Here is a 72,089-nt window from a genome sequence, read left to right on the forward strand (position 1 = left end):
AATCAGCTATATTTCTATATATCAGTGATGCACAAAAAATAAATTTATAAAAATATTATTTACAATAGTGTCTAAAATATCCAATAGGAATAAATATAACAAATAAGGTCAAAAACATCATATTTCACCACACCAAAAACTACAAAATATTATTATGAGAGCAAAAGACGATGCTGGCAAATGGAGAAATATGCCACGCTCGTGGATGTGAATTTTCAACTTTGCAAAGATATTGATTATCCCTGAAATATTTCATAAATTTAATGTAATAGGAATATAGTTTGTGGAAATAGACAAGCTAATTGTGAAACAACCAGAGAAATAGTTTAACCGGAAGTCCAAGAATAGGTAGAGAAATGTTAAAGAAGAAAATACAACCGAAAGATGTACATTACTAGATGTCAAGACCTACCTTACTGGTAGATATATCAAATGTCAAAAGCGGAGTTACAAAACAGTGAACAGCAAAAAACTAAAAATTATTTTAAAACTTGAGGAGTATATGGTTAGATAAATATTTAACAAGACTCAAAAACTCTAAATATAAGGAAAAAGCGGGGAACCTGGCCTCACTCAAATTAATTTGCCACGCAACAAAGGATATCACAGCCTTTTAAAAAATGAGATCAACGAGAGAAATGCATTTTCATATAAACAAAAGAAAGTTGCCCTACGGAATATTTTTAAAATCTTGCAAATCAGTAATAAAATAACTCAAAAGAAAAATAACCAAATAATAAGCATTGGAAATATAGAGGAAATCAAACCTACAGAGCCAACAAATACATGAAAAGATGATTAATCTCACCAGGCCCCACGCAAATGTAATTTAAAACAACAGTCAGATGTAATTTGCATTCGTCAAGTTGGCAAAAACTAAAAACCTTGATAACATTAAGGGTTGACTAGAAGATGTGGGAGCAAGATCCCTACATGATGATGGCGGGAATGTATTTTTGATACTTCCCTTTAGAGAGCCACTTGGCAGTAATTTCCAGAAACACTGAGGATGCGCATGCCCAATATTTCCACTTCCAGAGTTGGTGTTGTTCAATATACACTGTCCTAATGAAAAACTAGGAACAATATAAATCAATAGAGGAATGGATAAATTGTGGCATGTTATTGGCTGGGAGGGAGATTTTATAATTTCAGAGTAGTTGTAACTTCAGAGAAGGGGACGTATGGTCACATATGTGATAGTGATGACAAGGGGATGATTTTCAATGTTTTATGTCTCAATATGTAAAAGTTAATACTTGCAGTATCTGGGTGTTTTTCACAGATATTTCTTACCTTCTTGTTTACGTTTTTCTTTAAGTTTGAATTATTTTACAATCAAAAGGGAAAAAAAAATAGGTTGCGTGAACTTGTTCCGGGATGAATACAGTTCAAATGGAGAGACAGGAGACAGACTGGTGAAGAAACTGAACGGGTGAATATAATATATCTTGACACCGGATTAATGACAGCAAAGGAAAAGGAGAGAAGAGAATGGGGAGGGAAAAAGGAGGGGAGATATGGAGAGAGTGATCAGAGAAGGAACTGTAGCATGAATGTTAGGTGAGGGGAGATGTGGGAGTGAGTGGGGAACCTGTAGGGCAGGGGGCTGGGCTGGGGACACTGATGCTCTTGACAGAATCAGAGAGCATGGGGCAGGAGGCTCAGGAAGGAGAAGCTTCGCTTCTGAAGAGCGACTTGTGGATACTGAGAAGACACCCAGTTGTAGATGCAGTTGGTACTGGCCAAAATGGGGAGAGAAATTAAGGATAACGCTGTAGTGTTTCAAAGCCACAGAACTGAGTTAGCTAAGTTTCCAAGAACGTGAGGATTATGAGAGGAAGAAAAAGAACCACTGCAAGATCCTTGGCACAACCTTTGCACTGGAGGATCGGCCTCTGAAGAGCTGCCAGGGCAGAAGGGGCATGAGACACAGTGGAGGGAGGGGGAAGTGAGGGAGGGCTGGCCCAGAAGTCGGAGGCCTCGTCGGTGTTAATGTTACGGAGACTTGAAAGAGGGAGAGAAGGCAGCTAATGCTGCTGTGTTTAGCAACTCAGGGTTCCCTGATGACTTCGGGATGATGCTAAGAAAGAGAGAGGCAATGGTGGCTACCCGGGCGATGGTCTGGCTACTAAACATATGCAGTAAGGACCAGGGGACAAAAAGGAGCCATGCTTCCTGGATTGTGTGTCAGCTGAGAGGTGACATTCTGCTCATTTGGGTTGCTCCTCTCGAGACTGGCCTTCTTCCAGATCCGGTGAGGGCTCCTCCAGGGCTTGCCATCCTCTCACCTTCCTCCTGTGGGTCTTAGCTGAAGAACGTTGGGGAACTGACTGCGAAATAAAACTTTATCCCAGCCCTGCATAAATAAATGTCACTTCACTATTCCCTGCATCTGAATCACTGATATCCTGTATTTCGCTGATCTCGTTTATCCTTGAAGCTGTCCTCAAACACTTCACAGTCTCCTGAATTGCATACAAATGGATGAATATTTGAAAAAGTGTAATTGCTGTTGTTTGTTATTTGGTCCTGCCACTGTGCTTTCGTATACCATCTGGACCGGAGGTGGACTTGTTAAAAAAAAAAAAACACCCAGAAGGGACAGTCTCACGAATTTGAGCCTACAAGAGAGAAGGAAGTCCTTAGTCTCTCCCCCAGAAAACAGATCTTTACAGAGTTTCCTGGCCAAACATGCAGCCAAGATGTTGCTAAATCTGGGAAGCTTATCAAGTGCAAACTGTGAGTCTTCTCACAACTGTGCTCAACGACACATGGTCTGTTTGTTGCTTTAAATGAACATCACAGGAATAATCACAACAGACACCTGTATGGTACTGTGCACTTTTCAAATTATTGCCACATGCAAGAGATAATTTCATCTTCCCAAGGACCTTGTGAGGTTCTGAGACTCCGAGTGGCTATGTGATCAAGGTGAAAAGCAAGGCAAGTCTGTGATGGGGCCAGGTCTCCACCCACCCAGTACGTGCAACACTGTGGTGTATCTTCAGTAGATTCCCTAGCTGAGACTTTTGATATCTGCCTTTGCCTATAACAGCAGTTAGGTGGGAGGAAATGACAAGGTAGATGTTCATCCTACATTGATAGATATATGACTGATTCACCATTTTTTTTTTGTGCAAAGTGTGGAATCAAGAATATCCACCAGAGCCTCCCTTCAAGGAGACCATTGTCTGTTTGGAGGAAATTACTTGGAAAACGAATCATGATGGAAGCTTGGGTCCAAATGGAGTTTGGGCTTGCCCTGAATGAGGAAAGGAGAGGAACTTTTTGGTTGGATCAGGAAGAAAGAGGATGAGAGAAGGGAAAAATAATGGTGCAGAGCCAGAGAAAGACAAAGGGTTTATGTTTTGTATTATGACCTTTCCTCGATCCTTCAAATCTATAGTTAAATTATTAATTTCAGGGAACATTTGGGGTGAGTGTGTGGTTTGAGGACAAGAGGTAGATATTTTGTGTTCATATTTTAAAAAATTAAAATATGGGATCAATTGGGATGTCCGAAAAGTTGTGGGGACTTCTCTGGACTGTACTTTGCTATGGATTGGAGGTTTAGGCCAAGTTCAGCTGCATTTCTGAAGAGCAGGAGGCCTCAGCAACACAGGGGTTACTTTTCAGAAATTAGCATTTTATTTATTTGCATGTCCTTAATCTTCTAGTTCGACACACAAAAGAAAAAAGAATTATATATATGTACATGTGTATAACATGTATAACAATAACTTATTCAAGAGAAATGTGTCTTAGTGATATAAAAGAACAGTCTAAGTGAGGAAGAACATTAGATTTCTCATTGTACTCTCTTACAAAGGCAACTTTGGCTAACTATGAGTGGCTGCTCATTGTAGACTTTTAAGAAGATGCTGATGATATCTGTTGAGGACACTGTAGAGACACTCCTCAATGCTACAGCATTGATTTCCATCAGGTCTGAAAGGTGCCCCCCATTATTTTCTCTTAATTAGGAGAGAAAAATGACGGGCTATGAAGTCATCAAAAATACTACCCAAAGTAATTTCCAAACCTTAACAGAACAAAAGGCAAGCATAGCAAAGAGTTAAAATACAATTTGGATTTCAACTTCAATTTCTGACCAAGTTATTTTTTCCCACTAATGGCTTAATATCAGCTTGATCTTAAATCTATTTCTTCTCTGACTCAGACTATTAGGATTCTGAAAGAGCTAGAGAAGGTTCAATATACTCATATAATCCATTTCAGATCTTTATTTCACACTAAAGATAGACTTTCCCTCTTCCTCATTATTGATGGGAAAAGAGATATGCGTCTAGTTTTCATTGCAAGAAAGACAATATACAAAGATGTTTCACTTGCTGGAAGACTCTAGGATGAAAACACAACAACAACAACAACAACAACAACAACAACAACAACAAACCCAACAATAACAAAAACAACAAGTAAATTCCTCTTTCACTTTTGTCTGCTAACACCGAACAGGGCAAGTGAGCCCAGCCCAGAGATTGCTTCCAGGTGAAGAAGACAGGCAGGTAGGAATGACACCATGAAGCCTGGGAAAATTGTGGAGTGTGGGGAAGAGCTGTAAAATTTAATGTCACATTGATAAATCATCAGCTGAAACTATGTGAGACAGGAAGAGGGCAAGCTGTAGGTAGAAATGGCCTCTGCAATGAAGGAAGTGAGAAAGGAAAGAGAGGAATATGAAAGGGAACAACAAAGGAGCAAGGGATATGAAGAGTATATTGGTTTCCTTTTTGCTGTTACGGTAAGTTAACCCAAACTTAGTGGCTTGCAGTGACACACATTTACTATCTTAGAGTTCTGGAGGCCAGAAGTCAAAAACCAGTGGGCTAGAATCGAGGTATTGGCAGGGCTGTGCTTCCTATAGAAGCTCTTGGGGAGAATGCATTTCTTGCTTTTTCAACTTCTATTGGTTCCTGTGATTCCTTGGCTCCTGAATACATCACTTTTGCTTTCATGGTCTAACTGACTTCTCTGCTTCTAACTTTCCTATGTCCCTTTGAAAAGGACCCATGAAGTTACACTGGACCCATCTGGATAATCCAACATAATCTCCCCATCTCAAGATCCTTATTTGAATCACATCCACAAAGACCCTTTCACCATATAAGGTAATTAACAAATTTCTGGGATTACAAAGTAGACACCTTTGGGGGCAGGGGGTATGATCCAGCCTACTACAGAAGGTGTTCAAAAAACATCATAAGGATTGTTTGTGATCACAGTTAAGTGTATGGATGGGGATTTACACACACAAGGAACAACCAGCCCAATTATCCTTGAAACCTTCAAATAGGGTGAATAGCTGGTGTCAATATACATTGGTAAGATGCCCATCTTGTGTCAGGGGCAGTGTAGGGATTTGGAGAGAGAGACTCTTGATCCTAGTTATGGGATAAATATCTGGTGCTTTCTCTCATCTTCTTGCCACTCTGCCATTCTTGTTCTTGTCCTGGAAAACAATTTAACTTCCAGTTCTCTACTTAGACATTCACTCTCTTCAGGGAGCTTTCTATGAGCTACTACATTCCTCTGTAATACAGGGTATTCCCTGGCCTCACTTCTTTCATGGGTAGCCAAGATTGAGCTTATCTTTCCTGAAACCAAGGAAAACAAATTCCATGAGAATTGCTTTTAAGTTGGTGAGTCTCTGAATTGTCCTCTCCTCCATTAGTTTGGGTCCAATGACTAAGTGTGTTGAGGTAGTGTGGAGAGAGGGGAAAGAGAAAGATGTCAAAGATAATTACAGGAATAGCATAACAGCGGCCTGCTCTCCCACTCCCTAGCATGGTGAAAATGTATGATTTTTCATGTGTCAGCTGGACACTTAGGAATGTGATGAGTCAACTTGCTGGTACTCCACTGCAAAGCAGGATGATCTCAGCAGGTAGACGCTGCAGAAAAATCCACCTGTGTTGTGAGCTCTGAAATGGGGGGAGGCTGGTAGTCAAACTAGAACTAGATCTTCTCTATCAGGAAACTGAGTACTGGGGAAAAAGCTGTAGTTCCTCCTTCAAGAACCTGCAGAAGTGATACATGTGAATGTCCATTCATATACCCTGATTATTCTACCGACAACCACATGCACCACATACTGGATATTAACGATGTGCCAGCCATACAGAGAACATCCACAATCTATTTTATATGGAGAAAGACTTACTTGACATTTTCTATTTCCTTTCAAAAATCCCCAACAGAGAAGAAACATAAGAGGAAGGGGGAAAGGCAGTTGAGAGCCAGATCGTCTCCTTTCTCCCTTCTCTATGAAGAAGGGTACGAGGAGAACACTGAGTCAGAACTGAAATGAAAACATTCAAAATAAATAGAACTGAATTTTAAATAGTAGAATGACAAAGTTTAAATAACTGTAAGTGTCTGAAAAAGTATAGAATCTGGCCAACATGTTATTAAAGAATTGGAATAAACTATTTCATTTATATACCCAAGAAGTTGGGGCCAGTTAATAAACTGGTTACATAAGCATTTAGGTTATAAGATTATAGTTAATTGTTTACTCTCACTCTCAGCTCCTTGAGGCCAGAGACTACTGCACCATGGAGAAAATTTAATTGCAAGGGACCTAAACCTGCTCCAATTACCTCACCAAAAAAAATGTGTTTATTATAAGCATAGAGACTTCACTGAAATCAAGGACAAGATGAAAAAGCAAGTCTTGTGAACAACATAACTTTGGGAACTTTGGCAACTGGGAATTCAGGTTCATCAACCTTCAAACTAATGCTCCACCGATAATGAAATTCAGCCAGTATTTGGCTCAGATTCTTTTACTTCAAATGAGACACAGACAGAGAGAAAGGAGGCAAACAGACGGACAGACTCAGCCAGCCTTATGACTTTATTCAGTTAAGGTTGGATAAAGGATTGGCATGATTATGAGTAGCTGGTTTGGAGTATATAAACATTATTGAGTCATTTAATAAATGAAATTTGCTTGGTTTGAGAATCTTAGATTCTATTGGTTGATAATAATCACAGTACTTCAACAGCTAGAATGTGAATGTCCCCCACCTATCCTGAAGTGGTGCATTTTGAATGAGATATACTGGAGAAGCACCACATCCTATTTCTTGTCTCATTGAGTTTTTATAATTAATACTTTTTTGTTTCAGCATTTTACTACAATTGCGGCAACCGGAAGCAATGTCAGGGACTAGTTAGCTTGCTGCTACAATCTTTCCACCCACTTTGGAGATATTTATCCTGAGGAGTTTCTTTTATTCTTTTCATGACATTTAAGTACCTTGGGAAAACCAGTTTGTTGACCTGGCTCATCATGTAAAACCTGAACAGATTAAGAAAATAGCCTAGATGGGTTAGCCATACAGTCAAGGGTAGGAGCGGGAGGTGGAAAGGTCTTATCCCCTCAAAGAGTTTCATCAGAAAAATGTGGACTTTTCAAATTATCAACGTCTTTAACACCAGGAATTTTAATAAACTCTCAAAGGTATATGATTCTACATGACACTGGCCCACAAGCCTTTCCAGAACATTTCTTCATTGAGTCAGCATCTGTGGTACTGGGAAAGAATGAAAGTGAATACCCCTGAACTGGGTCAGATATTATCTGCTGGTGGTTAAGTGGGTGGATACAAGATGATGGAGGCTAGTAAGTACACAATGAAAGAGAAAAAAGGAAAAGAGATATTTACCAGGGTGGCTTTGATTCCAGACCTTTTCAAACGAGGAAAATTCCAGACTAGTTCTTATAAGTTTGTCCTTATATGGTTTTTCTAAAGTTAAGTGTTTTGTCTTTAAGTGTTATTTATAGAGGAGTTCAAGTTCACATAAGTTATTTGTGTTTTTAAATTCACAGAGTTCTACATAAACATTGATAGAGATGGGAAGAGAAGAAGCATATGGAAGTGTCACAGGGAAGGTTCTTCCATCAAGAAGGCAGATCTAAACTTAGATGTCAGATGACGATGGAAAAATACAGCATAATAAGCCCTTCCTCTTCTGGAAGAGTGCCAATTTGTGAATCTTTTGGATTTATGAAGAACACTCTAATCTCAGAACCCCTGTAAATTCTCTTGCTTTTTCTTTCCTATGCTCCAGACTCAAAAATTATGGTGTCTTCAGTTATTATTTCAAGGGAGATACAAGAGGTTAAAAAGGAATAAAAATGCCAGAAAGGGGAAAATCAGAAAGTACCATCAAAGTCATCTTAAAGCAAGTATGTACACATAACACATGTACATATAAAGAAGTAACAGTTAAGTGATAACAACAAAAAGAGCTCCTCCAACTTCTAAACAGGGAGTAAGACATTTAAGTGCATCTAGTTTCATAATATATTCCAGCAGCTCTGAACTTTATGTGATTCCTTACACAAACCATCTACACTTATGACACCCCCAATGCATAATACCCATCCCCACTTTTTCCTCAAGTAACTCTTACTTGAGCTTTAACACTCAGATTTAGTGAAAACCAAGCCATTGATATATGAATACAGGACAAAATCTCTCTCTCTCCCTCTCTGTTTTTGGCTATTGAAGAAATAAAAGGACTAGGAGGCTTATGAGAAAAATTTAGCTCTCCTAGAATTATCACAAAAATGCCACAGGTAAGTTTTTCTCTTATTTTGTAGGTAAGCAGTGTCCTAGAATTACTGTTTTAGCTGATGAAACTACTTGGCAGGTGAAATCTTACATTAAAACTTGATACGTAACACAGATCAATGGGAAGCACACCCCCAGGGTCTCCCTCAGATTACCAAGGTGGTTTTTGGACACCTTGATGTCTTATTGAGCACATATGAAATCAAGTGCGCCAAGACAACTGGAGCCTTAGAAAAAGAAAGACTCCTCAGTTCTTCATTTTTTAAAATATCTTGCTTTCATTCATGAAAAAAAATGGTCTTATGTAGATATGGATTATCCTGAGCTGGCCTATAAAATCTGTAATTAATATTGTGACTATAGTGCACAGTAGAATTAGTAGCATTACATCTTTCTCATCTGTGAAATAGGAATAATAATGTATATCTTGCTGACTTCATAGAGATAATTGAAGATAATGTAGGAAAATGAGTATAAAAACACACTGCAAACAATTATGCATTAAATAAGTGCTGCCCTTTCTCTATTTTTGATAATAGAAGCCAGAATGGGCCTCTGGATTTGTGTAAAATGTGACTTTATTGAAATTAGCAAAATGTAACCACAGGCACATTTTTCTTTTTTTTTTCCAAAAAACTAGGGACAGACTAAAAGAAAATCTATTAAACTTTTGCAAAAGTCAGTTCAGTGTTTTTCTCTTCTGGAATTCACCAAAAACTTGATGGAGAATGAAAACAAAAAAATTAAAATCCATCTTCAGTAATATTACAAGACAATTCTAATTGAGAGTTGCCAAAATATGTAGGAGAGTTGCCAAAAAAAAAAAGCTGTGATCAGGCAGAAAGTGGGATGGGCAAAGTACTAATAAACATAGGAACTGGCAGGAAGGCTTGGCATTAGCACCTCCATAAAAGCACCAGCAAAATACACTTCTTGACCTTCTTGACCTTAAGAGGCTGCCCCTAAAGTACAGGGACTCTATTCCCTGCTTGCAGAAATGGGTGTGGTAACTTGAATGAGAAGGGCTCATGGGTAGAAATCTTCTGCAAAGTGGGTAAGACTTGAATCTCCATTTGGGATAGCCTGTGTATGGCAAAACTGCCTCAGAACTTTCAACATCATTACCTACCATGAGAAAGTTAGTGAACTTTAAAGCTAAAGAAAATCTTTTTTTTGTTCAGGATGCAAAAGACCAACCATTGGTAAGATAGGTATCATAGAACACTTTTGAGACTAAAATGGGTCAAGGAAAATGCTAAATGTAATGAGATGCCAAATAGTCATATGGCAACACCATCTTGAACAAAATGGAATCTATAATCACCTTACTTTAAGACAGAAACTTTAGCCTGACATAAAGTTTCTGCACGGTAACATTCAATGTTTGAAGACAGTAGAGCAACATTCAAGATTTTTAAAGAAAGTCATAAATTTCGTATCTGGAAAGTTATTCTAGTGTATAAACCAGTTACATCAAACATGCCAGAACTCAAGGAATATTCTACCTCAAAATACTTCTTGGATAGAGTATTACTGGATGACTTGAGCAAGCGATGGCTTGGGAAATTATGATGCAAGTATTGTTGGTGAGAAGTGAAAACAATTACTTGAAGAACAAGCACTCAAACAGATGTGGGAATTAGGGTGAAAAGACAAGTAAGTAACATGTACCCTGATAATGCAGAAATGCCAAAAATATAAAAAATCAGGGAGAGAAGAGAATAAAAAGGGAGGGAGAGGGAGTTTACTGATTCCTTCATCTATGATAGCTGGGAGTTAAAGAATATCATTTAAAGACAATCAAGTTTATTTAAAGTACTTAAGAATATAAAACTAAACATTAAAGAATATGATTGGCTGAAAGTGAATGGTGGAAGAGAGAGAAGAGAAAGGGTAGAAGGTGAAATGCAGTGATCTGATCAATGTTTATGGTAGGAACCTAAAGGTTGTATATGATAATAACTAAATAAGAACCTTTAGAATGAAGTAAAATCTTACATACAAGAGGAACTAAACTTCAACAAAGCTAAGAAAAACAAGTGAAACTTGTTTAAAAAAAACTATTAAAAGAGAGGTGCCTGGGTGGCTCAGTTGGGTAAGCATCCAGGTTCAGCTTAACTCATGATCTCACAGTTCATGGGTTCAGGCCCGCCGTTGGGCTCTGTGCTGACAGCTCAGAGCCTGGAGCCTGCTTCCAATTCTGTGTCTCCCTTTCTCCCTGCCCTCCCCACGCTTGTGTGCATGTGCTCTCTCTCTTTCTCAAAAATAAATAAATAAACATTTAAAATGTTAAAAATATATTAAAAGAATTCTTCCCAATGGTTAAGAAAAAACAACCACCCTTACAGAAAATGAACAAAGAACTTGAATGGAGTTTAGGGAAAAATGAATTCATTCACAACAAGAGAAATAAAAATTGTTGAACAACTAGTCACATACCACTTTCACCTAAACTATGGACAAAAATCTAAAAGTCTCATCATACATTATATGGTGAGGCTTTGGGGAGACAATTTTAAAAAGACTTATTTTTTTATAGCAGTTTTAGATTCACAGCAAATCTAAGCAAACAATACATAGAGTTCCCATATTCTTCCTGCCCTTATCATAACCAAACCTTCCTCCACTATCTACATCCTATACCAGAATAGCACATTGGTTACAATAGATAAACCTACAATGACAAATAATTATCACCTGAACTCCATAGTTGACATGAGGGTTCACTCTTTGTGTTGTACATTATAGGGGTCTTGATGAATATATAAATATACAACTACCATTATTAGACTTGTAATAGTTCCAAAGCCTTAAAAGTCCTCTGTGCTGATTATTTCCTCCCTCCTCCAAACCCCTGGCAACCACTGATCTTTCCTGTCTCCATAGTTGTACCTTTTACAGAATGTCATATAATTGCAATCATGCAGTATGTGGCATTTTCAGATTGGCTTCTTTCACTTAGTAATATGTATTTAAAATTCCTCCATGTATTTTTCATGATTTGATTGTCCCTTTCATTTGGGAAGACATTATTTTATGGAAGTGTTGTTACAATACTTACAGAAGACAATTGAGCACACGTACCAAATTCATAAACTTTTAAACCTAGCTTTAATGGTCAGATCATATTAGGAGGGCCTTATGTGCCAAGTTAAGTTCTCTAAGTAGTGGTAGACATGAAGATTTATCAGTATGGAAATAATATCATTAAATTTGGGACTTTCAAGAATCAAGTGGTAACAACATGTGGACAAAAATTTACAGCCAAGAAAAATTGAGTCAGAACAACTTTATAGGTGACTATCTTAGTTAGGTATAAAATAATGAAGGTAAGAACTAAAAGGGCAATGATAGAATTTTTAAAAGATGAGTAATGATTTAAAAATTCCAAAGTAATAAACAATGGGATTTGGAAACATTACGTCATCTTGTAAAGATTTATTTATTCATTTGTTTAAATTTTTGTTTTCAACGTTTATTTATTTTTGGGACAGAGAGAGATAGAGCATGAATGGGGGAGGGGCAGAGAGAGAGGGAGACACAGAATCGGAAACAGGCTCCAGGCTCTGAGCCATCACCCCAGAGCCCGACGCGGGGCTCGAACTCCCGGACCGCGAGATCGTGACCTGGCTGAAGTCGGACGCTTAACCGACTGCGCCACCCAGGCGCCCCTATTCATTTGTTTAATAAAAATTTATTAAATATCTACTCTGTACCAGTCTGTAAGATTAACACTTGCATATTGCACTTGGAATTAAGCAGAAGAAAAAGCATAAGTATGCTGCAACATGTTGGAGATGAGGGTCTAAGTCTCAGATGAGAGATTATTCTTAAGATAAACTTAACTTTGAGAGTTATCCTCAAGGAGATAATGATAGAGGCAATGATGCTGGAGAGCTCCTTCTTGTATACACCTGGTTTCAGAGACAGAGAATACCCAAAAACTGAACTGTGGGGATCTTTTTTACAATTATAAGATAAAAAAAGAAATATAATTCAACAAAACAGATACAAATAGGAGGAGATATCCATAGCCATGGAAACAAAATGTGGAAAACATTCAGAAAAAACCACAAAAACAAAAACAGAAAAAAAAAATCCACAGAGAAGTCACCAAGGTCAGTTAATTTGACATGAAATATGCCACGGTAAGTAAAGACCTGGTAAGTAATGAGTGTTGAGAAAATGTATGTATGGACAGAAATGATGAATTTGAGCACTAAAAGTGAGGAGAATCATAAGTTAAGACACTTTAAATTTTTTTAAATAAGCAGAAAAGTGTGCATGTATGAAGACAGTGTAGAAGGTATCAGTGAAGAGGGAGAGATTTAAGATTCAAGGGGGAAGGAACTGTATCATCTTGGCACTGAAATCTATGGGAGATCAACTGCATTTTGATCTAAAAATATACAAGAAATCAAGTATCGTACTCCTTAGGGATGGAATTGGCCTTAGAAATAAAAGAAAGGAAGAAAAGTGCTGTTAATAAATTCACACTGGATCAGGGCTTACTTATTTAAGAGACTGAGAGGAGATGAGAAACGTAGGCGCAAAACAGAAAGCTGCTACTACACATAGGTGCTGTTTTCATGTGTCAAAGGCCCTGGAACATCAAACAATTTGAACAACAACAATAAAAGAATTCATAGAGCCCCACCTGAAATCATGGAGAAACATCCCATTAAATCAATACCTCTTCTAATGTGGACGTAGTTGAGTCAGGCAGTATTGTGCATTTCAGTGATGGGAATGTGAGAAATACATCCAATATGTCCTGTTCACTGGATAAACTGTATTAAGAGACATTCCTCCAAATAGCAACAGGGTAATCCCATTATCCAGTGAAGCATAAATGCTGATCTATCTAATAAGCTTGGCTGAAAAGAATATTAGCATTCTCTATTTGTTTCTCTTTCTACCTACACTGTGGGTCAAATCACATCCATGGATATGGTAGGCAGATTATACATACACTAGCTAGATGTACAACTTTCATTTTCAAAACAAGACTAAACTCAGTCTAATATATCTGCTGAATAGTAATTATGCACTAAGTGCAATCAATTTATTAGTGATAAGAACACGGGCAGTTAGTTTGGAGGTATGATGGCTATATTTTACATTCTTTTTTTAAAATCTATTATCTTTAAAATTTTTATTTAAATCCAGGTTAGTTAACATAGAGTGAAATAATGGTTTCAGGACTACAATTTAGTAATTCATCACTTACATATCACTTACATACACCCAGTGCTCATCACGACTGCCCTCCTAAATGCCCACCACCCAAGAGCCCATTCCCCCACCCAACACCCCACCAACAACCCTCAGTTTGTTCTCTGTATTTAAGAGTCTCTTATGGTTTGCCTCCCTCTCTGTTTTTATTTTTCCTTCCCTTTCCCTATGTTCATCTGTTTTGTTTCTTAAGTTCCAGATATGAATGAAATCATATGATATTTGTCTTTCTCTCACTGATTTATTTCGCTTAGCCTAATACATTCTAGTTCCATCCATGTCACTGCAATGGCAAGATTTCATTCTTTTTGACCACGGAGTCATATTCCATTATATATAATATATATTTATGTATATACTATATATTTATTGGACTATCTCCATACTTTGGATATTGTCAATAGTGCTGCTATAAACATTGTGGTGCATGTGCCCCTTTGTAATCAGGATTTTTGTATCCTTTGGATAAATACCTAGTAGTGTAATCGCTGGGTCTTAGGGTAGCTCTATTTTTAATTTTTGGAGGAACCTCCCTACTGTTTTCCTAAGTGGCTGAACCAGATTTCATTCCCACCAACACTGCAAAAGGGTTCCCCTTTTTCCAGATCTTCACCAACATCTGTTGTTGCCTGAGTTGTTAATTTTTAGCCATTCTGACAGGTGTGAGGTGGTATCTCACTGTGGTTTTGATTTGTATTTCCCTGATGATGAGTGATGTTAAATATCTGTTAGTCTTCTGGATGTCTTCTTTGGAAAAGTGTCTATTTATGTCTCTTGCATATTTCTTCACCGGATTATTATTATTTTTTGGGGAGGTGTTGAGTTTGATGAGTTCTTTATAGATTTTGGATACTAATCCTTTATCTGATATGTCATCTGCAAATATCTTCTCCCATTCCATCGATGGCCTTTTAGGTTTGCTGATTGTTTCCTTCACTGTGCAGAAGGTTTTTATTTTGATGAGGTCCCAATAGTTTGTTTCCTTTGTTTCTCTTGCCTTTGGAGACATGTCCAGTATGAAGGTGCTTCAGCCGAGGTCAAAGAGGTTGTTGCCTGTGTTCTCCTCTAGGATTTTTATGGTTTCCTGTCTGACATTTAGGTCTTTAACCCATTTTGAGATTATTTTTGTGTATGGGGTAAGAAAGACTATGTTTTATATTCTGAAGTCAACAAAGATAAGTAATGAAGGAGTTAACTTGGCCAGTCAAAAATTCATGTGAACAGAAGGCCTTTCTGGCAGGTGGTAGTAGATGGCCACCTACGTAAATTTACCACTTTTGTACAATAGCCCGTATAATTTCATGTGTTATTATTTTCTTTTGCAGGAGTCCCAAATGCAAATGTCTATTTTTAATTGTATTTCGGATTTTGTTTTGTTTTGTTTTTAGCCACTGAGTGCTAGAACTCATGGTATTAGAAATTTGTTTATGTTCTAGTGCCTCATTAATTAAAGGTCTTCTAATGAATTTCAATTGATTCAAATAAACTTATTTTGTAGGGTTAATGTTTACAACTAATAGTTGTAGGATTCAAGTGGTAGGGTTATAATTATATGATAAAGTATGTCATTTTTTTACCCCTAATGCCTAACTTCAATAAGCTTTGAGTATGAATTTTACTAAAACTATGCCTTTATTTATACTGTGAGCAGCAACCTTCATATCTAAGGTAAAGATACAATCAGATATCATTATAAGTCATTATAATGAAGTCACTTGATGAATTTTATTTCACTGATGCTTCTTCAGGCCAATCTCAACCTTATACACTTATACAAACTTACTTTTACGTTCTACTTTTCTTTCTCTCTCTCTCTAAATATATATTGTGTATACACACACACACACACACACATATATACACACACACATATATTTCTTCTATCTTCCAATAAAATTGTCTATCTATACATTGATAAAAACAGCTATGACATGTAACACTCTTTCTCATACAGTTTTAAAGATACCATATTCAAACTATTGAGGCCAGGGATAGTGGTTCTATGTAAGAAAACTTTTTGATTTGATGTATCTATTATCATAGGCAAAATATTATTGAGCTCCTATTATGAGAGGGACATCCTATTGGGCAGTTAGGCTGTGATGAGGCATAAGATGGAGTCCTAGGCCTCCAGTATTTCCAATATAGGTGAGGAAACAGAACTTAAACTAAATAAAGGGACAAGAGTAAATCAGATACTATCAAAGTTTAACTGATAGAAGAGATATACATAAAGGACCCTGAAGGAGTAAATGAGGAAAAGAACCACCTAAACATGTGAAAGTGGAACAGCATAAATAAATTAACCTGTTCACACTCTTAAATAATTATCACACACAGCTATGTGCCAAACCAATTAATTTGAAATCATTAACAATATGCAAACAACAAAATGCAAAGAGGCATTATCCCGTATGTCACTTGGATCATTTAAAGATGTTTCTTTAAGGGAAGTCACATTTACTGAGGGTCTGATGCAGTACACATGCTATTTCATTCTTTCGGCTCCCCAGATAAACCTGTGGAGTAAACTCAGAGTAAAAAGTAAAAATCATCCTCAAGGTCATTCAGCTAGTGCCTGAGACAACAATCAAATCCAGATGTGTGTGACATCAGAGCCCATGTTTCTTCCACTGTTCACTTCTTTCGTTTAAAACAAATCATGTAGGGTCCCTTTACATCAAGGATCATTCCTTCGCTGAATGTACTCAGCCTGTGTCAGATCGATATTTTCTGAATGTCATTAATTACATTCAGTAAAAGATATAAATCACAACTCTGTGAGACAGCTTTTAAAAACATTCATCTCCAACACCAGCACAAGTATTTTAGGAGTCCTGGGATGTGCTATATTCTCTGTCAATACAACTTCTTTCCTTCTCTCAAATTCACCCAAGTTAGGGACACAGTGTTCATAACTCTAATCAATCGATGTTTCCATCGGGAAGCCTTTCACTAGCCTCCTAGTCAAATTTCTTTCTTAAACACCCATGCCTCTTAAACACTACCATGGCGCTATATCCCTCTTGGTTACAGCACTTAATGCACTGATAGCTTTACACCTTTCTGAGTGTGAGGGTCTGATAGATACCTCTTTATAAACTTCACGAGGATAGAGACAATGCTTTTGCTCAATACCATTTCCAATCCTAGTATATCATACCTGGAAAAAAAAAAGAGCTTAAATATATATGCTGAATAGCATAACATACAGTCTTGTATATAAGGGGGTCAATTAAAAAACAATGTTATTAGTGACTTTTTTTGGCAGGCTGGCATTTCTACTTTCCATGAGGTAATACTGAAGCAAACACACATGCTGGCGAGAATTTCACAGCACCATGTGAGATTGCTCAGATTATTATCACTCAAATCACTCAGATTATGAAAGGGTCAACAATCAGTGAGGACATATGAGAGTGTCAATATTCTTTTTTTTTTAATATGGAATTTATTGTCAAACTGGTTTCCACACAACACCCAGTGCTCATCCCAACAGGTGCTCTCCTCGATGCCCATCACCCACTTTCCCCTCCCTCCCACCCCCTATCAACCCTCAGTTTATTCTCAGTGTTTTAAGAGTCTCTTACGGTTTGCCTCCCTCCCTCTTTTTTTCCCCTTCCCCTCCCCCACAGTCTTAAGTTTCTCAGGATCCACATAAGAGTGAAAAAGTATGGTATCTGTCTTTCTCTGTATGACTTATTTCACTTAACATAACAAGAGAGTGTCAATATTCTTTATATTCTTGAACTTAAATAATTTTATTTACATAAAGAAAGAATGAAAATTAGAAATATATTTATCAAAAAAGCTAAACTCGACTTTAGACATTGATGGAAAGTAGAAACCGTGTTGTGTCTGAAAGTGGAGAGCTGGCATGTTCTTGGAACATGATGGAAATGATGTTCTATAAGAGGCTATTGCAATGTCTTTTTCATGTCCTATCAAACACGGGTAAATAACTGTGGCCCAACCCCATAGGATTTCTAGCACAGATTATTTGGTTATGGGTAAGTTTTTGAATACCTTATTATTGTGGCTAAGTGAAGGAGAATAGAAAGAGAAGTAGGGAGTGAAAGAAGTTTAAGGAAACAGCTATGTACTTAACTTTTGTGATGGAGCTAGTATCTACAAATATACTTTTTTTATACAAATATACTTCTCAAAGATTCCTTCAAGGGACTTGAAAACAGGAGGTATAAATTCTATGCTATTTAGAAAAATTCTTATCAAGTTATTTTTAATTAGCTTACCTTAGCATGACAGTCTAATTCTTTTATTTATTAAAAAATGTTATTAGGCACTTATCATGTGCGTGTGCTAACTATGCAAAGATAAATGTGACATCTACAATTCATTTCTGGGGCTTCCTACACATACACAAAGTATAACGCAATTCTATCTTGTCAAAACATTAAACTCCTGCTAAGCAACTCACATATGTTGTTTTATTTTTACAATTCTGATTGGCTTATGTTGTCACTGTCCTCATTTGAGAAACTGAAGCTCTGAGAGGTTAGGTGACTTGCTCCAGCCACCCAGACATTGGACTGTAAGGCTAAGATCAGAATTAATTACAAGTTTATCTAGCTCCAAAGCCCATTGCTCTTCTCATAAAACTTTATTACTTTCCAGTATATGCTACGAGAGAGAAATAAGTAGCTAGAGGGAGACAAGTTTTGTCTGTCAGGGGATGGGATTGAGGAAGCTTTTATTGTGCAAGATGAATAGATTCTCACAGAAGAAGAAAGATGAAGGTATAAAAATGCACAGGAGAATGGACTTGGGTAGCTGGAGATGAGGTCAGTTGGATCCAGATTGTGAATTCTCTTGAATGCAATGCTAAAAAGCTTGAATCTTCATAACCATAGGGGTGCTGTGGGAAGGTTTTTTCAAGAAGCATTAATGAGAAGGATTATTTGTATTTTGTGAAGGAATATGAGTATAAATCGGAGCCACTGAGAGATCAGAGGCAAAGAAACTCATAGGAGGATCCAAATAACGGAAGGAAGAGGTGACAAAAACTTTGAGTAGCATCAAAGATAAGAAAGATGGGACTAATTTTGGAGTTGCTGTCTACAGGATGGAAGATCATTTATATATGAGGAATAAAGAGGGAATAATGTTAATTTTTCTACCTTATGATACTCAGCTAGGTTGTGATGCCATTAAGCAAAAGAGATCTTTTTGGAGGAGAAGGGTTTGGTATGTAGTATTGATGAGATAGTGAGTTTAGTTTGGGACATGTTCATCTGGGGGCATATGCAAGGTATCCAGCAGGAGAAAAGTAGTTTACAAGTGGAAATTTAGGAATAAAGCTTAGGAGAAAAGACCATACAAGGGAAATGAAGAAGGAGTTATTAAAGTCAGGGGGGAATCTGGGATTGTGGGTCAAAGGGTAGAATTACACAAAAGTAGGACCCAAGACTGAACAATGGCGCAAGTTATATTTAATTCCAAGTAGTCAGGAACTACGACTAGTTTGTTCACTACACTAACCCTACACCATGTATTTTATCTGGCTCACGGTAGACAGTATCTGTCTCAAATGAATAGATGGATAAATAAGGAAGGAAGGAAAGGAAGGAAAGTCTTTAAGAAGTCTGAGAAAAAAAGGACAAAGATGAAAGAAGTTGGAAGTGAAGCTGAAGAGGACAGTGTGTAGTTGCACAACGTGGGAGAAATTGCTAGGACAGAAGCGAGTGATCCAAGTATTAAATGCTCATTTAACTTAGTTATATTAAATCAGCCACTCTATGCACACATCAGATGAATCTTCCCTAACCTTTATTTTTTTTAATTAGGTAATTAGTCTTCTCAAAAATCACAAACAAGTTTCCAAGAAGCTAAAAGTCTAACTTCTCCACGGGGCGATTAAGATTCTCTTCAATTTGGCACTGACTCATGTCTCCAGATATAGTGTTCACTGTTCTGAATCCCTCCTTCTGCTCCTGTTTCTTCCTCCGCTGTTTTCTGACCAAGTCAAGGTTTTACCTGTTCTAAGACTCTATCCATCATCTATCCTTCCCTCTGCCTTTCATAATTTATCTTCCACAGCTCAACTGAAGTCCTGTTCATTCATGAGAGCTCCTTGATTGTTTTAGCAATATACACTGGTATATGCTTTCACTGAGTTCATTCTTGCCTAGATTGTGCCCTCTGACATCAGTGTTTGGAGCGTCTATAAAAGCAAAGAATAACTATGGATTTATCTTGCCATAAGTCATAGCCAAATCTTCCTTTCTTGGGTTTTAGCAGTCTCTACAGGGATGCGTCAAGTGTGAGCTGCTCATCTGATGGAGGAGCTCCTTCCCCCATGGCTCACAGCTATAGTGATACCAGGAGCAAAAACAAAAACAAACAAAAACCTGCTGCATGAGAACCATTTTCTTCACATCTTGCTGTGTTTCTGCTTGTCATTCTGGGAGCTAAGAAAACTTCTCATCTATTTAAAAATATATATCTGTTGACTTATCAGGGTAGAGCCAGTTGTGCTAAATAAAGGGAGAATGTAGATAAGAGTGTGTGGATGGTGATGCTTGTCATAGGTAATGTAGATATGGATGCTGTGTGGGGATGCTCACGGGAGAATGTAGATATGGGTGTCTGATGGCAATGCTCATGGGAGAATGTAAGTATGGGTGTTGAATGATAATGCAGCAGAGACTGATTTGGCTGTAGTTGAAACTTTCTCTTTCCAGCCCCATCAAATAGCCCTTTTAGAATAACATCTACTTTTTCCGTTTTAAAATTCAGTTATCACATCCTCTGAGAAATCTTTGCTGATCTGGATTATAACAACATTGTTTAGGTGCTCCCATCACATCTATTCCTGGTCTGAGCACACTAAATTGTAATTGTGTGTGTAACTGTTCTTTACCCCACAAGATGTTTTAAAGAAAAGGCCGTATATTTAAAAAAAATACATATATTTTCCTCAATGCTGACCATGGAATTCGAATGGTTGGTGTTGAATAAATATTTGCTGCACAAATAAAATGAATCAGTATGATTGTAGGTCTTCCATAATTACTGAAGCAATTAATTTAAAGGCACAAGCTTCTTCATTTCTGAAGGTGCCATACTTTGCTTTTAAGTCTCTAGAACAATTTTAGTCTTCTCAGAAAGTTTAAAAAAAAAAGAAGAAAAAGACAAGCAGTAAGCGTATGAAGGTGACGTTCAACACTAGTGCTGAATTTAATAGGAGGTATTTGGTGGGTAAGATACTGAGCAGAAAATAGTGATTATTAATGGCCACCTCCTAGATTCTCAATGAATCAACTAACTGAATGTAACAAAGGATGTATAGAAAATCCTTCTGTCTTGGGCACCTGGGTGGTTCAGTTGGTTAAGCTTCCAATTGTTGGTATTGGCTCAGGTCATGGTCACATGGTTCATGGGTTTGAACCCACATCAGTGTCCTGTTTGGGATTCTCTCTCTCTCCCTCTCTCCGCCCCTTCCCTTACTCTCTTTTTCAAAATAAATAAATAAACTTAACTAAAAAGAGAAAATCCTTTCTTCTTTATTTAAAAAACATTTTTTTAATGTTTATTTATTTTCGAGAGAGACAGAGATGGAGTGTGAGCAGGGAGGGGCAGAGAGAAAAGGAGACAGAATCTGGAACAGGCTCCAGGCTCTGAGCTCTCAGCACAGAGCCCATTGCGGGGCTCGAACTCACAAATGGTGAGATCATGACCTGAGCCGAAGTCGGACGCCTAACCAACTGAGCCACCCAGGTGCCCCGAAAAGCCTTCTGACTTTTCTATGAGAAAATCCTTCCTATGAGAAAGATAAATCCTGCTGACAAGAAAGTACCCCAGAAAGTAAGTGAAAACATAGTGACAAACCCAACAAACCACATGTTAGATGGATGGAAGAGGGGGGGAAAGCAAAGGTGGGCCCCAGGATCTGTGAGGGACTCGCCTTACATGTTTTCTCAGCACCCTGAGAAGCCACCTACCATTGTGGGTGATTCTTGGATTTGCACGTGGGGGATGAGCTATAATAAAGTGAATGAAAGCATCGTGGAAGAGAGAGGAGTTACCTTTTCCAGGTACTGCTGCAGCTCATACCTGGCACGGACTATCCAGACAGAAACTGGTTGTCCTGAGAAGTAGAACCCAGCATAGCAGTTCACTAAACACAGAGAATAAATGACCCTGAGACTCAGATCTTTGTGGGGACTGCCCAGGGTTTCAGCTTCTGCTCCACTTCCCTCAGGCTGCTGTATTGTGAATTGGTAATGATCATTTACAGGAGATTTATATTTTTCCTTTCCTTATTGTCTAAATATGAACGAATTGGGCAAAATTCCACATCAGTCTTTGACAGGCCCCATTTCAATGCTAAATTCACCAGAAGCCAGTGGACCTCTTGCTGTAAGGATAAGCAAACAGAAATGCTCTGAACCGGATCTGGGAGAAAATATTCCAGTCTCAAATAAGAGGAATACGACAAAGAATCAAACCAGAGACCCTCCCCTAATAAAGATTTACTGAAAAAGGAGGAAATTCCTGGTTCATACTCTTTGTGTCATTCAAGAGAATATGGTATCTAAAACAAAAGAGAAAAACTTAAATCGACAGACTGCATGGGGTTAAAAACGATGACAGAATAAAAATCAGACTGGTGGCAGTATACATCAGCTTAGATACCGCAGAAAACCAAATTGTAGAGCAGAAGACAAAATTAAGCAATTCTTCCAGAATTCAGGGGAAAATAAAGAGTAGTGAAAGGCACAGAGTCTAGCTTTAGGAGATCTTAGTAACGTGTGAACCATGCTATCTATAAGTGCATTCCCAAAACCACTGCCAACCACATCCCTCCCACCACCATCACATGCTTGCATCTAATTTTCTTTTCTTCTTTTTTTTAGTGTGGTGAAAAAACTTAACATGAGCTATACCTTGCTGACATATTTTTAACTGCACAATACAGTCTTTTCAACTGTAGACACTATGTTGTATCACAGGTCTCTAGAATTTATTCCTCTTACATAACTGAAGTTTGATGCCCCTTGAAAATGATTCCCAATTTCCTTGCACAAGGTGACCCATTCCCCTTTCCCTTTGTCCAGGGGCTTGGTACTTGTCCTCAGTCCATAGAAAATGTGGAGATGTCATAGAATACACCAAAGAACCAGAATTTATTCTTCCTAGATTCCTTGTTATTTAGATGAGGTATATGTGATTGCAACTCTTTCAGATCTCTTTTTATTAAAATACTTTTTAACATTATTTATTTTGAGTGAGAGAGAGAGAGCACGAGTGAGGGAGAGAGAATCCCAAGCAGGCACAGAGCCTGACATGGGACTTGATCACACAAACTGAGTTTATGACTTAAGCCGAAATTAAGAGTCCAATGCTTAACTTACTGAGCCATTTAGGTGCCTCTCGGATGTCTTTTAATTACACCAATTACCCAATGATTGGGTTTGTAAAAGCAGCAACTCTTCTTATACATAGCATCTTTTTAAAAAATATTTTTTTATTTTTGGGAGAGTGCAAGCAGGGGAGGCAGTGGGGGTGGGGGGGAACAGAGGATCCAAACTGGGCTCTGTACTGACAGCAGCAAGCCTGATGTAGGGCTTGAACTCACAAACCGTGAGATAATGACCCGAGCTGAGATGGGACGCTCAACCCACTGAGCCACCGAGTTGCCCCAATATAGCGCATCTTTGACTTACCTCTTATATCCTGGCAGCTGCCTACTGAAGGGAAATTGTATTGTGTGGTCTGAAGGGCCACCAAGGAAGTGACCATAGACTTTTTAAGTTGTAGACTTTGACTTCCAGTTTTGCAGAAATTATAAAATTGAACCTCACAAAGAATTTCTCTCAACCATTTTCATCACACTGAAGAGGGTGAGATTAGGAGGAATTTATTCTTAGTAGAAAATTGGAACATGTCTCATCTCTCTGTGGTGGGCCTTGATATAATTGATGTCTTTTGTGCCATGGCCATGCAAGACACTGCTCATCTCTTGACTGACAGGAAACATGAACCAGTGTCATCTAGAAATATCTTAGCAAAACAACCTATCCTCACAGCCAGAGAGAGAAAAGCTAAACAATCTGTATGATCAAAGACCAGATGAAGATCCCTAACTGTGCAGGGCAACCACTGCAACTTACAAACTCGCTTGGGGTCTAGTGACGAAAGACCAAATGAAATAACCACCTGTATATTTAAAAACAAACTTTTTAGACCAGAGAAGACATAAAAGCCATTTATAAAGAGTATTAACTATGTAGATACAGTCCCAATAGTTTATTCTTGCTTTTGTTTCCCTTGCCTGAGTAGATATATCCAGAAAAATGTCACTATGGCTGATGTCAGAGACATTACTGACTGTATTCTACGAGTTTTGTGGCTTTGTGTCTCACAGTTAGGTCTTTAATCCATTTTGACTTTATTTTTCTGTATGGTCTAAGAAAGTGATCCAGTTTCATTCTTTGGTTATGTAGCTATGCAATGTCCCCAGCACTATTTATTGAAGAGAGTGTCTTTCCCCATTTTATATTCATGGCTCCTCCTCATAGACTAATTGACTATGTAAGCATGGATTTATTTCTGGGCTCTCTAATCTGTTCCATTGATCTATGTTTCCTTTTTGTACCAGTACCATACTGTTTGATGACTACAGCTTTGCAGTATATCTTGACATCCGGCATTATGATACCTCCAGCTTTGCCCTTCTTACAATTGCTTTGGCTATTTGGAGTCTTTTGTGGTTCCATACAAATTTTAGAATTCTTTGCTCTAGTTCTATAAAAAAAAATGCTATTGGTATTTTTACAGAAAATCCACTGAATCTATAGATTGCTTTGGAGAATATAAACATTTTAACAATAATGATACTTCCAATCTATGAGCATGGACTACCTTTCCACTTATTTGTGTCATCTTCAATTTCTTTCATGTGTTTTATGAATTTGCAGAATACTTGTCTTTCATTTCCTTGGGTAAGTTTATTCCTAAGTATTTTATTATTTTTGATGCAATTATCAATGATTTTTTTTTCTTAATTTCTCTTTCTGCTATTTCATTATCAGTTTATAGAAATTCAACCAAGAAAAAAAGTGCCCTATATGTAAACTATGTGGTGAAAATTGTACCATCAAAATAAACTTCTCAAAGTATGTAGGGAGAGAAAACAAGGGGCCTTAATATAGTAATCAGGTTGGTATCAGAAAATATTGAAAAGTTATTGTCAGAGAACTGGAGTTGAAAATGGAAGCCCCAAAATTCTACACTGACATGGGCTACAAATATGAAGGAAAAAGAAAGATATTCCTAGATATTTAAGGGCTGAGGAAGTAAACAATTGTTACTCTCTTCTAAAAGTATCACTCAAAATTTTACTCCCTAGTATACCATAGTAAGTAAGGTGAAATCTTTAAAGAAGGGGAACCAAGTAGAACCATGTCGGTAAGCAATGAAATCATCTGAACGTATTTATGCAGAAATTTAAGAGGACTCTGAAAGGTGAAGAGAAACAGGTAGAATGGCTATGGATCTTGAATCCCAGAAAAAATAAGGCAGAGTTTCCTGGGTTTTCTTTTTGATTCATATATTCCAGACTTGGAGCTGAAGAACCTGGGAACCTAGAAATGTCAAGAGGATGGACAAAAAAGTTCCAGCAAAATCCTGTTGTCTCCAGCCAAAGGATAGGAAAAGAACAGCCTAGCAAGTTAGAAAAGGTCTAGGAAATAATTGTTCTACTCCAGTCAATTGCCACAGATTTTTCTCACTCACTCTGGCAAATGTTAAATGGGGAGCCTAGACTCCCTCCTTGACAGACTATAATGAGGCAACCAACGCCCCTTGCAAGGGTGGTGTCAGAGGAGACCAGGCACAGATTTGACACTGTTGTTCACCAGGTGATAATGAGCCATGTACCCTCAACCTGCTGCTGTTGTATCAGTGGAGACGTGTTGAAGACTTGTGTTCCTACTCCAACAGAGCAGTAACAAGTTACCCCATCACTTCTGTGCTGGGGTGATGTCAGAGGAAGACGACTGTAGCGTCAGGACCTTTACTATGACCCAGGGATAGTAAAGATTCCCTCTTCCCATTATGTTAGTGAAAGCCACAGGAGCAGGTGTCACAAGACACTCCCACTTCTCCCAGCCAGGACAGAATCAGGGGAGGCATACAAGGAGCCCAGTAATAACATGAAAGTTCTTTTTTCTAAGGTGTCAGCAAAATAAACTGAGAGAGAAACCTAAACCTACTCCCTTTCAACAGTAACCAGGCAACCCCTCCATCGTCTGCTTTGCCTACTAGAGTAATGTCAGAGAAAGCCAGCTAAGACAAAAGATTTAAGTAAGGTGTAGAGATGGTAGAATTCTCTGAAAAAGATTTTAAACCAGACATAAAAATACTTCAATGGCATGAAAGGATCAGAGAAATTCTCCAGAAACAGAAGGTCAAAAACAAGTAATAAAATGGCACTAAATACATATCTATCAGTAATTACTTTGCATGTAAATTGACTAAATTCTCCAGTCAAAAGACACAGGGTGTCAGAATGGATTAAAAAAACCAAGATACATCTATATGCTGCCTACAAGAGACTCATTTTAGACCTCAACACACCAGCAGAATGAAAGTGAAGGGGTAGAGAAACACTTAGCACACAAATGGATGACAAAAGAAAGTTAGAGTAGCAATACTTATACCGGATAAAAGAGATTTTTTTTGTGCTTGTACTGTTTTAAAAAGAGATTTTTTTTTACATTTATTTATTTTTCAGAGGCAGAGCACAAGCAGGGGAGGGGCAGAGAGAGAAGGAGACACAGAATCTGTAGCAGGTTCCAGGCTCTGAGCTCTCAACAAAGAGCCTGACACAGGGGGCTTGAACTCACAAACCGTGAGATCTTGACCTGGGCTGAAGTTGGATGCTTAACCAACTGAGCCACACAGGCATCCCTGTTCTTGTACTGTTTTTATCCTGCTCTGGTATTAGGGTAATACTGGCCTCATGGAATGATTTTGAATGTGTTCCTCTATTTCATTATTTGTAAGATTTTGATAAAGGTTGACATTAATCACTTTTTTTAAAGTCTATTATTATTTTAATTATTTATTATTATTAAATTATTTTATTTATTTATTTATTTATTTATTTATTTATTTATTTATTTATTTATTTTTGGAGAAAGAGAATGAGAGAGAGAGAGAGAGAGAGAGAGGGAAGGAGCTAGGAAGGGAGGGGGGAGAGAGAATCCCAACAGGCTGTAGGCTGTGGGCCTGACACTGGGCTTGAACTCACAAACCATGAAATCATGACCTGAGCCCAAATCAAGAGTCAGGTGCCTAACAGCCTGAGCCACCCAGGCGCCCCAAGATTGTCACTATTTGTTTCAATGTTTGGTGGGGTGGGGTTTGCCAATGAAGCCATGTAGTCTTGAGCTTTTCTGTGCTGAGAGATTTTTGATCCCAGTTCAAATTTCATTCTTGTTATTGGTTTAAGAACATTCCCCATTTCGTGGGTTTAAGATTCATGATTCAATCTTGGTAATTTGTACATTTTTAGGAATTATCTGGTTTTTTCCCCTAAATTATCTGATTTGTTAGTATATAATTGTTTATATTAATCTTTATCACACTATGCATTTCTGTGTCACTTGTTGTATTTTCTATCTCATTTTGGTTTTTGAATTTTCTCTCTTTTCTTAGTTAATATACTTAAAACATTGCCAATTTTGTTTATTTTTTGAAAAAAATGGTCATTATTTCCAATGTTACGTTATTGTTTATTCTGGTCTCCATTTTATTTATTTCTGATTTTTCCTTGTTATTTCCTTCCTGTAGTAAATTTCATCTAAGCCTCTTCTTTTTCTGGTTCCTTGTGGTATAATGTTAAGTTGAGCATTTGAACTTTTTTTCTTAATACAAGTATTTACAGCATAAATTTCACTTAACATCTGCTTTTGCTGTACCCCATAGGTTTTGGAATATTATGTTTTCTTTTTCTTTTGTTTTGAGGCATATTTTTGATTTCTCATTAGATTTTTTATTTGGCCCACTGCTTGTGCAGTAGTGTGTTGTTTAATGTTTACATATTAAATATTTAATATTTACATTGGACATTTTCCAGCTTTGTTTCATTGTTGATTTTTAGTTTTGTACATTTTGGTCAAAAAATATACTTGGCATGATTTCAGCCTTTTTAAATTGTTAATATTTGTTATGTCTCTTTTTATGTCATTTAACCAGAGGATTCTTCTGTGTGTACTTGAAAAAAAAAGTGTATTCTATTTTCTTTAATGGAATGTTTTACATACATCTTTTAGAATTGTGTATTCTGAAATATGCTTCAAGTAAAAAAAATGTTTCTGTTGTTAAAAACAAAACTTTAACTGAGGGTACTCATTTAAAATAAAACCTATGAGAGGGATGGTACAGTGGGGGATGACTGAAACAGGCCAAGGGAATAAAGAGCACGCTTATCAAGATGAACACTGAGTAATGATGTACAGAATTGTTGAATCACTTTACACCTGAAACTAATAAAACACTGTATGTTAACTACACTGTAATTAAAATGAAAGAAATTATAATTTTTTAATGCTTTAATGAGTAATATCGATATGCTTGAATGAAAATGAAAAGTAGAAAGCTTCAGCAAACCAAAAGAAGATATAAAGAAGAGGCAAATGAATATTTTAGAATTAAAAAAAAGCACCTGAAATAAAAAACCAAATGGATAGCTCAAGGGCAGAATGGGGGAAGGAATCAGTGGATTTGAAGATAGAAAAATAAAAATTACCCCCAAATATGAACAACAGAGAGAAAACAGACAAAAACTAATTCACAAAACCTCAGGGATCTGTGGCACTGTAAGAAAAGATTCAACATTCATGTCCTTAGAAAACAAGCCTAAATGGATTAAATTTCTAACTTTGGAAGAAGATCCCAAACAAGATAAACCCAAAGAGATCTGCCAATATCCATCATAGTCAAACTAGTGAATGTGAAGGAAAAGAAAAAACTTGAAAGCAGCAAGAAAGAATGACACCATACCTACAGGGGGAAACATAATTTAAAAAACAGTGGATTTGTCATTAAAAGCCATGGTCAGAAGGAAGCAGCACACATTTTTAACGTGCTTTATGGAAGGAACTGTCAATCTAGAATCCTATATCTAGTGAAAATATCCTGAATAAAGGGCATCTTGAGGCATTATCACATGAAGGAAAAGTAAGAGAATTTGTAGCCAGCAAATTCTGCCTGAAGCAAATAACTACCTGAGAATAATAAGTACATGAAATTGCCTAAACAGAAAGGAAATGTTAAAAGAAGGACCATGGAACATCAGTAAGAAGAAAGATTAACAGAAAGAATAAAATATGATAAATACATTTTCCCTCATTTGAGAATTCTAAAATATGTTTGAGTATTAAAGTAGAATACAATATTATCTTATCTGACTCTATATCTACATAAAGGAAATATTTAAGACATTTATAAATAGGAAGTAATATTCTTCACTACACCCAAACTGATAAAATGTTAATACTCATGGAAAGTAGTTCATGTATATACAATATAATACGTAGAGTAGCCACTAAAGAAGCTATACAAAGAGATACAATAAAAAACACTGAGGATAAGTCAAAATGGAATTCTAAAAATATATACAAGTTATCCACAAGAAGGGAAAAGAAAATGAAAAATAAACAGAAAACAAGAAATACTTAAACTCCAATATATTAATAATTTTATGAAATATTCATGGTCAAACTCTACCAATTAAGATTCAGAGTTTGGCAGCTGGCTTTAAAAACGTGACTTAACTATATGCTGTCCACAAGAAATTCATCAAATATAATGATATAGGTAGGTTGATAGTTAAGAATGGAAAAAGATATCAGGCAAACGTTAATTAAAGGAAAGGAGAAGTGATTATTTTAATACCAGATAAAGTTAACATCAAAGCATGTAAAATTACTAAACAGAGGAATGTCACCTAATGACAAAAGTGTTAGTCTACTGAAAAGACATGGTAATCCTAAATGCATATACACAAAACAGCACAGCTGAAAATATATGGAAAACAAAAATGAAACAGGAAGCATAGAAGTCCACAATTATAGATGGAGACTCTAACAACCATCCCTCAACAATTAATAGAAAATCACAAGGATATGGAAGAACTTGACAACAAAATCAGTAGAATCTTATAGACATTATTAGACACTGCATCCAAAATAGCAGAATGTACATATTTCAATTGCCAAATGAACATATACCAAGATAGACCTTATCCTGGTCCATAAAACATGACTCAACACATTTAAAGAATTAAAAATCACAGGACCACAATGACATCAATTAGAAATCAATAACTGAAAGGTACCAGGAAAATCTCCAAATACTTGGGAACTAAAGAACATACTTGTAAGTAGTCCATGGGTCAAAGTCTCTGGGAAAGTTAAAAAAATACAATTAATTGAATATAAATGAAATAAAATTGTAACATCAAAATTTGTGGAACAAAGACAAAGCAGTAATGAGGGAATATTTATAGTACTACACGATTATATTAGAGAAGATGAAAACTTGCAAATCGATAATCTAAGATCTCATCAAAACCCAGAAAAAGATGAGAAAAATAAACTCAAAGCAAGAAAGAAGGAAATAACAAAAGTAACAGCAGATCAATTCAGTGAAAACATTAAAAGAATAAAGAAAATAATGAACGGGGGCACCTGGGTGGCTCAGTCATTTGAGCGTCCGACTTTGGCTCAGGTCATGATCTCGAGGTTTGTGAGTTCAAGCCTTGCATCAGGCTCTGTGCTGACAGCTCAGAGCCTGGAGCCTGCTTCAGATTCTGTGTCTCCCTTCTCTCTCCCCTTCCCATGTTCATGCTCTGGCTCTCTCTGTTTATCAAGAATAAGTAAACGTTAAAAAACTTTTTTTAAAGAAAATCATGAACTAAAAAGTTGTTTATTTGAAAAGACCAAAAAGATAAACATCTAGCCAGATGCACAACAAAAAGTGAGAAGACATAAATTACCAATATCAGGAAAGAAGTAGGGATGTCACTACTGACTGTATCCACATCAAGAGGGCAATGAGGGAATACAACACACCTTGAGGTGAAATGAACTGATCCTTCAAACCCCACCAACTACAACTCATGCAGTAAAACTGAGGGACAAAATACATATGGATCAATGGAATAGAAGAGAGAATCCAGAAACAGACCCATCAAGTCTGCATAACTGATATTGTTGAGACATAATTGACGTATAACGTGGTATAAATTTGAGGTGAAAGGCTTGTTGACGTGATACATTTATATATTGCAATATGACTACTATCATAACTTTAGCTAACAACCTCTATTATGGCTTATATAATCATTTCTTTTTTTTGTGGTGAGAACATTTAATGTCTAATTTCCTAGTAGTTTTGATGTATACAATACAGTACTAATTACAATCACCACGTTGCACCCTAGATTCCCCAGAACTTACTCATTGCAAGTTTGTACACTGTGACCAACATCTCAATTCCTTGACCTTCCTCAACCTCAAGGTCCTGGTAAGCAACCACCTTTCTACTCCAAACTGAATCAATCTCCTTATTCTTTACTGGATTGTTCAGATTTTCTATATCTTCTTGATTCAGTCTTGGAGAGTTGTATGTTTCTAGGAATTTATCCAATTTTTCAAGGTTATTTAATTTACTGGCATATACATGCTCATAATAGTTTCTTGTAATCCTATGTATTTCTGTGGTATTGGTTATAGTATCTCCTTTTTCATTTCTGATTTGTCTTTTTTTCTTAAAGTTTTATCTTTTCAAAAACAGTTCCTAGTTTTATTGATCTTTTCTATTTTTCGTTTGGTGTCTATTTCATTTATTTTCACTCCAATCCTTGTTATTTCTTTAAAAAAATTTTTTTTTAATATTTATTCATTTTTGAGAGACAGAGAGAGACAGAGCATGAGCGGCCAAGGGGCAGAGAGAGGGAGACATAGAATCTGAAGCAGGCTCCAGGCTCTGAGCTGTCAGCACAGAGCCTGACGTGGGGCTCAAACTCATGAACTGTTAGATCGTGACCTGAGCTGAAGTCAGACGCTCAACTGACTGAGCCACCCAGGTGCCCCAATCCTTGTTATTTCTTTAGCTGTGCTAATTTTGAGTTTAGTTTTTTCCCTTTTTCTAGTTCCTTAGGTGTTAAATTAGGTTATTTGAGGTTTTTTTTCGATATATGTATTACTATAAACTCTTTCAGAAATGTTTTTGTAGCATCTGAGAGGTTTTGGTCTGTTGTGTTTTCATTTTTATTTGTTTCAAGATATTTTTTATTTCCCTTTAGGTTTCTTCTTTGACTTACTGGTTGTTCAGGGCTGTTACTCAGTTTTCACATGTTTGTAAATGTTCCAGTTTTCTTCTTGCTGTTAATTTCTACTTCCTCAATATGGTGGCCAGAAAAGACACTTGGTATGATTTCAATCTTAAACTTGCTAAGATTTTTTTTTGTGCCCTATTATGTGATTTATCTTGGATAATATTCTATGTGCTTGTGAGAAAACTGTGTATTCCATTGCTGTGGAATGGAGTGTCATATATTTATGTGTAATTTAAAATACGGTTCAAGTCTAATGTTTCCTTGTTGAGGTTTTTCTGAATGGTCTACCCACTGTTGAAAGTAGGGTATTGAAGTTCCCTACTATCATTTATTGTTGCTATGTTAGTAGTTGCCTCATATATTTAGGTGCTCCAGTGTTGAGCGTGTGTATCAACTGTTTTATGTTCTTGATGAGCTGACACCTTTATTATTGTATAACGACTTTGTCTCTTGTTGCTATTTTGGCTTGCTGTCTATTTTGTCTGATATAAGTATAGCTACCCCCCACTTGCTTTTGGCTTTCACTTGTATGGAATATCTTTTTCTGTTCCTTCGCTTTGGACATATGTGTATCCTTAAAGCTGAAGTAAGCCTCTTGTAGGCAGGATATATGTGGGTCTTAATTTTTATCCATCCAGCTAATCTATGCTTTTTGACTTTCAATTCATAGAGTAATTTAGAGTAATTACTGACATGTAAGGACTTACTAGTGCCATCTTATTAATTGCTGTCTAATTGTGTAGTATTTCTATTGTTCATTTTATCCTCCCTTACTGCCTACCTTTCTGAATGGTGATTTTTCCATAGTGGTATGCTCTGATTATTTCCTTCTCTTTACCTTTTGGGAATATACTACAGGCTTTTGCTTTGAAGTAACCATGAGCTTACACAAAACATCTCATAGATGCTAATAGTCCATTTTATGATGATAGCAACTTAACTCTGCATACAAAATACCCACCTTTTGCTCTCTTATTTTTAATATTACAATTTACCTCTTTTTTTAATTTTTTTTTAACATTTATTCATTTTAGAGACAGAGAGAGACAGAGCATGAATGGGGGAAGGTCAGAGAGAGAGGGAGACACAGAATCTGAAACAGGCTCCAGGCTCTGAGCTGTCAGCACAGAGCCCGATGCAGGGCTCGAACTCACGGACCACGAGATCATGACCTGAGCCGAAGTCGGTCGCCCAACCGACTGAGCCACCCAGGTGCCCCTACCTCTTTTTATATTATGTATTTTTTGAGAAATTACAGTATCTCTAGTTATATTTTAATTAATTAATGTAATTAATATAATTAATTTGAATAATTAACACACCACATTACAGGATTAGACTTTTCCAAATCTGGCATATATTTGCTTTGACCAGTGTGTTGTATATCTTCATGTTACTAATTAGCGTATTTTCGTTTCAACTTGACAAATTCCTTGCAGCATTTCTTTTAGGCAGGTCTAGTGACCATGAATTCCCTCTGCTTTCCTTTGTCTTTATTTACCCATCATTTCTGAAGGATAACTCGGCCCAATATAGTATTCTTTGTTGGCAATTGTTTTCTTCCAGTACTTTGAATATGTGCTTATGAAAGGGTCACATCCTACTCTCTTCCAGCCTATAAGGTTTCTGCTAAGAAATCCACTGATAGCCTAATGGGGGGTTCCTTTGTAGTTACAATCTTATTTTCCACTGCTGCTTTTATAAGGATTCTCTCTCTTCTTTGATTTTTGACAGTTTTATTGTAGGAAAACTGTGTCTTCGAGAAGATCATTTTGAATTAAAATAATGGGGCATTCTATTAGCTTCATCAACTTGGATATTCAAATCTCTCCCCAGGCTTGGGAAGTTCTTAGCCATTACTTCTTTAAATAAGTATCACCCCCTTCTTTCTGTTTTTTTCCTTCTGTAACTCTAATGATTCTGATTTTGATTCTTTTCATGGTGTCCTACAGAATACACAGGCTTTCTTCACTCATTTTCATTAGTTTTCCCTTGTTCTCCTCTAGTTAATTTCAGAGTTCCTATTATCTAAAACTCACTGACTCTGTCTTTTGTCTAATCTGTTCTGCTGTGGATGCTCTTTATTGCTTTCTTCATTTTCTTCAATGAATTCGTCATCTCCAGGATTTCTGTTTGGTTCCTTTTCAATGGGTTCTATCTCTTTGTTAAAGTTCTCATTTTGTTTGCGTATTGTTTTCCTCATTTCACTGAATTGTCTATGCTTCTTTGTAGTTCACTGGATTTCCTCAAAATAGCGATCTTGAATTCCTTACTGTGTACATCTCAGATTTCTACGTCTTTGGGTTCAGTTATTAGAGGATTATTGTGACCGTTAGTGATGTCAGTTCTCCTTGATTTTTCACGTTTTAAATTGCACTGCCATAACTGATTAGGTTGAGGATATTTTCACTTACTGTTGGACATTCAGGTTTCTCTTTTGTTAAGTGCCTTCCATGATTACATCAATCAAGGAAGAGTCTGACTCCAATTTTGATGTCAGAGGAGGGACATTCCTCTCTTGCCTCACATTTGTGTAAGAAAGCCTTCAGCACTTTGAGACATTTAGCCCATGAAAATTTTGGCTTGCATATGGGAACACTTCCCTGAGAGCCACCTCCTAATGACAATAAAAACACAAACCATTTTCAGACTGGACTGGGTGTCTACTCTCCCCCCACATCTTCAATATGTGAATAACAAAATGTCTTGTTCCCCTTTGTGTATATATGGCATCATCAGTCTTGACATCTGAACCACTTTTGACTAGGGGAAATGCTGGATCTTGCCTTTTGTGGGGAAAATGCAATATGGCCCATTTACATACGAAGTTATTTACATTTAGCTGAATGAGTTGTAGGAATTCTTTATATATCTCTATGCCACCCAAATTTGGGGGTGGTCTTTTTACACTGTCATTGTCAGATTTTGGAGTTATGGTTATTCTAGTTTCATAAAATGAACCAAAGCGTGTCCTTTGTTCTATAGTCTGGAATAGACTGTTTACAATTGAAATTATTTTTTCTTGAATATTTGGTAGAACTTCAAAGTAGAGATATTTGACCTGAATTTCCCTTTGTGGAAAATGTTTGACCAAAGTCTTTCTTTCATTTCTTCTTAAGTCTGTTTATATGTTATTAACATTAATAAGAAATTAAGAATATTAATATTTATTATATATTAATAAATATGTTAGTAAGAAATATAATTCAATTGTTTTCACATATTTGGCATAAAATTGCCCATAATTTTAAATTATTTCCTTTTAAAATGTCTTCAGAAACCATAGTTGTGTTTTCCTTTTCCTTTACTGTTCATCTTTGCCTTTTTCCTTAACAAATATTGCCAGCATCCTTTGAATTTTATTAATCTTTTTATTGAACCAAATTTATATTTGCTAATCTTTTTTTCCCTTCTAGCATTCATACCTCTTAAACTCCCTTTCATATTTTCTATCTCTTTAAATCGTTGCTGAATTCTGGATAATTTCTTCAAATCTAACTTCCAGCCTTCTATTTCTCTCTTTTGCTGTGTTTAATTTGTTGTTAAATCATCCATATAATTTTTAATTTTGGTGAATAAATGTTTCATTTCTCTTTGGTTCTTGTTTTCAAATTCTGCCTGGACATTCTTTGTAATTTTTCTCCTTCTGTACAGATTGTCAAGCTTTTCTTTTCTTTTGCACATTTATTTAACACTGTTTTTTCATGATAGGGTTTTGAGATTACAGTACCTAAATTACTTGCAGATTTATTCTTGCTGTTTCTTGTTTCTGCCATTTCTCTGTTATGAAAGTGTTGCTTTCATTTATGTTTGGTTGTCGTTGTTATTGTTGTTAGTATTAAGTATGAGATGCTCAATTTCCTTGGGTTTTTCCTTTTAGCAATTCCTTTAGGCTGAGATCAGAATTACAATAACAACTATTTAACAAGTTCTGTGATATGAACGCTCTGAAACCAAAACAGATGCTAGTCCCAATAAAGTTGACATTAAAAATATTTAAAAACTGGTATGTCAGGGATGTCAAGCAACCTAAAGAGACGATGGCTCAATTGGGTGTTGTACGGAAGGATTGAGTCACTGTCTTGTACACCTGCAACTAACACGACACTTCTGTTAACGAACTGGAATTTAAATAAAAACTTAAAAAAAAAAAAGATGCTGGCTCAATCAGAATCAACACCAAACGTAAAAAGCCCATAGGAATGTAGTAGCGTATACTGGATAAGTAATAGCATTTCCTGGAATGAGGACACTTTCCTTTAAAGAGAATTTCCATTTGGTTTGTTTAGGTGGCTAGGGCCATTACTGTCCAAGACAACTTTAAAATACATTTTGCCTTGAGATTCACTGGCATCCAGTGTCTTGTGAATGTTAGATGTCAACTTTCCGAGTAGCCATATTTTGATTCTAACCAATCAGGTGTTACTTTTCCTACCTGCTCAGAGCAAGGTTTGGGGTAAGTTTATGCTTTGTGAGATTCTTATAGAGGATGGAGGTATTTCTTTACAGTGGGCCCCTTTGAGGGGAGTCCCCACTTTCATGGAGGAAGATCTATTAGACTTTGTTCTTTTACTTTTGGTGGTACTTGGGCTTTGTTTTCTATGTGCTGTTACCACTAGAATTTTGGATAATTGAAGTACCGATTTATATTAGGTGGAGGACCCACAAGGCAAAAGCTTACTACAGAGAAGGGCTCCAACTACTCCCCAGATTTTTTAAATGTTTATTTTTGAGAGACAGAAGAGAGCACACATGCAGGGAAGAGGCAGAGAGAGAGAGACAGAGACAGAGAATCCCAACCAGGCTCTGCATTATCAGGGCAGAGCCCAACGAAGGGCTTGAATTCATGAACTGTGAAATCATGACCTGAGTCAAAATCAAGAGTCAGCTGCTTAACTTGACTGAGCTACCCAGACACCCTTCCAGAGATTTTTTTTTGACCTGAGAATTTCTTACTTTCTTGCCCACTTTTCAATGAATTTAAGATTTTATGAAAAACACTATTCATAATTGTTCATTGTTTTTGGCCTGAACAAAACAATGTATTTCTTCTTCTTCTCGGAAATGGAATTCTTGTGATAATATTTTTCTTAATGCAAAGCTGTTTGAGGTATATATTGATTAAATCAAAGACCAAAACGTTGTTCTGATGAGATTTAATTGACTAAGTTAACTAGATGAGGCACACTAGTTGAAGCACAATTTGGCATTTAGTGCAATTATGATAAACACAAAATCACCTTAAAAAGCTTTGTTTTCTAGGAATGAAAATAAATAGCTTGCTTCTAAATTAGAAGTAATTTTTAAAATGTTGACCGGTGTACATATGTGCTTGTAAAAATACTTGGCATTTACAGAAAGGAAGAAACACACATATTTTAGATGTAAATTATTGTAGTTGGAATTGGTGTATTGATTACACCATTTTTAAAACTTTCAAACATTGACTTTGAAGCTTATTGGTCTCTTCATCATGACATATGGGTAGTTTGTAGATAATCAATAAAATTGTCATTAAATCTCCCAAAAGATACAGCATTATTTCTGTAAGAGGTATAGAACCAGTTCCCAGGGAGATCTATCACAAGCACAGGCTTTATTACATGCAAACTAAGGAAGGGACAGTAAGCTGAAAGTCTTCAATAAAGTACGGGCTCAAATACCTTCAAAGTGGGAATGTGAAATAATCATTACTTTTATTTTTCACAGTCAGTGGTAAACAGTTTAATCCCATAAATACACTTTACCAGAAGCACTTGGTCCAAACAACGCTGGGAAAACAGAATTAGCTCTGAACACAAAGGGATGTGGATAAAAAAAGTATTTCTTGCTTTCTCATTTTGTGGGCAATTACATCTCAGAACATATTTAGAAGGTCGTAATTATTTTAAGGGGAAAAAGAAATAAGATTTCCATTCATAATGGAGAGGAATTTGAAGAGAGTAGCAACAGAACTGCTATATTTTATGCTGATTAAAATTTTTTTTTGCATTTATTTGTTTTTGAGAGACAGAATGAGACAGAGCATGAGCAGGGGAGGGACAGAGAGAGAAGGAGACACAGAATCCAAAGCAGGCTCCAGGCTATGAGCTGTTAGCACAGAGCCTGACCCGGGGCTCAAACCCATTTACTGTGAGATCATAACCTGAGCCAAAGTCGGGCACTCAACCCGCTGAACCACCCAGACGCCCCTATGCTCTGATTTTAAAAGGAAGCAGGGGTGCCTGGGTGGCTCAGTCAGTAAATATCCACCTTTGGCTCAGGTGGTGATTTCATGGTTTGTGGGCCCAAGCACTGCGTCAGGCTCTGTGCTGACAGCTCAGAGCCAGGAGCCTGCTTTGGATTCTGTGTCTCCCTCTCTCTCTGCCCCTCCCCTGCTTGTGCTCTGTCTCTGTCTCTCTCTCAAAAATAAATAAACATTAAAAAAATGTAAAAGGAAGCAAAGACTAGACAAATACTTCTAAGCTTTGCAACACAGCTTTAACAAAAATTAAATGCTCAGGGTAAAAGTCATATATCTATGTCATATATATATATAATCTATATATTAATATATTTTAAATCAAATGAAACATCTAGCTCTCTGACATACCAGGATATAATTCTTCAGTAAACCTGATACCTCTATTATAAAATACTTTTTATAAAGCCTAATTAGAAGGACTCGTGCTGAGGAGAAAGTGGTTTTGATTAATGTATGGTGGGTAATAATTGCATTTGCTTTATTTTACATCCATGACACTTAACGCCTAACAAAGACGTAGCAAACGGTATTTTCTGTTTGCATGGCTGCTGTGAAATGATACCAAAAGCGGATGACAGCCGACTCTACTGTCCTGTAAATTTTTTTCTTAAAGCTCTTCTGTTGCTAAAGCTTTCCCCTGACTGTTGGTTCTAGAACAGGATTAAATTAAATAGCCCAAAAGCATCTCTCCATCTTCAGATGTAAGTGTATTTTTTAAACACTTGCACGAAGCCCGTTCAAAGGAGAAATGAGACAAAATGAGGTGATTAATCATAGATGAGGCCAGGGGAAAAAAAACCCTGTTTTTTATGGGTTGGCAAGATATAAGATATCTTTATAATTGCAACTTGAAGTTACTTTCATTTCAAAAATGGGGACTGAGTGGAGTTGTTTCCCTGAAATGTTTGAATCCTTGTTTCCTCCAACAGTTCTCAATCTGTGAAAGTTGTACCTCTCTAAGGAACCATCAGCGGGTTTGCTCATAAATCACAGATCCTTCTGTTTACCTCTATGACTGAGCTCTAAAAACGGGATCAATGCACTTCATTCCTGAAACCTAGAAACAAGTATCTACGGGAGAGAGTGTCAAGAAAGACAATATTAAAAAAGGTCAAACTCTAATTCACCTTGGTTCCCAGCAACAGTCCTTATGGCTCTTTGATGAAAACAATTTCATAGCCCTTGATGATTGCATTATAACAGTCTAGCCATCAGGAACATTAAAGCTAGTTATGTGTTCATTTTTATTCTGAAAATTCTTAGCTTTGCTAAAGCAACATCCCCCTTTTCAAGCCCCTGGAACAAACATAACGACTAACCAATTTCTTGAATAGAGATTCTCAAGTACATACTGACGTAAAAGTATGTTCAGAAGGTAGCTTCTACAAAAAAGAAGAGTAATATTTCCCAGATGCATGTGTTGTGCTTAAAATAATTGCAGCAAAAGAAACTAAAAGAAGCATATTTTTCATTCTGTTTCACTGTCTTTCTTGGTGCCTTCAATAACAATTACATCGCAAACATTCTCTTGCAATTCATCTGAGTAAAATATCAGTAAAATTATACTTTCAACATGAAATGTGAAGAAAATGCTTTCTATTTTTACAACTTTAAAATGTATTCCTTATCCCAGAACCCACCATTCTCCAAAATATGCTGTTTGAAGAAATAGCATTGACAACTTCTTCCATAAAAAACTTTTATGAATGCAAACTTTGAGTGATTTTCTGGTTAATGTAATTTATTTAAATTAGCTTTATTTAATTACACATACAGCTGTTCTGTGCCCTGAACAAAGCCCAAGGGACTATTTAAAGTGCTTAAGTCTAAATGTCATGTTTTATCACTATGTAATATGTAGCAAACCACAAAAATTTTGTGTTGGTGTTCGCTGGGTAGCACTTCAAGACTACAGTATTCTTTTCCTCGTTTTTTTTTTCCCTCTGATACATTAATAGTTATAAAGCTACCAGATTAATGTTAAGTAGAACTGACTTTTCTTTGACTTGAACATTATTCACACCATAATACAAGTTGTTAGCAATGGCCTCATAGAAGTCTCTTCCGTTCCAAGAGCTTTAATTGTCGTCTATAACTAGTGTTTCCAAAATCCCTATCACCAGCCCAGATTTGTCTTGAGTCTCTAGACCCCTACATCTCGTGTCACCTGTGCATCTCCTCTTAAACAGTCCATGTGTCCAAAGTTGAATTCATCATCTTTCCTTCAACCAACTCTTCCTGTTGTATTCAAACATCACCAAAGGAGTATTTACTTATTATTTAAGACTTCTGGAGTCTTAAGAGATTTGTGGGGGAGGGGGGCAGGCAGCTTAGACCTGACATTACCTCTATCCTTACACAGAACAAACTCCATCCAGTAGCAAAGCTTGGCCTATTGGAAGGCGAGTTTAGACTCTGGAATCGGTCGATCTGGGCTTGAATCCTGGCCCTACAGTTACTGACCAAGTGATCACGGGCCAATTATTTCTGGAAGTCTTTCTTTCCTCATCTATGGTAAAAACACTATCAAACTTCAGATGATAACTAGAAAATCTAAGGAGAAAATATATGTTAAAATGTAATTTAAGACATAAGGCCTTATGTTAATCTTAACAATTTCTATTTAGCATGTTCCTAAAAGATTCCAATGAGGAAGACAGGCCTAAAGACAATGCAAACTATCTTAGTCTATAAAACAATGCTACACAAGCCACCATCACTGAATACTCACAAAATGAAACTTGATTCTCTGAAATTTCACTGGGACTTACCCTATTCTAGTTCTAACTAACAACGTAGAGGGCAAATGTATTCATAAGCCAAATGAAGATACATGATTCAGAGATAATTGATCCTTGGACATATATCTTCAGAAAAAGGTGGTTTTTCCTGGTAACATATGGATCTTTTCAGTTCAGTATAAGTTAATGAACAATTGTCTTGCATTAAAGCAGAAGTCAGAAGAATTGCTTTCCTAATTTACAGTTAGGAAATGGCTTAGGAATTGGGAAAACCCAGGATTAAGATGCGGCTATCCTCAGAATTTAACTTTTTTCCCCTTAAAAAGACATGGCAAGGAATCAAATTTAAATAAGAATGTATCATTTTTAAAAAGTTGGGTGGGGGGTGCACCTGGGTGGCTCAGTCCATTGAGCATCTGGCCTCTTGGTTTCAGCTCAGGTCATGATCTCAGAGTTGTGTGTTCAAGCCCTGAGTTGGGCTGCACAATGACATCAAGGAGCCTGCTTGGAATTCTCTCTCTCCCTCTCTCTTTCTGCCCCTCCCTGGCTCATGCTCTCTCTCATTCAAAATAAACGAACTTAAAAAAAAAGAAATGTCATAACCTCCCCTGTATTATTATGGCATCAAATCAGCTCCTCATGCCCCAAGTTGGTGTGTGAGTGGCTTGGAAAGCACCAGTCTCACCAAGTATGATTTCAATATCATGAGTATGTTTAAAGTGGAAGGTCTGGCAAGCCCCAATGACCTAGTCACTGGATGTTTCAATATCCCTCCAACTGTTGAGAAACTTCTACATCCTCATGACATTAGTCCAAAGAGAGCATCACTCCTATAAGTCAGTCACCCAGGCAAAAACATGGTCTCTGGGCCTTTTTTACTTTGGAAAGTAAGTCATGGCAGCATCTGACAGGACAATTTCATCTTCCTTTCCTTCCAGTGAAACAGTCCAAGGTCACCTATGGTAGGCATAAAAATGCTCCCATCACATACATACCCTGAAAATCCCACACAGTCCGATTTTCACTGCAGTCATTGAACTTGTTTGTAGAGCTAGTTTATTTTTTTTAAACTTAAATCCAAGTTAGTTAATATGTAATATAATAATGGTTTTAGGAGGAGAATTTAGTGTGATTCATCACTTACATACGACACCAGCAATCATTCCAACAAGTGCCCTCCTTAATGCCCATCTTCCCTCCAGCAATCCTCACTTTGTTCTCTGTATTTAAGAGTCTCTTATGGTTTCTTCCCTACCTTTACCTTATTTTTCCTTCCCTTCCCCTATGTCCATATGTTTCTGTTTCTTAAATTCCATGTATGAGTGAACTCAAATGATATTTGTATAGCTAGTTTAATCTGATGTTTAAACCTTTATCCCCTCAAACATGTGAGGGCTGACAGTTTTATTTCCTTGTTTCATTATGTCAGTTCTTTGCTAGCAAGATGTAGCAAGTACCTGAACATCTTGGGGATAATCATTCTTCCAATAATTTGCAACGCTAATGATACTTCTCCAGTTTTTTTATGGTGCAAGTGTTTTATGCTTTATTAGTTTGCACTTGGTCTTTTCTTTGATATTTTTCCTCCTGTTTGAAATTTTACAGGTCTACTGCTTGTACTATTCCTGTAAGGAATGTATTCTACGCCAAAGAAGGAGAATGATTATGGTAATACTGAAAAGGCCAGATGCTGGCCTTTATAAAAAAATATATTATAAAATGGGTTTTGTGTCTTTCCTGGAATAGGAGGTTAAGTAACAAGCAGGGTGAGGGTAGTTAAAGAGTCTATGTCTCAAGGATATATATAAGCCAAGATGACTGCAGTTGGCTAGTGTATCTTCAAGAAACTAGCTCAGAGCAGAAGAAATGCCCTCGGTATTAAACTCTGAAATCTAGCACATTCTCTAGGGTGAGACAATAGGTAGATCGGGTGAACACAACAGCATAAGATGAAGCTGTTATAACTCTGTTTTCTGCCCCTAGTTTCACCATTTCTAGAATGTCATATAAATGGAATCATAATACAAAATGACTTTGGGGTCTGCTTATTTTATTCAGAACAACGTACTTAAGAATCATCCATGTTGTTGCCTGAATCACAAGGTTTTTTTTTTTCTTTTTACTGTTGAGTAGTGTTCCATTCTATGAATCCATGATGCTTTGCTTATTCATTTGCTTCTTGAAGGGCATCTTGGCTATTTCCAGTTCTTCACAATTATGAATAGGGCTGTTATAAAATTTTTATATATTCTTAGTTAGATCTAAGTTTTTATTTCATTAACTAAACACCCAGGAGGAGTAGGATGGCTGGGTCATCTGAGAAGTATATATTTAATCTTATAGGAAGCTGCCAAAATATTTTCCAAAGTGGTTGTAACATTTTGCATTCTAAAAGCAATGCATAATAATTTTTATTGCTCTATATTCTCACTAGCATTTCATATTATCTTAAAAAAATTTTTAGCCATTCTTGGATAAAGAAATTGTGATACACACTCATCACACACACACACACACACACACACACACACACACGAATATTATCTAAACTTAAGGAAATCCTGTCATTTGTGACAACGAATGAATCTGGAGGACAGTATTTTTTTAATTTGTTTTTAAAAAATAGTTTTTTAATGTTTATTTTTGACAGAGAGAGAGAGAGAGAGAGAGAGTGAGCATGAGTAGAGGAGGGGCAGAGAGAGAGGGAAACACAGAATCTGAAGCAGGCTCCAGGCTCCAAGCTGTCAGCACAGAGCCCGACATGGGGCTCAAACTCACAGACCACGCAATCAGGACCTGAGCTGAAGTCAGTTGCTCAACCGACTGAGCCATCCAGGCACCCCATTAATTTGTCTTTAATGTTTATTTACTTTTGAGAGAGAGCATTGGGCGGGGGGGAGAAGCAGAGAAAGGGAGAATCTGAAGCAGGCTCCAGGCTCTGAGCTGTCAGCACAGAGCCTGATGAGGGGCTCAAACTCACCAACTGGGAGATCATGACCTGAGCCGAACTCAGACACTTAACGCACTGAGCCACCCAGAAACCCCCTGGAGGACATTATGTTAAGTGAAATACGCCAAACACAGAAAGAAACATATTACACAATATCATTTATATGCGTAATCTAAAGATAGCAAATACATAGAAGTGTATTAGAGAAAGGGGATTACCAGGGATGGGGAGGTAGGGGAAATGAGGAAATACAAAGTTGAATTTACTTACAGTGAACATGTCTAGAGACCTAATGTAGAGAATGACGAATATAGTTAACAAAACTGTGTTATATACTGGAAATTTACTAAGATAGATTTCAGGTGCTCTCACCACACACACACACACACACACAAAGGTAACTATGTAAGGACATGGACATCTTAATTAGGTTGACTGTGGTAGTCATTTCATGTTGTACCTATGTTTTAAAACATGTTATACCCTTTAGATATATATAATTTTTATTAAAATAATGTTTTAGCCATTTGGATAGGGGTGCAGCAGTATCTTCCGGTTTTAATTTATACTTCTCCAAAGATTAATGATGTTGAACATCTTTTTACGTGTTTATTTGCCATCTATGTATCTTCCTAGGTGAAGTCTCTGTACAGAACTCTTGTCCTTTATTTATCAGTTGTTTGTTTACTTACTGTTGAGTTCTAAGGTTCTTAGCATGCTGCGGACACAAGTCCATTAAAGGTTATATGATCTGCAATTATTTTTCCCCTTTTTGTGCCTTTGCATTCTCTTAATGGGGTCTTTCAAAGAGTAATAGTTGTAATTTTGATCAGGTTTTGTGGTTGTGAAGTACTTCCTAAAAATTCATTGCCAAACCCAAGGCCACATAGACTTTCATCCTATGCTTTCTTCTCTAAGTTTTATTGTTTTATACTGCGTATTTAGGAGTACGCTCAATTTTGAGTTAATTTTTGCACATTGTGTGAGATTTGTGGGAAGGGTTATATTTCTGCATATGATGCCCACTTGTTCCCAGCACCACTGTTAAAGGTATTGTCCTTTCTCTATTGTATTGCCTTTTCACCTTTGTCAAAAATTAATTGACTATATTTGCATGGGTGTATTTCTGGGCTGTCTATTCTTTTTCATAGATTGACAACTGACATGCTTATCCTTTGGCTAAAACTATATGTTTTAACTGTTGTACTTTATAGTAAGTCATAAATCAGGTAACAACTTCAGGGCCTGCCTCCGGGCAGTGTTAGCCCTCTGATTTTGTTGTTCTTTTTAGAATTATTTTGACTATCCCAGTTCCGTTGCCTTTCCACAGAAAGATCAGATTCACTTTATTATTCTCTTCAAAGGCACTTGTCGGTATTTAGATTACAACTGAGTTGAATCTATAGATCAAATTGGGGAGAACTGACATCTTAATAACATTGTCTTTCAATCCATGAACATGATCTATCTCTTCATTCGTACACATCTTTCATTTCTTTCATTAGGGTTCTGTGGTTTCCAGCATAAGATCCTCCACATATTTGATGAAAGACTTCATTGTTTTGGATTTTATTGTAAATGAGATGGTTTTAAACATTGTAAATTACAAAGATTCATTTCTGGTATATAGATATGGCAGACTGATGCTTGTATACTGTCACTGTAGTTGGTGATCTTTTTTTTCAATACTAGTTTTTTTAAGTTTATTTATTTTGAGGGAGTATGTGCATGTGCACAGGAGAGGAGCAGAGAGAGAGAGAGAGAGAGAGAGAATCCCAAGAAGGCTCCATGCTCCAGCACAGAGTCCTACATGGGGCTTAATCTCACTAGCTGTAAAATCATGACCTGAACCAAAATCAAGAGTCAGATGCTTAAATGACTGAGCCACTCAGGCGCCCCTGGTGATCTTTCTAAAATCACTTCCTTAGGGGTTTCTACATAAACTATAATATTGTCTGGAAATCCTTTTATTTACTTTACCAAATCATATTCAATCTCCAAGTTCTACTCCAGGTACAGGAAGCTAATGCTTCCAAAAACTTCACCTACAACACCTTTGCATTCTGGACTTACCACACTGTAATGTAATTATTTATTTACAATTTTTCTCCTCCCCTAGACTATCAGATCCCTGGATGCAGGACCTACAGTTGTTACCTTTTTGTTCCAAGTACTTAGTAATATATTAAATACATAGAAGGAATGAATTAAGTGTTTATTTAATACAGAAAGGAGAAGGAAGTGAAGGGAGGGGGGGAGGGAGGGAGGGAGGGAAGAAGGAAGGAAGGAAGGAAGGAAGGAAGGAAGGAAGGAAGGAAGGAAGGAAGGAAGGAAGGAATGGAGGGAGAGGGGGAAGAGGGAAAAGCAAATAAGGCCACACATTTACAGGTTACTAACCAAATGTGCAAAAGAACACTGATCTTTTAATCTTCCTTGGAAGCTTCATGCTATGAGGGCTTGAAAGAGGATAGAAGGGCATTAAATCTTCAATTAAATGCCTCCATGTCCAGTAATTTAAGCCATTTCATTTAGGCAACTTAATATACTAGGTAAATGTTTAGTCTTTCAGATGTTCTCCTAAATCCTTCTTACCCCCCGGATGGCAGCCAGGTGATGGTAGAACACTCATGCTCTCATTTTGGAAAGAGGCCTGAGATCTAAGCACCATGACCTTAGGTATTATTATTTACTTGTGGTCTCTTCTATCTTGAAGAGGGGAACATCTGAATTCTTTCCATACTGTCTGGGAGCCAAAGTAGATTCAGGGGGCTTTCTCTCTGCCTACTCATGGTATATACAGCATAGATCCATCCAGCATGGTGGTCTTCTTCTGAGGCTGGGTGACAACACCACATATGTACAGTTCCATCTGGAGCCTTTAGATGACATTTTGGAACTAGGACACTGTATTTCAGAATGAAATGGACGTGCATCTTCACAACCAGATTGGTTATTTTTAACGTCTTTGGTGATATTAGTCACCTCTTTGCCTCACTCTGGCGTAGAGTACAATCAAATACAACCCGACACAATACGATCTAGTGGGGCAAGTTTCCAACTAATCAAGCAATTGAAAAATATAGCTCTAATTCCCCAATGTAATGTGGACGTCGTGGAAGCTACAAATACGGGAAAACTTACTGAGGAACATGATTTCTCCTTCATTTCTTGTACAGATTTCAAATTGGGCCACGTTAGCAATTATCTAAATTCTTTGCCATGTCTTTGCATAGCTAATAACTCCAGTGGGTGGTATGCCAATTTCTAGAAGTCCCTGGTCCCATTCTCAGATTAGACTCATAGATTCTCCCTCCCCCCAAAACAGCAAAGGCATAAAAGAATGGCACTTGCCATAACCAAGATGATTCAGGAAGTTTAGCCATCTCAATTCTTTTTCTACTATATGATGAGTAACAGTGACTCCTATGTTTTCATGTGGTCTCTAGATTCTATTACTGTAAACTCAAGACTCATGAAAAATTTTCCCCCACACATTCATTTCAGTTGTTTAGACCTTCAGGTATAGTTTTCCAGGTCTCAAACCTCATGTTTCTTGCTCCATTATCTCTTGAAGTTGTGCCTCTCAATGATCAAGAACTCTTTGAAATATTATGCATCGCTCCCTTTAACTATAGCATTCCATCTCAAATTTGTGTTTCTGTGAAGCTGATTTTTCTAAACTGCCCTGATTCTGTTTAATTAGGCCATTAGTCTGTTCAGGTCAGTGCAAACCCCTTTTCACAAGTTCCCTTCTTTTCTTGCAGACACACAAGCACCCTCATTCCTTAGAACGTGTTGCCACAGGAGTTCACATCACATTAGGGGAGAGGGTGTTATTTTAATTAAAAGGGCTCCCATGGAAAGCTCTAGAGCTGAAATGCCTTCAACACTGCTAGTTAGATTCAGGCCAGAAAGTAATCACCCAACTGGTTCCAACTGCTGTGAAGTCTTAATGTGATTATTAGGGAAAGATTACTGATGAGCAGGTGGCTGACCTGGCCCATTTTCAATCTCATCATTTAGACTGAAAAGGACCATATATATCATTTACGTAGCACTTCTAAACATGTAGGGTGTGTGCTGCCTGTAGTTAATTGGTAGTTTTAGGTAGTAGAGCACCAAATATCTTGATCTTGGCATTTCTATTTTTCCACCATTGCATAATCACTCCCCCTTGACATCAAGACTAGGAAGGGGGGAGAGGGAAGGAACAGAAATGAGATTTAAAAAAAAAAAAGAAAGAGAGAAGATGAGCCAGAGGAAAGAAAAAAGGTAGGCCAGGAAACCCATCTAGAATTAAGGCAGAGATGTTGGACTCCTAGGACACTGGAGGCTATAAGCTTTGGGAGCAGGAGGGACAAAGAGGGTGTGTATGTTGGTGGGCATGTGGACACATGCCCCGGGGGAGAGGGCTGATGGAGAAAGCACCAAAAGGGGTGGTGGACTTCAGTGATTTACATTGAGGACTCTGGCTGTAGAACTTAGCACCCCCCAAAGGGACCCACACCTACTGAGAGTAGAAGAAAAGAATGCTTGCTTGCAAAGGCATGTGGGATAGGAAATGGAGAGGCATACAGAAAAGGAAATTAACAATAAAGCTTTCAGAGACAGAGAAATAGGAAATGCCATTAAGAGTGGGGGAGTTGGAATTTCTGGGAAATAGAGGCCCAGTGAAGAGCCAGCATGCTGATCAACTGCTAATGACATGAGAAAGGGTTAGTGAGGGTAATGTGAACAGAATTCTGGGCTACAGATAATAACACTGACATGGTTTTTGCAATGTGCAATGAAACCATTCTGAAATCTGGGGCAAATCAGTCTCAGTCTCCTCTAGTATTATTGGAGATACTTAGATTTCTTACTACTTCTATGTTATTATTTTTAAATCAACAGCCTTATTTTGTATCTTTTTCATGTTTACGGCAAACTTTTGTTTATGTTAATGACATTGGTCTGACATTTATGATTGGGACATAAGATTTCCTTTGCCATAAATTTATTTTTAAAAAATCTACAAATGAGAAATGACATTGAGAAAATTTTCCATAAATTGTATAACAATAGAGTGCATAACATACAAATTCTGGAACCAGCCTGTCTGGATTGAAACCCAAGTTCTACCACTTATTGGCTGTACAATCTTGGTTCTCCATCTGTGTTATAAGAACCAATATGGTACCTCCATCACAGTGCTGATAGGAAGATTAAATGAGCTAATAAAACTAAAGTTATTAGAAACATACCTAGCATATTAGTGTATGTGTTTTTATATTTGAATACAAATATGACAGAAATGATTTAAAAGTTATTAGAATGGAAAACACTTCTCTACTCAAATATATTTATTCTACAGTTATTTAGAAGTAGTGTAAGTTGCCCAACCTCTTGGTGCCAGAATGTGCATTAGAATTGATTTTCTGGGGTTCCACACCCATCTTCTGGTTCCGCCTGTTTTTCATCAGGGTTTTTACATGACTCCTGCCTCTTACACAGACAAATACTGCTGCCATATGAACTTCAAAGTACAAGGAGGAGAATGCCCAATTGGCAAAAAAAAAAAAAAAAAAAAAAAAAAAATACCATTGCAGAAGGAAAACTTGCAAAAATAGCCATTTTATCTAAGAATCTCAGATCTTTCCTATCATGTAAAATATGATGCTTATTACTCTCCCTGGCTTTCAGAGGAAATGAAAAGGAGAATGGGTGCTGGCCAGTAAGAGATCACGACAGCAATGGTGAGTGTCTCTTTCAGCGGCAGAGAACTTTACAATGTGGGTAACCTACAATCCTCAGTAACCTCATGGGTTCAATGCAAAGATCCCACGATTCTCATTTGCCATATTAACCATTAGGCCATAGACTCTTCCTTTAACCATTCATTTTTTATAGGTTGTCAGTTAAGAAGTGGTGCTCCATTAGTCCATTCATTTTAATAAGTGTTGTGTTGATTAGCATACACACACGCACACAGCAGAAAGCCACATAAGGTTAAAATTAATCTTTGTTTAGAATCTCTTTAAATAACTCACTTTTTAAAAGCACAATTTGAATATGAACCTCTGTCTTGTGGGGCTGTTTCCTTAAATGAGTACAGTCATTGTGCTCTTGTTAGAACCTTGTTAAAAGCTTTCAAGAAAATACGATTTGAGATAAATAATGCTGATTAGACATCCTCCCATCGAAGAAATAATAGAAAGGGATCAAGTGATAAATGAAATGAATGTTGCTCTATCAAAGCAAATGGTGATAAATGGAAGATCTGTGCGGGTGCTTACACTGGCACTTCTGTAAGCTGGTCAGACTTATTTATAATTGCATTTTAGTGCTCTGCAAACCAGTCATTTATACTAACAGTAGCATTAAAGTGATAAATTAGAAAGAAGCAGCTTGTCTAATCAGCAGATCAGCAGTGATGCAACTCAGATCAAAGGCAGAGTCATTCTGTTTCTTTCCCATGTTAATATTAATCATGGAAGATTCATTTGGTTTGATAGGGAATGTGCCAAATATGTGACCACTCATATAACTAACTTATTCTTATATTTTCTTTACTTTCTTTTAAAAATAAGTTTCTTTTTCATTTCAGTCTTCCTTCAAATGATCTACCTTTTATTGTAATCACCTAAAGAAAGAACTGCAGTATGTCAGGGCTATAGACAAGGTCATTTCTTATCCCTTAACTAGTAGCTTTTTCAAAAATGTAGTAGTAAAGACAGACCATCCTGCTGTGGCTTGTCATTTTGCAAGGAAAGCATGGCCAGCAATTCTGTACTATCAGCTGAATTTTGATATACTATTAAATATATTTTAATTAAGTTACACAAATCTCATCAGCAATGGAAAATATTTTTAAGAAAATATGTATGTACGTTTTAGTGTTAAACATAGATACTTACTAATAAAATAAATATTCACCAATAAAACTCCCCACCACTAATACGAATTCCATTTTATGTGTTTTTAATCAAATAACTTTATTAATGACTAAATATTAAAGTTTTTTTAGGCCGGACGTGTATATTTTATTCACTTTTTGGTATCCTGAAGTGATATTTTCATGGTCCAGAAAATAACTTTACTTTTCCTCAAGATTAAAAAGTTTACTTTCCATTTGGGAAATCCTCATGTACTTATTTCCAGCCAGATTTCAATAATACATATGATTAAGATATTGTTTTGTTTTATTTCTCTCTGGACATCTATATTCTGGAAGCTTAATACCAAGAGATACCAAATGCCACTGGCTCCACTGTGCGCATGTGTTTAATCTCTCTTTAATAAAGGTGTTTTACGATGCTTTACTTTAATTTTAAATTTTGTATTTATGTATTTCTTACTTGCTCAAAAATACCAGAAAGGCAGCACAATTACATAAAACAACCAAATAACCTAAGTATAAGAGATACTGAAAGAACAGGGAGAAAAGTTAAAACTAAGAAAAGTAGGAAAAAATAAGAAAAGTAAAGAAATTAGACAAATATTTGTGCCATAAAAAGAGTGCGCAAACTACAGCCCATGGGATAAATCCAGCCCATTTTTATTATTTTTTTTAATTTTTTTTAACGTTTTATTTATTTTGGAGACAGAGAGAGACAGAGCATGAACGGGGGAGGGGCAGAGAGAGAGGGAGACACAGAATCGGAAGGAGGCTCCAGGCTCTGAGCCATCAGCCCAGAGCCCGACGCGGGGCTCGAACCCACGGACCGCGAGATCGTGACCTGGCTGAAGTCGGACGCTTAACCGACTGCGCCACCCAGGCGCCCCATTATTATTATTTTTTAAGAACACTAAAATGAGATCTAACATCCATACATTTTTAAGTACACAATGCAGTATTAACTATAGGCACAAGGCTGTACAGCCAACTTCTAGAAAATACTCATCTTGTATAACTAAAACATTAAATTTTTTTAATTTTATGCTTATTTTTCACACACACACACACACACACACACACACACACACAGTGAGAGTGGGGGAGGGGCAGAGAGAGAAGGAGACAGAATCTGAAGCAGGCTCCAGGCTCTGAGCTGTCAGCCTAGAGCCCAATGCGGGGCTTGAACTTACAAACTGTGAGATCATGACACTTAAGTGAGCCACCCAGGTGCCCCTTGCGTAACTAAAACTTAATATCAACTGAGGATCAATTCTGTATTGTCCCCTCCTCTCAACTCCTAGAAGTCATTATCCTACTCTCTGTCTCTAGGTATTTGATTATTTTATAATCCACATATAGGTGGAATCGTACAGTATTTCTGACTGGCTTATTTTACATAGCATAAAGTCCTCCACATACATCCATGTGGTATAGGACAGAATTTCCTTACTTTTTAAGGTTGAATTACATTACACTGTATGTACATATTACATTTTATTTATTCATTCATCCACTAATGGACATTTAAGGTGCTTCCATATGTTAGCTAGTGTGAATAATGCCTCAATGAACATGAGAGTGTACATATTTCTTAAAGACCCTGATTTCCATTCTTTTGGATATATATCCAGAAATGGGCTTTCTGAAACATATGGTAGTTCTATTTTCAATTTCTTGAGGAACCTCCATATTGTTTTCCTTAGCAACTGCACCACTTTGCATTCTCAACAACATTGCAAGGGTTCCTATTTCTATGCATTTTTGTTAACACTTGTTATCTTTTTTTTTAAATAGCAGCCATTCTAACAGGTGTGAGATGGTATTTCATGGTTTTGAATTGTGTTTCTTTGATTATTAGTGATATAAGCAACTTTTAATATACCTGCTGTCCATTTATATGTCTTCTTTGGAGAAATGTCTGTTCAAATCCTTCATCCAATAACAGACTAATATGAAAAATTATAGATCAACAAACTGGATAACAAAGGAAAAATGAGTAAATTCTTAGAAACATACAATCTACCAAGAATGCATAATAAAGAAATAAAAAATCTGAACAAATCAATTGCAAGTAAGGAGATTAAATCAGTAATCAAAAACCTCCCCTAAAAGAAAAGTTTGCAATTAGATGGCATCACTGGTAAATTCTACCAAACATTTAAAGAAGAAATAATACCCATCATTCTCAAATGCTACCAAAAAATAGAAGAGGAGAGAACATTTCCAAACTCATTTTGTGAGGCCTGCATTGCCCTGCCTAATACCCAACCCAGACAAAAACACTGTAAGAAAATTATAGGCCAGAATTCTTGATAAATATAAATGCAAAAATCCTGAACAAAATACTAGTGAGCTGGAGCACCTTGGTGGCTTGGTCGGTTACGTGTCTTTGACTCAGGTCATGATCTCATGGTTCATGACTTTGAGTCCTGCATCAAGCCATCTGCTGTCAACACAGAGCCCACTATGGATCCTCTGTCTCCCTTTCTCTCTCCCCATCCTCTGCTCTCTCTCTCTCTCTCAAAAATAAACATTAAAAAAAGTTAAAAATACCAGTGAGCTGAATTCAACATCATATTAAAAGGGTCATACACCATGACCAAGTAGAATTCATTCCCAGACAGAAGGATGTTTCAACATATGAAAGTCAATTAATATGACATACTGCGTTAACAGAATAAAGGATAAAATTCATATAAACGTGTCAATAGATGTACAAAAATCATTTGACAAAAGTAAACACATATTCATGATAAAAACTCTCCATAAACTATGTGTAGAAGAAATGTAGTTGAACATAATAAAGTTCATATATAAAAAGACCACAGTAACATTATATTGTGAGAAAATAAGAGGACTTTCCTCCAGTATCAGAAATAATGCAAGGATTATAACTCTTTCCAATTACATTTAATGTAGTGCTAGAAGTTTTAGCCAGAGCAATTAGGCAAGAAAAAAGAAATAAAAAGTATCCAAATAAGAGAGACAGATATAATACTGTCTTTGCAGATGAATGTCATATATGTAGAAAATTTAAAGATTCCACAAAAGAATTATTAGAATACAGAAACTTATTAAAGTTGCAGGATACAAAACAAACATGTAAAAATCAGTTGTGTTTCTATATATGAACAAGAAACGATGTGAAAAAAATTTAGAAAAAAATAACATTTAGAAGAGCATCAAAAAAAAATTATGTATTTAGCCATTATCCACTGGGGTGAAAATGTGTACACTGAAAACTGAAAAACAATAATGAAAGAAATTGAAGAAGACAAAAATAAGTGGAAAGGTATCCCATGTTCATTGATTGGAAGAATTAATATTGTTAAAAGCCTACATAATCCCTATCAGAATTCCAATGACATTTTCCACAAAAATAGGACAAAAATCTAACATTTATATGCAACAAAGTCTCCAAATAACCAAAGCAATCTTGATTAAAAAGTATAAAGGTATCACATTTTCTGTTTGCAAGATATTACATAGCTAGAGAAATTAAAACAGTATACTACTGACATAAAGACATGCGGGCCAATGGAACAGAATGGAGCCCAGAAATAAACAAATACGTATACAGTCAACTGATCTTTGACAAAGATGTCAAGAATACACAATGGGGAAAGGGTAGTTTTCAACAAATGGTATTGGAGAAACTGGATATATGCCTAAAACAAAGAAACTGAACCCTTATCTTAAACCCCAAACAAAAATCAACTAAAAGTGGACTGAAGATTTATATGTAAGACCTCGAACTATACAAATCCTTAAAATAAAATAAGGAGAAAGTTTCATGACACTGATCTTGGGAATGATCTCTTGGATATGACAGCAAAAGCACACACAACATAAGAAAAGATAGACAAATGAGACAATATCAAACTAAAAAGCATCTGTACAGCAAAGGGAACTAACAAAAGAGTGAAAAGGCCACTCACAAAATGGGACAAACTATTAGCAAACCATATATTTGATAAGAGGCTAATATCCAAAATACATATTAGGAAATGTGACAAGTGAATAGTATAAAATATGTTTTACTTTCAACTGACTTCTCTCTCTCCCTCTTACAAATTAACTGGGTAGCTACTTTCGAATTGTATTACAAGTTACAATATTCATATTAAACTATTCCCTTAGCATGAATTACAAATGGATAATAAGTAATGAAAACCACCTACACCAGAAGCTCAGAGCCTGTAGACATTATCAGGGGTGCTAATGTATAAGACAGAGTTTACCTGGTCTAGTTTGGTTTGTATAAATTTTAGCAGTTTAAGTCTATTTGTGGACATACAAAAGAACGTGAAAAAAATTAGAAAAGAAAAAACTAAGAAAAGAAATCAATGATTTGGAATATAATTATTGCTCTGGATGCCTTAGCCCCATTTATATTTTTATTTTTTAATTTTTCATCTCTAACCATTTAATTTCTATTTACCTTCCAGTTTTTAGCTTAGAAGACACTTTTCTCACATACATTTCCGGGCTTCTCAGGAATGACTTTGATACTCCACTGGGTTTACCCCAAAAGTACCCAGAGCCCTTGTTGTATCACTGAACATTCCTTGTAATGGCCTATTTGCTTGTTTGCTCAGCAGAATATCACTGCTATAGTCTGAATGTGTCACCCCAAAATGTATATGTTGAAAGGCTATCCCCCAAGGCAATAGTATTAGGCAGTGGGGCTTCCAGGAGGTGATTAGATCATGAGGAGGGAACCCTCATGAATGGGAGTAGTGCTCTTATAAAGGAGGTGCCAGACGTGACTGGGTGGCTTAGTCAGTTGAACATCCGACTCTTGGTTTTGGTTTAGGTCATAATCGAGGGTCATGGGATTGAGCCCCACATTGGGCTCTGTGCTGAATGTGGAGCCTGTTTAGGATTCTCACTCTCTCTCCCTCTGCTGCTCTCCCCAACTCACATTCTTTCTCTCTCTCTCTCTCTAAAGTTAAAAAAAAAATTCACCAGAGAACTTTCTTGCCCCTTCCACCATGTGAGGACACAGCAAGAAGGTGCTGTCTATGAAACAGAAGGTGGGTCCCCACCAGCCACCACACCAAACCTCCTGTGCCATATCTTGCATTTCCCAACCTCCAGAACCATGAGAAGTAAATTTCCTTTGTTCATTAGCCCCCTGCTCTGTGGTATTTCGTTACAGCAGCCTGAACGGGCTATAACGATCCATGAAGGATTATGTTTCCCTCTGTATCTCCAGGAAGTGGTTCGGTGTTTGCTATAGAGCAAGTGCTTGTACATGGTAAAGCTTTGGGACTAATTAAAAGGGCAATCATTTTGTCAGGACTACAATCACACCGTAGTATGAAGAGTGGAGGTGTGCCGGGAATGGCCAGCAAACCCTGTGCTGATGGATGAAAGATTACTCCACCCTTTGCAAAGAAAGAGAGAAGGCATGGGGGTCAACGTTTGCAGACGAAGACCCAGTTGGCCTCACTCATATTCTCATTTAATTCTCATTTATTATTGTCAGGCCAATCACAAATCTCAGTTGGCTAGTTGCATACAGAGGGTTTACAACATTTCAGGTGTGCAAGAACAAAGGGTGCCTGATTTATAGGTGAGCAATCACCCATCAAATCAAAGATATAAAGCAAGGGTCTATGTGTCCTATTGTTCTGCTAAACTTTGTGTACAACGTATAGATGAGGGATTCCCCAAGGACTGCAGAAGTGCCTAGGAGGGTCGGTCCCTGGTGCCCGGTCCCCGGGGCATTCCCCGGTCAGGGAGGTTATGCGGGCTTCCGGCATTCCAAGAGACCCATGTCCCTCCCAATCTTAAATCCAGCCCACAGACATCTCCGTGTTGCATTTTAGCTAGCCAAGCATTGTGTATAATTTTGTCATCCTCAGTAATAACCCCAACAAAGGTTGCTACTAAGTATCAGCATTAAAGGCTACAGATTTGGAAGACCATAGATGATACACTCTCAGGAAACAAAGAGTATTGATTTCTCTCATTCATCTTTGCTTTTACAGCAGTCAAGAATAAAGGTCTGCTTTCCTCTATACAGGACTTCGCAATGCCTGAACAATGTATTATTATGACTGCTCCTGACGTTATCTTATTTTTTCTAACTAATTAATTTCGAGAGATAGCAAGAGAGAGAGATAGCTCGAGCCAGAGAGGGGCAGAGAGAAAGGGATACAGACTCACAAGCAGGTTCCATACTGTCAGCACAGAGCCCAAAGAGGGACTTGACCTCGAGATCAAGACCTGAACCTAATCAAGAGTCGGTCATTTAACAAATTGAGGCACCCACGCACCCCTGTGCTATTTTAGATGGTAAAGATTTCTGATGAGCTTTTTCCTTCAGCATTTAAGGATTTCTTTTGAGAAATTTCTCTTCTATCAAAAGACAAGAGAATCATACATATTTTCCCCTTTCTTTATTTGTGTCTGTGAACTGCTTTGAGTGACAGAAAGTAAGCAAGTTGAGCCAAGGTGATGATTTTTACCCATCTTCTTACCCCAAATTAATAACTTGTGCAGAATCCAGATCAGGGAGGTAAAGATGACTGGTGATGAATGCATTGGGAAAGTATTTACTTTTTTTGTGCCTGCTTTTGCAAACAAGTAAAGAAAGAAAGAAAGCAGATAAATTAAAATAATGCTAATGTAAGTGGGCATCTCATTAACTTTTCTAATTCTTCTTCTTTTGGAAAATAAAAAAAAAATGCTTCTCAATTAGGCCAATTCTCCTTGTGACATAAACAACCTATAGATGATTGCTGAAGTTTTTCTTTGTGAATATCCCTCCTATCAAAAGGCTCCATAATTACTTGAAGTGGCACCTGAAATGTTCTTGATAATTTGTGATTTTCACAAATAAATATTTTTCTCTATCTTATTTGTTGAACAAATATTTGGGGGCGCCTGGGTGGCGCAGTTGGTTAAGCGTCCTACTTCAGCCAGGTCATGATCTCGCGGTCTGGGAGTTCGAGCCCCGCGTCAGGCTCTGGGCTGATGGCTCGGAGCCTGGAGCCTGTTTCCGATTCTGTGTCTCCCTCTCTCTCTGCCCCTCCCCCGTTCATGCTCTGTCTCTCTCTGTCCCAAAAATAAATAAACGTTGAAAAAAAAATATTTCCTGAATGCTTCCTATGGTGAAACACAATACCAGTCACCAAAGAGGCTCACTATTATGTTTGTTACTGTAAGTTTCTTACTCCAAGTATGATTCGTTGTTACTAAGATTTCTAAACTTAACTGTTATCAAAGTTTCCACATCAGGCTAGATATAAAGAAAACAAAGCTCTAAGTTCTAAATTGGAAAGCTTCAAACTTTGAGTTTTAAATCGGTAAGAATATGATTTTTTTTTCAGGTCCATGAGTCAGAAGAAAAGGCCAAGTCAAGGATTGTTTTTAAGATCCTACAAAAAAAAAAAAAAAAAAAAAAAGAATCTAGAACATAAGCCTTGTTTGGTGGTTGAGATAGTTCTTTTTCCTTCTTAATCTATTAAAAAAACCTGTGTATTTCTTTATTTCATGTTCAGATTTATTTTTCATGGTTTTTTTTTCTGAACAATGGCTATTAGTAATGAATATCAAACTGATTGAGGTCATCCTTTTCTTTGCTCAGCTTTGGCTTTTTGGCAGCCGAACTGGTACCCTGGCTACACACAGAAAAATGATGGGAGCTGAAATGTGGAGCCACCACATACGACGACAGAACCTTTTCCAAGGGCAACAAGCAGGCTTCACTTAGCATTCAGCGTTTGGAAGCATGCTCGTTATTTTAACTAGATTAAAAATATACAGGAACCCAAAATATAATTAGGCAAAGCCTGGAGAAAAACATAAATATGATAAGTGAATACAACAAAGATGACTTTGAGACACCTGATCTAGTTGATCTCTTTCTCTCCAACGTATTAATTGAAAAAAAAAAAGGCAGATGTCACATAGTGAACTATTTAACTTTCTACAGCATACCCACAGCTCCAATAACATTAAGCAATTGGGATACTGAGCAGCATTTGAATAATGCAGCCTTTCCTTACACAAAGTTTCCTTGATAAGGGGCAAAAATTACATTTCAGATTCTGCTCTATCTCTTGTATCTGTGCTATAAATTGTCCTCAGATTAGTGTCATTAATCATATTTTGTGGACAAAGAAATGAGATACACAGTAAGGAATGAGTTTTTTTTTTGAAGATCTTAAAAGTTTGGGAGTTATGAAAGATTTTACTTTACCAGCTTCTAATTCTTACTAATTAAAAAAAAATCCATTCCCTAAATTACAAAGGATTTATGTAAAAACAACAGTAAAAATTAGAAAATGGTGTCACCCTCTCTTGGCTTTCCTTTATGAATAATAGTGATGTATGATGACAGATGGTAGCTATGTTTGTGGCAAGCACAGCATACATATAGGGTTGTTGAATCACTATGTTGTATAGACGAAACTAATGTAACATTGTCAACCATACTCAATAATTAGAATCACCTACTGCTATTGAATCTAACACTTTTATTAGAAAGTGTTTCATTTTAATGAGCAAGTTATATATAGCTTATGTGAAGACAGAGTCAAACAATTTGGTTGCACAAAAATAATAATTTTATATAGATATCTCATGTTTTTATCTGCAAAGCAGACACTCTCTACAAGGGAGACTTTACCTAAAATCTTATTCTACTCTTTAAATGCTGAAGGCATAAGCAAAATGCTTTCTTGCCTACCAGCAGTCTACTCCTTCATCCTTATGGATTGACTATTGGGCAGGGGGACAAGTTTTAGATCTAACTTCACAAACCAGCAATTATAGGTAATGTGAATGGGATTATTCACATGCAAAAGACATTCTTTCTGCCACACTACCTAGAAATGTTAGCTTTAGAAAACTACATGAGCATGTTTGCAAGATGGAAAAAATTTATTTTTAGTTCAAAGAAATAAATAATATACCAGAGGGGTAAGCCTGTGAACTGATGCTGAGTAATGTGTTCCTTGCTTATTGGGAGGCTGAATTCATACTTCCTAGATGTTTGGGAATTAAAAGCTGAAAATAAAATAGTGGAAATTGATCCCAAGCAAAAAAAAGAAGAAAACATCAAACCTAAAGCCAGCAGAAGGAAATAAAATAATAAATATTAGAGAAAAGTAAAATAGAAAAAAAAAGAACCAAAAGTTATTTGAAAGATCAGCAAAATGAACAAACCTTTAGCTAGAATGACCAAGAAAAAAACTCAGAAGCCTAAAGTCCATTCCCTAATTCAAAATCCATTCCCTTATCTAGAATGAAGTACGAAAATGTGGACATTACTGCTGACCTTACAGAAACTAAAAGGATCACAAGAGAAGTGTACGAGCAACTGTATGCCAACAAATCAGACAACCTGGATTAAATGGAGAAATTCTTAAAAACAACAACAACCATAAACTAGTGACTCTAGCTAAGGAAGAAGAAAAAACTTGAATGGCTGTATAACAGGTAAAAAGACTGAATTAATGGGGCACCTGGGTGGCTCAGTTGGTTAGGCATCCAACTCTTGGTTTTGGATCAGGCCATGATCTCACAGTTAGTGAGTTCAAGCCCCACATCAGGCTCCACGCTGGCAATGCAGAGGCTGCTTGGGATTCTCTGTTTGTCTCTCTCAAAATAAATAAACATTGTTTTAAAAAGATTGAATTAGTAATGTCAAAAGCTTCTCACAAAGAAAAAAATCATAGCCAAATGTCTTTGCTGGTGAATTACACCAAACATGCAAAGAAGAATTAATACCAATTATGCACAACTTCTTTGAATAACAGAAGACAGGAAACATTTCTTAACCCATTCTATAGAGCTCTGATAACAACACCAAAGACATAATAACAAAAGAAAGGTAGAAACCAATTTCTCTTATGAATATAGAGGCAAAAATTCTCAACAAAATACAAATGAACAGAATCCAGCAACATATAGGCCAAGTATTATTCAGCATTATAAACTGAGATCTATCCCAGGATTACAGGTTGTCTTACCATCAGAAAATTTGTGTTATAACTCATTAATATAATAAGGAACAAAACCACATGGTTACAATAGATCCAAGGAAAAGTATGTGAGGATATCCAACAACCTCTATTATAAAAACAGAGTAGGAGTATATGAAATTCCCTCAACCTGATAAAGAGGATCTATAGAAAACCCACACCTAACATCATACTGTTGAAAGACTAAAATTCTTTCCCTCCGTGATCAGGTGTGATACAAGACTGTCCACTGTTGCAACTTCTATTCAACTTTGTACTGGAGGTTTTATTCGGGGCAATTATGCAATCTAATGAAATAAAAGGCATCCATCTGGATTGGAAAGAAGTAAAACTATGTCTGTTTTCAGATGGAGTAACCTTGTATGTAGAATATCCTAAGGAATACACTAAAATTTTGTTAGAAATAATAAATTAGTTCACCAAAGCTGCAAGATCCACATCAATACAAAAGAAGGAAAATTCAAGAGTATTTCTATAGTAGTAATAAACAATCCAAAAACAAAATTAAACCAGGCTTTCATGATAGGTGCTTGAAGGGCTAAGACCATTCCCCTCCATTCATTACCTATGAGAAAGATTCTGTCTTGTACATGTACCAGCTTCTAGATGATTATAAAAGAAGGAGACTTCTGTTTCATGCCAGAGTCCAGTGAGTCTCCTCCAGGAGAGAAGTAGCCAGGAGGAGTTGTAGATGGCCTGATAGATAAACATGTGGAATACATGTTCCACCAAGTGGAAGCCAAACCCTCTATGTATTTTATCAAGTTTAATGATGATTTCCATATCTATGTCTATGAGTTGATGAAAAGGTCCTGTTAGGATAAACTTTGCCACATTTCTGAAAAGAAGTGCATACATTGTAGACATGCAAAATAATGTTACTTTTCAGTGTATTGAAAGTTCAAGGGTCCCTGTTAATTCAAGATCTTTGCCAGTATAACTGTTGTTTTGTTCTGAAAAATGAAAATTTATGTGGACATGAAAAAAAAACAAAATTAAGAAAACAATTACATTTACAGTAACATGAAGAGAATGAACACTTAGGAACAAATTTAGCAAAATAAATGCAAAATATATATTCTGAAAACTACAAAACATTATTGATAGAAATTAAAGGTCTAAATAAATGGAAAGATCTTACACTACCATAAATAAGGCTTAAAATGGTAAGATGGCAATATTCTTCAAACTGATCTATACATTTATTCAACACAGTCCTTATCAAAACACCAGCTGGCTTCTTTGCAGTTGATGAACTGATCCTAAAATTCACATGGAAATTCAAGGGACCAAGAATAGCCTAAACAATCTTGAAAAATAACAAAGTTGGGGTACTCACATATTCAATTTCAAAACTTACTACAGAGTTACAGCAGTCAAGACAGTGTAGTATTTGCATAGGGACAGACTTATAGATTGATGGAATAGATTTCCGAATATGGAAATAATTCATTATGTGCATTTTCCCGTAAGAGTTTAAAGTATAGTTTCTTCAACAAGTGGTACTTAGAAAACTATCTATATATAAAAGAAAAACTTGAACCCCTGCCTCACAGTATACACACAAATTAACTTAAATAAATAAAACATTTAAATGAAAACGCTGAAAGCTGTAAAGCTCTTAAAAGAAAAATATAGGAGCAAATCTTTGTCACCTTGGGATAGGCAAAGACTTCTTAGGTAGGACAACAAAAGTACAAGTGACAATAGAAACAATGGATAAATTGGACTTCATCAATATTAAAATGTTTTGTGCCTCAAAGGAAATCAAGTAAGTGAAAATACAATTCACAGAAAGAAGAAAAATTAGCAAATTCTGTATCTCTTAGGCTCTGGTAAATTATTTGCACCCAGAATATATAAAGAAATATATTTCAAAAATAAAAAGACAAACAACCCAATTTAAAAAATAAAAATTTACAAATAAGCAAAAATTGAAAAAATAAGCAAAGCATCTGAATAGATATTTCCAAAGAAAACAAATGGCCAATAAGTACATGAAAAATGCTTAACATCATTAGCTGTTTGGGCACTTTAAATCAAAACCACAATGAGACACTACTTTACATCCACTAAGATGGCTAAAATAAAAAATACAAATAGTAACAAGTGTTGACAAGGACATGGAACTTTTATACATTGTTGGTGGGAAACTAAAATAGTGCAGCCATTTGGCAAGTTCTCCAAAGAGTTGACATATATAGTAAACTAACACTCAGCAACTTGCCTCACAGCTATATATACTCTAGAGAAATGAAAACATGTGTCCTCACAAAAATTTGTACATGAATGCTTACAGCAGCATTATTTACATTAGCTACAAAGTAGAAACAGCCCAAGGTCTATTAACCAATGAATGAATAAATAAAGTGTAGTATATCTATACAATGGAGTATCATCCAACCATAAAAATGAATTTCTCTACTCAATAGTTACCCAAAGGGTACAAAAATACAGATTTGAATGGATACATGCACCACAGTGTTTATAGCAGTGCTATCAACAATAGCCAGGTATGGAAAGAGCCCAAATGGCCACTGACTGATGAATGGATTAAGAAGATGTGGTATATATACACAATGGAATATTACTCAGCCATAAAAAAGAATGAAATCCTGCCATTTGAAACATGGATGGAGCTGGAAAGTACAATGTTAAGCAAAATAGGTCGGAGAAAGACAAGTACCATATGATTTCATTCATAGGTAGAATTTAAGAAGAAAAACAAATGAACATAGGAAGAAAAAAAAGAGAGGAAAACCAAGAAACATACTTTTAGAGAACAAACTGATGGTTCCTTGAGGGGAGGTGGGTGGGAGATGGGTTAAACAGGTGATGGGTATTAAGGAGGGCACTTGTGATGAGCACCAGGCATTGTGTATAAGTGACGTATCACTAACTTCTACACCTAAAAGTAATATTACCCTATTACTCTTTATGTTAACTAATTGTAATTTAAATAAAAAGTTGGAAAGAAGCAAAAAAAAATAAAAAAACGACCCATGAATTTCTGATATATGATCTCTAACATGGATAAAACTTGGTACTATTATGCTAAGTCAAATAAGTTGGTCTCAAAAGACCACATATTGCATTATCCTCATTAAATGAAATGTCAGAATAGGTAAAATAATAGTAAGCACAATAATGATGGCTGCCTAAAAGAGAGGGATGGTGTAATTGAGGCAAATGGGAAGTGGCTGCTAAGGGGTACAGCGTTTCTTTTCAGGGTGATGAAATGGCCTAAAATTGTTTGTGCTCTGTGAATATTCTAAAAAAGCATTAAATTGTACACTGGATAGATTGTACCATATGTGAATTATATCTCAATAAAGCTGTTTCACAGGTGCGCGCGCACGCGCGCGCGCACACACACACACACACACACACACACACACACACACACACTACAAAGGGCCCAGTTCAGGAATTCTATGGTGAGATTTGGAAAAAAAAAATCTATCGTTCTATCTTTCCTTTCTTTCTTTCTAAAAAGAGAGTGAGGGGGAGGGGTGGAAAGAGAGGGAGGAAGAGAACGGTCCCAAGCAGACTCCTTGCATAACTGGACGCGTGGCTCAAACCCAAAAACCATGAGATTATGACCTGAGGCAAAGTTGGATGCTTAACTGACTAAGCAACCCAGGCGCCCCTGGAAAAAAAACAAATTTTAAAACACCTTGAAGAACCATTTCCATGGCCAAGGGCTTCCAGAATTCTCACAGGTAAAACTTCAGGGAGGACAAGCTCACCGTCTCCAATTACAAAAACACTTGAGGAAACAACACACCAAGAAAAAGTCAATTGCAAACACCACAAATAGAGTATTATTAACCACCAGAGCATCACATATCTGAATAAAGTTTACTCTAGGAATGGAAAATAGTCATTTAAATATAATAGTCAATTCATCTCTTGAGTAACAAATCAAACATAGTTGAACCCATCTCTGATAGGCCAGCAAACAAAAATTAGTAAGCATAGAGAGGTTTGACAGACTTGGGCTAATGCGTGTTTATAGATCTCTACACACAAACTTTATTTTCCAGAGTATAAGAAACATCAATGAATACTGCACATATCCTATGCCAAAAGCAAGTATTGATGAAGCTGTATTAGGCACAGAGTAGTTCTATAAATCTGCCTAGATCCTTGTCTAATAAACACTGCATTCTGTTTGCACCCAGATAATCTAGCTTGAGAAACCTTCATTTTAATCACCAGATCATACTGGATGTAAGCTAACTTACTTTGACAAAGGGTCCCTGCCAACCAGCCATACAAACATCATAATTAATAGTTAAGTATCCGATGCCATCCCCTTAAAGTCATTTATACAAGATATCTACTTTCACACTTTCCATTCAAACAGTAGAAAAATACCATAAGAAAACTGAAGGAAATGTACATAGTAGGGGGAAAATGACAAAACTGACACCAAATTGAAATCACGTAACTGTCTACATGTAATATTTACATAGAGAACCCAAAAAACACATTAAAACTGAAGAAAGACATCAGTGAGGTGGAAAAGTTCAACGTAGAAAAACCAGCAGCATTTCTATAACAGTACGAAAATATTAAAATGCCAATTATAATGGATACAAGAACGCTAATAGAACCAAGGAAGAAACCTACTAAAAAGTTCAAACTTAATTAAAAAAAATAACATTATAATTAAGGAATTTTCTTATTTGAGTAGAGTTGACAATGTCACAACAGTTTCAGGTGTACAACACAGTGATTCAACAAGTTGCTACATTATGCCGTGCTCACAAGTGCAGCTACCATCTGTCAGCATACGACACTATTATCATATCATTGACTATGAGCCTTATGCTGTGTCCTTTATTACCATGATTTATTCATTCTATAACTGGAAGCCTGTATCTCCTATCTCCCTTCATCCATTTTGCCCCTCTGGCAACTACCAGTGTTTTTCTCTATATTTACGAGCCTGATTCTGCTTTTTTGTTTGTGTATTCATATTCTTTTATTCCACACATGAGTAAAATCTTATGGTATCTGTGTCAGTCTGACATATTTCATTTAGCACAATATGCTTTCTGTCCATCTGTGTTGTCATCTCATCCTTTTTATGACTGTGTAATATTTTATGGTATAACTATATCAGATCTTCCTTAGCCATTCACTTGTTGAGAGATACTTGGGTTGCTTCTGTATCTTGGCTATTGTAAATAATGTTGCAACAAATGTAAAGGGGTACGTATCTTTTCAAATTAGTGTTCGTTTTCTTTGAGTAAATACCCAGTAGTGGAATTACTGGATCATACAGTATTTCTACTTTTAACGTTTTGATGAACCTCCATACTGATTCACCAGTGGCTGACCCAGTTTGGATTCCCACCAACAGTGCACATGGGTTCTTTTTTCTCCATATCCTCGCCAACACTTACTCTTTCTTGTCATTTTGATGTTAGCCATTCTGACTGATGTGAGATAATATCTTATGGTTCCAATTTGCATTTCCCATATGATATTTCCCCTATGATTTAGTGATAGCATCTTCTTCCGCATTCTGTTGGCCATCTGTAGGTCATCTTTGGGAAAATGTCTATTTGGATTCCGTGCCCATTTTTTAAATTGAAGTGTTTGTGTTTTGGTGTTGAGTTACTAATTTCCTTATATATTTTGCATGATGACTCCTTATCAAATATATCATTTGCAAGTATCTTCTCCCATTCGGTAGGTGGTGAGACCATAAAAATATCAGAAGAGAACACAAGCACTAATTTCTCTGACAATGGCCAAAGCAACATTTTTCTAGATATGTCTTCCAAGGCAAGGAAAACGAAAGAAAAAAATAAACTATTGGGACAACATCAAAATAAAAAGCTTTTTGCAGAGCAAAAGAAACTATCAACAAAACAAAAAAACAACCTAATTAAGAAATTTTTTAAAAATCACAGTAAATTTAGATATTTACCATGCTTGTGGGTTTAACAATTTAATACTGTACAAGCAGCAATCAATGTATGATGAAACAAAATATCAAGATAATTTTTACAAGAAACTAGACAAACTAAGTATAAATTTATATAAAACAAAATAGAACCAAGAATATGCAAGACAAGTTTTATTAAAAATAATATAAACTGAAATCACCCTAATAGCCAAAAAAATACTTTATACACTCACACATATTTCCTTTATCCATTTATACACGACGGACATTTGTTATGTTTCTATATTTTGACTACGTGAATAATTCTGTAATGAAAAGGGGAATGCAGATGTCTTTGTGATCTTGATTTCAATTCTTTAGAATATGTACCTAGACATGGGATTGCAAGATCATATGATAATTCTATTTTTAATGTTATCAGGAAACATCATACAGTTTCCATTAGCTCCTGAACCATTTTACATTCCCACCAACAGTGGACAAAGAACTCATCTCTCCACAATCTCACCAATAATTATTTTTCTTGATAAAAATCATCCTAAAAAATACATGGTGATATATCATTGTGGTTTTGATTTGCATTTATTTGATTATTAGTTACGTGAACACCATTTAATATACCTGTTGGCCATTTTGATGTCTTCTTTGAGAAATATCTATTCAAATCTTTTTTTTGTTTGTTTTTTTGAGCAAGCGAGAGAGGGGCTGTAAAAGGCCTGTAAGCAAACTGCACGTCCAGCACATAGCCCAATATGGGGTTCGATGTCATGACCATGAAATCATGATCTGAGCCCAAATCAAGAGTTGGATGCTTAGCTGACTAAGCCATGCAGGTGCCCCTCAAATCCTCATTATTAAATAGGGTTATTTGTCCTTCACTATGGAGTTGTAGGAGTCCCTTATATATTTTATATATTAGCCCCTTATCAGATAGAATGTTTACAAACATTTTCTTATATTCAACTGCTTGCCTTTCATCCTGTTGGTTGTTTCCTAAGCTAGGCACAAGCCATTTGTTTTGATGAGGACTCGCTTGTTTACTTTTTCTATACTTGCCTGTGCTTTTGGTGTCATGTCCAAGAAATCACTGACAAGACCAATGTCAAGGACTTTCACCCCTACGTCTTCTTTTAGCAGTTGGATAGTTTCAGGTCTTATATTTAGGTTTTTAATCTTTTTTCAGCTTATTTTTTGTAAGGCGTAAGACAAGGAGTCAATTTCAATCTTTTGCATGTGGATGTCTATTGTTCCCAGACCATTTATAGAAAAGGATATCATTTCACCATTGTATGGTCTTGGCACCCATGTGAAAGACCACTTAACTATGCATGCGTGACTTTATTTATGGATTCTATTCTGTTCCATTGGTTTATATATGTCTTTATGCCAATATTATACTGTTTTAATTTCTGTAGCTTTGTTGTATATTTTGACAACAGGAAGAGTGATGTCTCTAACTCTGTTCTTTCTCAAGCTTGCTTTGGCTATTTGGAAAACTTTAGGGGTTCCATAAGAATTTTAGGATAATTTCACCTCTTGGTTAAGTATATTCCTAACTATTTTATCTTTACTGATACTATTGTAAATGAGATTTTCTTAATTTTGCTTTTGGGTATTTCCTTATTGGGGTATAGAAATGCAAGTGACTTATGTATATTGATTTTGTAACTTGCAATTTGACTAAATTTGTTGGTTAGTTCTAATTTGGGGGAATAGGATACGTTTAAGATTTTCTACATATGAGATCATTAGTCTGCAAAGAGAGATAATTTTACTTCTTTCTTCTCAACTTGGATTTTTATTTCTTTTATTCTCTAATTGCTGTGGCTAGGATTTCCAGTACTATGTGACTGTAAGTGGCAAGAGTACGTGTCTTGGCATGTTCTTGATTTTAGAGAAAAAGCTTTCAGTTTTCATCAGTGAATACAATGTTAGCTGTGGGCTTGTCCTACATGACCCTTGTTATGTTGAGGTATGTTCCTTCCACACCCAATTTGTTGGAAGTTTTATCATGAAAGGAAAATTTTGTCAAATGCTTTTTATACATCTTTTGAAGTGATCATATGATTTTTATCCTATATTCTGTTAACGTGATATATCACAGTAATTGATTTTCACATGTCGAACCATCCTTCCATTCTAGGGATAAATCCCACTTGGTTATGGAGTATGATCCTTTTAATGAACTGCAGACATCAGTTTACCAGTATTTTGTTCTGGATTTCTACATCTACATTCATTAGGAATATTGGTCTACAGTTTTCTTAAAAGTGTCTTTGTCTGGCTTTTGGTATCAGGGTAATGCTGCCCTCGTAAGTTGAGTTTGAAAGTGTTTCCTCCTATTGTAAATTTTTGGAAGATATTGATGAGGACTCGTGTTAATTTCCTAAATGTTTAGGAGAATTCACCAGTGAAGGCTGAGAATCCACTAGTGAATTCTGGTTTTAGAAATGTATTTGTTGGCAGGTTTACGATCCAATCTCATTAACTGTAGGTCTGTTAAGATTTCCTATTTCTTCATGATTTCAGTCTTGGTAGATTGTATATATCTAGAATTACTAATTTCTTCTCAGTTTTCCATTTGTGGGTGTGAAATTGGTCATAGTAATCTGCTAAAACTATTTTATTTCTGTGACAAGAATTTTAATGTCTTCTCTTTCATTTGTCATTTGAGCCTTCCTTTTTTGTTAGTTGGTCTGGCTAAAAATTGGCCAATTTTGATTACCTTTTCTAAAAACCAACTCTTAGTTTCAATCATTTTTATTTTTTTATTCTCTATTTTACTATTTCTGCTGTCATCTGTGTTATGTTTATTTATTTTTGAGAGTGAGAATATGAACAAGCCGGAGAGGGGCAGAGAGAGAGAAAGACATAGAATCCAAAGCAGGCTCCAGGCTCTGAGCTGTCAGCACAGAGCCTGACATGGGGCTCGAACTCACTAACTTCAAGATCATGACCTGAGCTGAAGTCAGACAACTGAACCAACAACTAAGCCACCCAGGCACCCCTGTGCTGTCATCTTTATTATTTCCTTCCTTATGCTAACTTTTGGATGTGTTTCTCTTTTTCTAGTTCCTTGAGGTGTAAGGTTACATTATTTATTTGAGATCTTCTTTTTTAAAATGTAGGTGTTTATCACTATTAAATTTCTTTTCAGACCTGCTTTGGCTACATCCTGTAGTTTTGTTTCTTGTGTTTTAATTTTCATTTATCTGGAGATATTCACTCATTTCTCTTCTGATTCTTCCTTGACCCATTGGTTGTTCAGGATTATGCTATTTAATTTCCACATATTTGTAAATTTTAAAACTTTCGACCATATTAATTTCTGGCTTCATTGTACTTTGGTCACAAAAGACATTAAGTGTTATTTCAGTCTTCTTAAATTTGTTAAGAGCTGTGTTGTGACCAAACATGTGGGTTATCTTGGAGAGTCATCCATGAGCACTGGAGAAAGAATGTATCATGCTGTTGTTATGTGGGATATTCTGTATATGTTTCTCAGGTCCCTTTGGTCTATAGAATTGTTTTAAGTCTACTGTTGTCTTACTGATTTTCTGTCTGAACCATTTACTTTGGTTGGAACTGGAGTATTGAAATCTACTATTATTTTATTGCTGCCTGTTTCTTTGTGCAGTGCTATCAATGTATGCCTTATATATTTAGGTGCTCTAAAGTTGGAGATATATATGTATAGTCCTGATGATATGATCCTTTCTTAATTATGTAATACACAAAATAAATATTTTGAAATCTATTCATACTGTTACATATATAAACTATTCATTTTTAAAGCTGAGAAGTATGTCATTTTACAAATGTATCCATTTACCTGTTGATGGTGTTTGGGTTATTTGCAACTTGTGGCTATTACAAATGAAGCTGTTATGAACATTCAGCTATATGACTTTGTATGAACATATGCTTTCATTTATTTAAAAAAATAAAGGAGTGAAATGGGTAGGCCAAATGATAAATATGTTTAACTTGTTTTTTAAAAAATGACTGAAATGTTCTCAATAGTCAATATGCCATTTTACATTCCTACCAGTATGGTATAAGAGTTCTTTATGGGATTTTGATTTTTGAGTTGATGAATTCTGCGAAAACTGTTTTAGTAACAGTTGCTGAGCTCCATAAATACACTGAAATCCATTTAATTGTACACTTTATATTGGTGAACTATATGGTATGTAAATTGTATGTCAATAAAACTATTACAAAAAAAGAACCTGATTCTTTGAGATGATCAATTAAATTGATCCAACTCTAGCTACAGTGATCAGGAAAAAAAGAAGGTATAAATTAATCTTAGGAATGAGATCAATGACATCACCACAACTCTGCATATATTAAAAGGATAATAGGGAAAACAAACAATTTTATCCTGATAAATTCTACAACTCAGATTAAACATAAATTTCTTAAAAGACAAATGACCAAGGCTCAAGAAGAAATAAATAACCTAAATATCTTTATAAATAAGAAAAGTAATTTTTAGTTAAAAACTGTTCCATAAAAGAAACCCCAGGCCTAGTGGATTCACTCGTAAATACTACTAAATATCTAGCAAAGGAATAGCAACACAGATTTTCTTACAGAAAATCCAAATGGAAGCAATAATTCCCAACTCATATTATGAGACCAGAATTACTACCCTGATCCAAAAACCAAAGACGTCACAGAAAACTACAAACCAATATCCCTCACAAAGAGAGATGCAAACATTCCTTTAAAATTTTTACCACATCAAATACAGCAACATAGTAAAAAGTAATACAATGCAATGGTTTGATCATTTTGTTCCTTTTTTATAGTAACTATCTATGAAGGCTATGAAGTGTTCTCAAAACAACGAATTAAACAGTATCCCATTTGTCTTAAATTGTGTTATTTACAGTAAAAAAATGCAAGTGGGATCCAGGTGGAAGGTGGAAGGTGGAAGGTTGAAGGTCCTGAGCCCACCCCCTCTAATGGTCACACCAAAATCCACAATTACACATATAACAACTATCTCTGAGAACAACTGTGTATGAAGACTAGCAGAACTGATCATATACAACAAAGGTATAAAGAAAAAGCCACACTGACAGGGGTACGGGGCAAGAACATTATTTAGCAAGGACCCAGGTACCGGATGTG

This window comes from Acinonyx jubatus, chromosome B4 (assembly GCF_027475565.1).
Source record: "Acinonyx jubatus isolate Ajub_Pintada_27869175 chromosome B4, VMU_Ajub_asm_v1.0, whole genome shotgun sequence".
NCBI classification, from domain to species: Eukaryota; Metazoa; Chordata; class Mammalia; order Carnivora; family Felidae; genus Acinonyx; species Acinonyx jubatus.